A 72,089-nucleotide genomic window follows, 5' to 3' on the forward strand; every position below is an offset into this window, starting at 1 on the left:
AATAGTGGAGCTGTAATAATAAACCTATAAGTTGACACTGTGATATCCCAATAGTGGAGCTGTCATAATAAACCTTCAAGTAAAACTGGGATATCACAATAGTGGAGATATCATAATAAACCTTCAAGTAAAACTGGGATATCACAATAGTGGAGATATCATAATAAACCTTCAAGTAGACACTGGCATAGTAGTGAAGTCTGTGACAGTCCCTCAACAAGTGGAGGCTGTAATAACCCATAAGAGCGGGGCTGTAAGGGACATCTTACCAGAAGAGATGACCAGTAGAGATGTGTTGACCCAACAGTGGAAGCTCTGATACCCCAGTAGTCAGTAACAGTCTCCCTTTCCTGGAAGCTGCAATATCCCTAAAATAGAGGCCATAACAAGCTCTGTACTTGAAGAGGCTGCGACAGTCCATCTACAAGTACTGTAGTCACCCTGCAAGGAAAGGATCAGTGGAGACCGTGCTAAACACCATGTTAATAGAGGCTGTGGGGACACATTGAAAATAAAAGCGTTCATACCCCAATAGGAGGGGGGGGGGGTGAGTCATTATGCCGTAGTACCTCAAAAGTGGGGGCTTCTACTGTGGAAATATAATATCCTAATAGTAGATTTAGGACAGGTGATGAGATAGTAGATGCAGACATTCTTCTCACCTACAAGTGAAGGCTATAATAACACCATCTTATAGTCTTATAGTCAGAGAATGTGACATCTGAGCGCACATGGAGGCTGTGACCTCCCTGTGACAGTGGAGAGGAGGCACAGAGGTTACCCAGACCTGGACATATGAGTAGCCTGTCACATCACCAAAACACTGGGATCTATCTATCTATCTATCTATCTATCTATCTATCTATCTATCTATCTATCTATCTATCTATCTATCTATCTATCTATCTATCTATCTATCTATCATCTATCTATCTATCTATCTATCTATCTATCTATCTATCTATCTATCTATCTATCTATCTATCTATCTATCTATCTATCTATCTATCTATCTATCTATCTATCTCTACTAGAATTCTATATCATGTTTATAGTCAGTAAGGCGCCGATCTGCAATTATATTCAGCTTATTATACATGCGCCTGAGGCCTTCCACGGCCCATATTACCATTCACCAGGCAGACTCCTAATTTTTCCTTAAAAAAAAGAATATACAATAAAATTCTCCAATTCCAGATCCATGAACCTGTCCTGATATAATACTGACCAAGGTGCAGGAGACTTACCAGAAGCGGGAAGGTGACATAATATACGTATGATGCGGCCGCCTGGAGGATGCACAGACAGATGTAACCCACCGCCTATGCTGATTGTCAGCAACGCTATAGATTAGCATGGGGTCTGCACTGCACACATTCTGCTGCTGATCAATAGCTTCTACTCACAGGCCAGATGGTTTCGGGGGATACAGAAATAAAATAGTTTAATCCTAAAACTACTTTGTCTCCTGCTTTTCCTTCCAGTATAAACTTTATTGGGGTAAGAAAGACCCCGCAACCCTTTTCTATTTAACAAAAACAAAAAACAGACAAAAATACAAACAGCACAAGACAATCATCATAATAACTTTTGTTATTATTAATGCAAAAATAATATATATATATATATATATATATGTAAATGATTTTTAAATGTAAGTGTGTTTATTTATTTTTGTATATATTTAGAAATGTATTTACACATTAACTTATGTTTTATTTGATCTTTTAAATTTTGTTACATGTGCGAATTTTTATTTTGTCATCATTTTATTCTATTTTTTTCCAACTGCATTGTGTAAATCAGCAAAAACAACAATGTTGCAATTACGATTGTATTTATTCTGCAGCAAGAGAAGCTCATTGAATGGCCATTGGCTACATTTTAAGTAGATGAATCAATAATTGTTGGTGGTGCTAGGGACCTGGCTGCATAATTGTGCACTGTAAATGACAGGAATATAACTGAAGGTTACACACACACACTCACACACACACACACACACACACACACACACACACACACACACACACACACACACACACACTGAAATATATATATATATATATATATATATATATATATATATATATATATATGTATGTATATATATATATATATATATATATATATATATATATATATATATATATATATATATATATATATATATATAACATTTATTTCACACCATCAAATATTACAGGACCGTAAGGACTCCCTGGCTTTCTGCTGTATGGATTTACTATTGCATCTAACTGTGTATTCAATTATTTACAGCGATTCTAAGAGCACACAGCTTTTTAATTAGGCTCCTGTAATATGAAGTCGTGGAACAGGGATAGAGGAGCACAGGATATCTTGAAAATAATATGAATATATTAATATATATTACTATATAATACAATATATGGTATTATATCAAATATATTGTGGAAGACGATAATACTCTGTTTGTATATATATATATATATATATATATATACATATATATATATATATATATATATATATATATATATATATATATATATATATATATATATATTCATAGTATTGAAATATTGACTGGAATTGCCAATCACTTTTAAACTCCCTATCATGTGACCTTGGCCCATTCACTAGCAATTATGGTACAATTGGCTCCAGAAAGGCTAGTCTACTACTATCTGACCACTATATATTTGTAATAATAATTGTCCAAAACACTAGTTTTCATTGCTCAGTGTTTTTGTAGGTTACACAAAAGCATAACACCCGTTTATTTGATGGTAAGGGCTTGATTTATGGCTGTAGAATAAATAGTTGTAATACCTTTTGTTGCAGTTTTATGCTGTTTCATACAGTTTTATGCAATTTATAAGTACTATATCGTATATTGTATTTCTAAGTTGCAATCAACATCATATAACTCTGTCTTTATTTTTGTGTAAAGATTGACAGATATAGAGATGAAAACAAATGATAGACAGATAGATAGATAGATAGATAGATAGATAGATAGATAGATAGATAGATAGATAGATAGATAGATAGATAGATAGATAGATAGATAGATAGATAGATAGATGCATTCATGTGTCTATCATTTACACCTATTGACACACAGAAGTAGATACATAGTATTACCAGTGTATATGAAGCAGTGTGTGGTGCTTGGTTATACATACAGTACATAGAACGACATCTACACTACAGACATGTACACAACACGTCAGATGCTGGTATTGTAGTGGGTCAGGTTACTGGACCTCTTGTGATATTGTGATGGGACCGTTGATTTTTGGACACAATATACCAGTGCCCCCTCCACACATGCTCCCCCTGACAATGGATTACATGGGCTGACAGTGGTTTGGAGATTCTGAAGTTTCCTTATTTCCTTGCCCAAGTTTTCCCTAACAGCTGGAAGTGGTCGGAGGGGGCAGTCTTAAGGAGACCCCCTGCTCTTCCTTTGACAGCTGATCAAAAGAAAATAGGTCACGCTTTTCAAACTTCTGTCCACCCTTTGCTTAATTACTGTGCCTTTAAACAAAGGCAACATCTGCGCAACCTCAGCCAGCCCAAATCTCCAGAATGGGGGACACCAACCTTCTCGTGAAGCCTCTGTCACTTCCGAGCCTCAGCTCCAGAGCAAGTCCCATTGTCCCCTCATCCCAACTCGTGTGCCTTTCTTCTGCTCAATGCACCAAATTGCTCCTATGTTCTGCTCCATACTGAGACCCCTACCATGTCAATGAGGTTATTTTCTACCATATTCTGTATATATCCTCACTGGAATCTGTGGTACACAAGACAATGGATACAGGGCAGGTGGACACTATGGTCATTGTCATGGATGAGTCATTATAATAGACCTCATAATATAATATTATAGCACATAAGATATCTGGACTTGTCTTCATGGCATTACCATATATGACAATGACCCGTGAAGCATTGGATTTTCAGTATATCTGTGTGGCTGTGCCATATATACACATAGCTTACGCAGTACAACTTCCTTCCATGCACATTAAATATTCCCATTCAGGGATCTCACAATCAATACCATTTATCATACATTAAACCACCAGCCCCCAAATATCACTTGTGCAAATAAACGTGTGAATGCAATAAGAACAGCATGGCTTAGATGTGACCTGAGGATTGCAGATAAGTGCACTTTAAATCACTTGCCTCCATTAAAAAAAAAAAAAAAAAAAAAAAAAAAAAAGGGACACTGTATCTTTAACTAGTCCTGCCTGGCTTCTTCCCGTTGTATTAGACTAGAGCAATGTGATGAGACCTCTCAACCAGCCGTGAAACGGGAGGCCCCGCCCCTGTCTGCAATGATTGGCCGTGCGGACGTCTGTGTGGTCGCTGATTGTATGACAGACCTGTCAGTAAAGGTTCTGCAGGTCCTCCTCAGTTGTTGTAGGTTGCGCTTTCAGCAAACCCATTCTGGACAGCTCCGGCTGTCTAAACAGAAGACGTAAGAGGAGGAGAGGGCTAGGACATGGCCAGGAGCAGCACTGGCCCGTCTGATAGAGCTCACTGAGCAGCACACACACATTCACTCGTCCCCCTGCCCCCAACCTGCACTCAGCACTGCACTCTGACACCCACTCACCCTGACACCCACTCACCCTCTAAGAAACCCAGAGGCCTTAAAACTGACCCTCAGTCACCCACACCCACCCATGGACTGAATGAAGACCGCCTATAACGCCTTTAGATGCCTAACCAAAGATCTGGATGCTTGCACCATGAACCCAGAGATGACAATGGACAGTATTGGCAGTTTGCATGGTGGAAACAGCCATGAGCATGATCTGATGAGCAGCCACAGCCCTCACCATCACCACCACCACCACCACCGAAGGATTCACCAGGATCTCACTGTTCCTTCTTCCAGGTCAGCTATGGTCTCCAGTATGGCTTCCATCCTGGATGGGGCTGGGGACTACCGGCCGGAGCTGTCCATTCCTCTGCACCATGCCATGAGTATGCCCTGTGACTCTTCACCACCCGGGATGGGCATGAGCAGCACCTACACCACCTTAACTCCGCTCCAGCCTTTGCCCCCTATCTCTACAGTGTCTGACAAATTCCATCACCCTCATCATCATCCTCATCACCACCATCATCACCACCAAAGGCTGTCTGGTAATGTCAGTGGTAGCTTTACCCTCATGAGGGATGACAGAGGGATCCCAACCATGAACAACCTGTACAGCCCCTACAAGGACATGACTGGCATGGGGCAAAGCTTATCCCCCTTGACAGGCACCCCCTTGGGGAATGGTTTGGGTTCCATTCACAATACTCAACAGAGTCTCCACAGCTATGGACCACCTAGCCATGATAAAATGCTCAGTCCAAACTTTGATGCCCACACTGCCATGCTGGCAAGAGGGGAACAGCACCTCTCCCGGGGTCTTGGCACTCCACCTTCTGCCATGATGTCCCACATCAATGGGATGCATCACCCTGGCCATGCTCAATCTCACGGGCCCGTGTTGACTTCCAGCCGTGACAGGCCACCCTCCTCCTCTGGATCACAACTCAGTAACTCTGGACAATTAGAAGAAATTAATACCAAAGAAGTTGCCCAAAGAATCACTGCAGAGCTGAAAAGGTACAGCATCCCCCAGGCTATCTTTGCCCAGAGGGTTCTGTGTAGGTCACAGGGTACCCTATCAGACCTGCTAAGAAACCCCAAACCTTGGAGTAAACTGAAATCTGGGAGGGAGACTTTTAGAAGAATGTGGAAATGGCTGCAGGAACCTGAGTTTCAGAGGATGTCAGCTCTCAGGCTTGCAGGTGAGTTGCAAAGATGCAGTGCCCCTACCTTCACCACCACACACTGTGCCCTGTGCTTGCTCTGTGCCACTGCAGAGACCATGTTTGCATCTTGGTTTGTTGTGGCAATGATGACTTTCCATAACATGGAACTGGGACCCCAAAAATATAGATGTATGTCTGCAAAGTAGGTGAAGTGTTTTCTCCCATCAATTGAGGGTAAGGGATAAGTTCATGTTTGATCATTCATGCCATATAATGACCCTATAGATGATGCATAGTAGGCTCAGCATAGCCTGCAGGACATGCTGTAGTGTATTTGATGTAGAGAACAACAGGCTTCCTAAGCCACACAATGATAGAAGGCAAACAGCAAGTTTAGCACATTCTGCAGAGATACAAGCACAATGGCTCAAAATAGTATCTTTATTTTACATCATTGAGCCTAGCATTTGCCTGTTATTTTGTTGCTAGACAGTGTTGAAAACACCTGGAAAAAAAATAAATAATAATCTCAGGGATTTCAATTGATTTTAGACTCCCCCTAACATGGTTCATGTGAATTGTGTGTTTATCTGCGCCCTCTAGTGGTCAGTGGGTGAACTGCACCCATCTATTGTTCTAGGGGCTGCTTGTGGAGTGTTGTGGAAAAAAAAAAAATCCAAACCACATAAAGGTTATTTATTATGAATTGTTCTGTTGTAAGAAGTGATGTCTTACAAAGATTGTGCAGCAATAATAATATTTATGGCTTACTATAAACATGCATGGTTGTGGGCTGGCTGATCTGCATTAATAACCTTGGTATTGGTAGACTTTCTCAAGTATATATATATATCTGTAGGATATTTGACAATGTCAAAAGTGATTCTGCAGCTTTTATGGCTTCCACGCTGAACAAAAGAGCAGTATGGAACAATGCACTGTGACTACAGAACAATGCACTATGACTCCCATAGACAATGTCATAACCTTATAAATAAGATTGCAGCCTAGTAGTCATATAAATGAACTCCAGCATGCTATCATGCCTTCCTACAAGCCCTCAGTGCTGTCTGCCTCCTGTATAATGATAATCATTGGTTATTGATTAAATAAAAATACTCCGGATCAATGGGATATTTTTAGCTGCAGTTGGTTCCAGACACTACAAATACAGTAATTCCTAGGTGCAGCTTCTATGTCACAGTCCTGCATGTAATAATGACCTCTATACAAGGCTATAACATGCAAGGCTCGGTGTGCCCTCTTGTCTATAATATACTTGTGGCTGGCATTCTCTAGCTCTACACTTGACAATTAAACTCTCAGTGTTTGTCTGTTTCCACTTAATTACATGTCTGTAAAAAAAAAAGAAGAGGCCTCTGCCAGACAAGGAGAAGAGCCCCGGCTGCATGCAGGTCACGTATGGAGTCACCACAGTATAGGGGCTTGTTATCTGCTAGCGATATTAATCATTGGTTGCAAATCGCTGTTGATAATAAAATGGCTGCTAATAAATCCCCTGTTTATAGAAGTATCCCCAATATGCAGGTGCATCCCCAATTCATGGAAGGATCCCCAGTACATGGAGGTATTACTAGTAAAAAGAAGTATCTTAAGTACGTGGAGGTGTTACTAGTAAATGCAAGTATCCCCAACACATAGAGGGATTACTAATAAATAGACGTATCCCCAGTACATAGAGGTATTACTAGTTAACGCAAGTATCCCCCATACATAGAGGTATTACTAATAAATGGACGTATACCCAGTACATAGAGGTATTACTAGTTAAGGCAAGTATCCACAGTACATAGAGGTATTACTAATAAATGTACCTATCCCCAGTACATAGAGATATTACTACTAAATGGACATATCCCTAGTTTTTGGAAGTATTACTGGTACATGGGAGTAACCCCAGTACTTAGAGATATTACTAGTAAATAGTAGGACCCCAGGGACTTGGAGGTATTACAAGTAACGAAATATATTCCCAGTTCTTGGAAAGACTATTAGTAAATAAAAGGTTTCTCACTACTTGGAGGTATTACTAGTAAATAGACGTATCCTCAGTTCTTGAAAGTATTACTAATAAATAGATGTATTCGCATTACTTGGAGATATTACTAGTAAATTAAAGGATCCCCAGTACTTGGAGGCATTACTAGTAAATGGAAGGATCCAGAGTTCTTACAGGTTTTATTAGTAAATGGAAGTATCCCCAATACATGGAGGTATTACTAGTAAATAGACGTATCATTAGTACATAGAGGTATTACTAATAAATAAAAGAATTGCGGTACATTGCAGTTTTACTGGTGAATGCAAGTTTCCCCAGTACATAGAGGTATTACTAATATGTGGAAGTATCCCCAGTACATAGAGGTATTACTAGTATATGGTAGTATCCCAGTACATGGCGGTTTACCTTGTAAATGTAAGTTTTCCTAGTACATAGAGGTATTACTAGTAAATGGAAGTATCCCCAGTACATAGAGGTATTACTAGTAAAAAGAAGTATCGCAGTACTTGGAGATATTCCTAGTAAATGTATTGTATCCGTGCAAATGGATGTATACCCAGTACATGGGAATATCTCTAATGTTTAAAGTATTCCAACTGTATGACAATATTTCACATTTTTGGAAATATCCCCATTTCATGGACGTATTACTTGTAGATAGAATTATCACCAATGCATGGACCGATCCCCTGTACGTGGAAATATCTATTGTATACAGAAGTGGAGGTTTCCTTAGTACTGGGAGGGATCCTGAGGAAATGTGAGTGTCCCTTTACATGAAGGCTTCACAATATATGGCAGGTGTCCCTATTACAAGTGAGGTATCCCCATTATCCTCCAGTGCGTCTTACAGTCTTATAATATAGTATATGTGAGGTCATCATAAGACTCAAAACACCAGGTAACGGATGACATTTTCCTGTGCTTGCTGTCAGGCTATTGTACGGCTGTATCAATGGATTTAGGGTATAGTGCGAATGAAGAGCCAGAGGGAGAACACAAGCCATGTCCATGAATTATTGATAGAAATCTCAGCTCTGTAGAGGAAGAGCAGGGGTCATTTGCTTTGGGTTAAACAGGCAAAAATCTTGGAGTCAGGGGTCTTTTAGATCAGACGCTCTTGTCCTATAGCCCCCAAGCTGTGGCTTCTATTCAAGGTGAAGGAGCTGGCATTGTCCTTTGCATTGAGCAGTGGTGATAAATCTCCTTTGTTCTGCTCCTCTATCACCGGAAGGATCATTGCTGGAAATTTAAAGAATACGTGTAGAAATATCTACAGTAGGCGGCTTTTTCTTCTACTGCGTTGCTGCTAGGCCGCCATGGGCGCGCTATGATTGATTTTTCGTGGGTTGCGGAATGAGGTGTTGAATATTTATTTTGTATGGAGCGGGCTTGTTGCTATTATTATATAATGATGGGCCTTGTTTGTTTTCATGTTTCTTTCTCAATACATTCCCATGATTATCCCAATGCACTTAAGAAGATTCGATCCGACCCAACTTTACGCTTATTGATTTTGGATGAGTCTCCTCCTGGCAGACCCTCAAGACCACCCCTGAAATTTGGGCAATCCAAATTATAAGTTAGGGGAGTTGGGTTTCTAAGTGTTAATGGCTTCTATGAAGCATGTAAAAAAATAGATATATCATGCAAAAAGCAAGAATATAAATATATATATATATATATATATATATATATATATATTTATTTGTTTAATGTTTTGTTTTTTTTGCCTGAGTACCATTCATAATAATTTTGACTATAGGAGTAACACCTGTAATTAATTTAAATTTTTTTCAAACTTGAAGAAATCCAAATGTATTTATTTTTTTTCTAAATGTTAAGAATTTACCCAGATTTTTTAATTGGCGTTTTTTTTTAATTGAAATGATTTATTTATATTTTTTACATTTTTACCAAATTGTAACTAGTGATTTTTGTCTTCTTTACCCTACTTGACAATTCTCACATTTTAGATTACTGTAACTCAGATTATTGATTTTTTTTTTTTAATAAAGAAGCCTAATTTAAAGTTTGATCATTTTACCCATAAATAATAGTATGTTTGTAGTAGTGTTTATATTATTATTACAAATGTTGTTGTTGTTATAATAATAATAATAATAATAATAGTGATGTGTCATAATAATAATAATAAATATATATATTATTATTATTAATAATAATAATAATTATTATTATTATATAAATCCAATAATTGCAATAACAACAACAACAACATTACTACTAAAATAATAATAATAATATTATAAATGATGAAAAAAGTTATATATATATTTGGGATAATATAAAAATAAATCTCCAATTATTACAGTAACTCTAATACAAATACTACTACTACTACTACTACTACTACTACTACTACTACTACTACTACTACTACTATGAATAATATTTTTCTAATTATGAACTAGATTTTTCCCTCATTATTACTTTTCTACACATGCAGGAAGACAGCTATTCTGTGCATAAAACACTATCAACATCGGGTTACTGTTTGATTTAATGGTAAGGCCTGCCTAAAGCAGCACTAAAGGAGGCCTCTGCTGCTCCCACCCCTAGTCTTTTTTAATCGTCACAGTTTCACACCATCATGTCACAATATATTGTTGAACCATATGCAAAATAGCTGTATTACTACGCTTACACAGTACATAACCGGTATATAAACAGTACACAACCAGTATATAAACATTACACAACCGGTATATAAACAGTACACAACTAGCGCACCGACAAGTCATTGATCTGTAAATCATCTGTCTTATTTCCAGTAAAGAGACAAAATGGACTTCCCAGAACCCATCCCCCAGGATCTCATAAATACCCCTCCCCAATTCAAAGAAACCCCCTAAAAATATCTATAACTGATATCTAATGACTCGGGGACACCTCAATAATTTCACTGTATACCATGTTTACAGCCGTCATTTCTTATCATATCGTACTGTCTTTCTCATGTCTGTGTGTACATATTATTATATATCACATAGAGTGCATATGATATGGAGTGTATATATTCAATATATTGTAGATTATATAGAGTTCATATTATATACCATGTATACATTATTTAGTATATTATATTGCATACTATATCTGTTCTAGATTATATAGAGTGTATATATTAGATTTATATTAGATTATTTAGAGTGCATATTATATAGCATTATATGATATATTATTATGTATTATTTAATGTATATATGTAATGTAAAGTGTTTATATTATATCTATAGTACAGTATATAGAGTGCATATTATAGTGTATATATTATATCTATTGTAGATTATATAGGTTGCATATTATATAAAGCACATATTTGATATAGCATATTATATTGTATATGATACAGTGGATATATTATATTTATTATATTATATATAGTGTATATTATATATGTATATTTTATATATATATTGTAGATTATATAGAGTGAATATTATAAAGAGTGTATACAATATATGCAGTGTATAACTTATATAGTATTTTATATATTAGACTATATTATATATTATATAGTGTATATATTATATCTATTGTAGTTATATAGACTGTATATATTGTAGATTATATAGAATGCAAATATTGTATCGTCTATATAATGTATACATTATGTTGTATATTATATAGTGTATATATTTTATATCTATTTTATACGATACAGTGTATATATTACATCACTTGTACAATATATAGTGTGTGTGTGTGTGTGTGTGTGTGTGTGTATATATTTACACATACATATTGTAGATCATAAAGAGTATATATTATATATAGTGTATATTATTTAAAGTGTATAATGAATATTATATAGAGCAGGGTTTCTCAATGTTTCTAAGCCAAGTACCCCCCCACCCCAATAAATAGATACGGTACCAATTGTAGTTATATAGAATGTAAATATCTTTTATATAGTGTACATATTTAATATTTATTTATCTACTGTATATTATACGGAGTGTATATATTATATTTATTGTATAATATATAGAATGGATAGATAGATAGATAGATAGATAGATAGATAGATAGATAGATAGATAGATAGATAGATAGATAGATAGATATGAGATAGATAGATAGATAGATAGATAGATAGATAGATAGATAGATAGATAGATATGAGATAGATAGATAGATAGATAGATAGATAGATAGATAGATAGATAGATAGATAGATATGAGATAGATAGATATAAGATAGATAGATAGATAGATAGATAGATAGATAGATAGATAGATAGATAGATAGATAGATAGATAGATAGATAGATAGATGATAGATGATAGATAGATAGATAGATAGATAGATAGATAGATAGATAGATAGATAGATAGATGATAGATAGATAGATAGATAGATAGATAGATAGATAGATAGATAGATAGATAGATAGATAGATAGATAGATAGATAGATAGATAGATAGATATGAGATAGATAGATAGATAGATAGATAGATAGATAGATAGATAGATAGATAGATAGATTATGAGATAGATAGATATAAGATAGATAGATAGATTATGAGATAGATAGATAGATAGATAGATAGATAGATAGATAGATAGATAGATAGATAGATAGATAGATAGATAGATAGATAGATGATAGATAGATGATAGATGATAGATAGATAGATAGATAGATATGAGAGATAGATAGATATGAGATAGATAGATAGATAGATATGAGATAGATAGATAGATAGATAGATAGATAGATAGATAGATAGATAGATAGATAGATAGATAGATAGATATGCTGTATATTATACAGAACATATATAGTATTTTATATAGTGCAGGGTTTCTCAATGTTTCTAAGGCAAATAAATTACATCAAAGTATCCCCAATATTATATTGTATATATACTGTAAATTACATCGAGCATATATTTCATATCATACAGATTGTATATACTCTATGTACTGTAGTGTGTAATACTATCACACTGTCCTTATGCTTTACTTTTAATAGTTTGAACACAGTGTATGATCAAAGCTTTCGGGATACTTTGAAGTAATTTATTTGCCTTAGAAACATTGAGAAACCCTGCACTATATAAAATACTATATATATTCTGTATAATATACACACTGTAGATAGTTTGACATCAGTAGGCTATGTGTATATGTTATTGTATATTATGTAGACTATATATTATAAGTGTATATATATGTGTGTGTGTATATATATATATATTGTGCGTGGTGAGTACTGCTGTGCTGTGGATCGTGGGTCGGTAATTGGAGAATACAGACAAGTCTTCATGTGGGTCATAAAATACAAAGTCACCAGATAATGTCGTCAGGACATGGACTTCGTCTTTCCTAATCTTTCCTGGGGTTAAATAGGAGACTTCTAATGGCGCCCAGTAATTTATTGATCTAAAACATTGTGGCTATAATGAGAACAATTGTCATAAGTGCGGAGTGGATTGTCAGCTCTTGGGGTCACTTACACTAGCAGTTATAAGGAGGGTTTGGTGGTTGTGGTCAACATACAGTGATTCGTAATATCGAGTTGTAGGAATGTGTATAATGAGAGTGATTGTAATAAGCTCTTGGGTAGATTGTCTGCTCTTGGGGCAAGTCCCGATCCTGAGGGTTGAAGATGTGGAGATGACCTATGATGGTTGTGGTCAGGTCTTTTATTGATTTGCATTTGTTGACGATAGAGAGCAGCCGTCCTGCGTGATGTAGGTAGAGGGAAACCTTTCTTATTGATTATATTGATCTTATGCAAAACCACACAGTTACAGACCCCTGCGCTCTCTATAGAGGCCTCATGTGATGGATTACTTCTTCTTAAAGGGGAATTCCAGTTAAAGACCGCATGGCCAGATCAGTGATATCACTCACCCATGCTGAGAACTGCGGTATCCAGACCCTCATTCCCGTTATGTTAATGTCTATGGAAGACAGCAAAGTAATATACCATCATGGAGAGTAACCATGCACGTGGGACCACTTCTCTGCCAGTTGTGGGGGAGCGGGCACTGTCAGGATCAGTGGGGTCCCAGCGGTCGGCCAGCCATTGATCAGATATCTATGGCATGAATGTTTCTGACAGGAAAACTGTCCTTTCCTGTGCGTGTGGATGAAGAGTACGATGCACTACGCATGCTGAACCTGTGCTGCAAGGACGGACAATCCCCGCATGCCCGAAATCACAGGACAGTATATTAAACTGCGCATGATCGTCTGGGAGAAGAGAGGACTCCTGCAGGACGGCTCCAGTGGCAGCCAGTGGTAAACGTATGTTTTTTAGGGCGTACTTTGATGGGAGAATGCGCCAAAATGGTTTAGATTTAATGAATAAGTGTATTTCACAACATTATTGATTTAAGAATTGTAATTGAATGAGCATTACTTGGAATTCTGGGATTATCCCTTTAACTCTTCTGGCACCGCTTATCTCTGGTGGGTTTATTTAATGCGCTACGTTTCGGTTCCTAATCAGGAAAGGTTGAGAAAGGTTCCAGACTAGAATCTATCTATCTATCTATCTATCTATCTATCTATCTATCTATCTATCTATCTATCTATCTATCTATCTATCTATCTATCTATCTATCTATCGATCGATCGATCGATCGATCGATCTATCTATCTCATATCTATCTATCTATCTATCTATCTATCTATCTATCTATCTATCTATATCTATCTATCTATCTATCTATCTATCTATCTATCTATCTATCTATCTATCTATCTATCTATCTATCTATCTATCTATCTATCTATCTCATATCTATCTCATATCTATCTATCTATCTATCTATCTATCTATCTATCTATCTATCTATCTATCTATCTATCTATCTATCTATCTATCTACCTACCTACCTATCTATCTATCTATCTATCTATCTATCTATCTATCTATCTATCTATCTATCTATCTATCTATCTATCTATCTATCTATCTATCTATCTATCTAATCTATCTATCTAATCTATCTATCTAATCTATCTATCTAATCTATCTATCTATCTATCTATCTATCTATCTATCTATCTATCTATCTATCTATCTATCTATCTATCTATCTATCTATCTATCTATCTATCTATCTATCTAATCTCATATCTCATATCTCATATCTCATATCTATCTATCTATCTATCTATCTATCTATCTATCTATCTATCTATCTATCTATCTATCTATCTATCTATCTATCTATCTATCTATCTATCTATCTATCTATCTATCTATCTATCTATCTATCTATCTCATATCTATCTATCTCATATCTATCTATCTATCTATCTATCTATCTATCTATCTATCTATCTATCTATCTATCTATCTATCTATCTATCTATCTATCTATCTATCTATCTATCTATCTATCTATCTATCTATCTCATATCTATCTATCTATCTCATATCTATCTATCTATCTCATATCTATCTATCTATCTATCTATCTATCTATCTATCTATCTATCTATCTATCTATCTATCTATCTATCTATCTATCTATCTATCTATCTATCTATCTATCTATCTATCTATCTATCTATCTATCTATCTATCTATCTCATATCTATCTATCTAACTATCTATCTATGTTTACCTTTTTATGTGAAAATGGTTGTTTTAAAATCCGGTACCCTCCATATACATGTACATAGGTCAGGTAATAATTAGATACCCCGGTGTGTATATCAGCAGGCTGATGACAATGTCTGATGTGGTTTGGTCACTGACAGGTCATCATCAGCATTGTCTCCATTCTGTACAGGCCGTTCCTGCAGGGGATGACGCTACACCTAATCACACACTTTGTGCTGTGTCCACTGAAAACATTGCATCAATTATTTATATTTCCACATTGCTGAATCACAGGGGAGGAGGGGCAGGATTAAGATGCCTGTTAGCAAATCATTGCCATGCAAGTCAAATGAGTGAGCACACATACCATGTAGTATATAATATATGCATGAATCAGAATGGCTCACATCACACATTACTAAATGCAGACATGACTGGCACTTTGCTGGCACTAAAGCCTGGATGCATGTAAGGAAACAACAAGCTTTGCCTAGTATTGTATAAACATCTCATAAAGCACAGAGCCTCCAAATCCACTGCCTGTCACTTACTGCAGGCTGGTCAACAGCTCCACCTATGGGCAGCCTGTGGCATTACAGCTATTTCTTTTGTGGCCTTTGAAGGAGTATTATTATATTGTATCTAATACATAGCCTTTACTAATGTATCTAATACACAATATATCTATAGTAATGCATATGTTTAACCAAGTAACCTAGAAATATAAAAAGCTGCCAGAATTTACCATTTATTACTAAAAGAATAGATGTAGCAGAGCTAAATTTGTCATTTGGCGCACTCTATGAATATATCGCAATGTGTTATCTGTGGTTTGGGTGCAGGTAGACCTTCTATATTATCTTATCGGAGTATAATAATTCAGAAGTAGAAGAGCTGATATTGGCCATTAACCCTTTTGAACTGCATTGTCTGGACATCTTGACAATTTGAGTTAAAGGGGTATTCTGGGACCGAAATATAGCAAGTGGGAGGGAATAGAAAAATAAAGTGACGTACTCATATAGTACAGAACTGCAGCACAATTTTTGGATGGCTGCAGAATTTTTGATAAACGTAATATTTTTTTTATTTTCTATTTACTCCCGGTTACTATTCTTGCTACATTTTTAATGGGTTTCCGGAATACCCCTTTAATTCATAGAGTTGTCATGATGCAGAAATGCTAAAGTCCAAATCGGCTCAATCACAAAATCAGCTCTGCTACATCTGAATCTGATATTAGTTCCCTATATGTAACAGTCTGCTGAAGATGATCTCCAGTATCAGAGGAGTCCGGTAGTTCTATGTGTTTCAGGACCATGGACAGCCCCTGTATAGTCTGTATATTAGATCCTCAGATTTTACTACAAGTGTCATTTCATCGTTTATATTCAATAATTACATCTATTTTATATGGACGAGCTGATCATTTGCCTGATACGACCGGCCTGGGTCGAGAAAATGTAGCTTCGGCCCAGAATTTACCACATGGTGTAATGTGAACTGTAATCTTAGTGATTTGTAACATGATTAGAAGAATTACTAATCATTCTGATTGTAGCACTTTATCTAAAATAAATTCTAAAAATTCTGACCAAACTATTATGTCTGTGATTTTCCACCGAAAAATCTGATTAATTAGGCAGAATGAGATTGAATATATGTGACGGCATGCCAAGCTGCTGCCCTTTTCCCAGCACAGTGCCCACTAAGCTGAACAATGGATTTATTTGAGGTCAGGTCCAAATTAAAGGGTTGTCTCATTACAGACCACCCCTTTAATATGAGAGCCACTATAGCCATGGACACGGTCCCGGCTCCCAAGACCCAAGGAAGTTGTATTTGGCTTCTCATTACACGAGACCTATTAAATGTATAGTCGTCAAGCAATACATGGACGGACTGGGAACGCCAGAGCTGGTTCTTGTTAGTGACTCTGGCCCATAGAGGGGGTCCCAAACTAGGGAGACTCCTCTGTGATGTCAGTGTGCCCTAATAGGGCATATGGAAAGGGGTTATCAATATGGGACTACACTGTTCGGAGGGAAAATATTACACTTCTAAACAGGCTGAGTGACAGGCAGTATGGTGACTACTGTAACCCTCAAAGGGGTTGTCACCAAACTTTTTCAAGCTACTGAATGGCAAAAATAAATCCAGAATGTATCACCGCATATCTAGGCAGGTTTGCTGGTTGAGAACCTTCGTCAACTGAGTTCTGTAATGGCGGACATAATTATTCTCACCCAGAAACATATAAAACAAAGAATATATTTCTTTAGATTTTCTCATTTTGAATGTTTTTGTTTTTTCAAAGCAAGATCCAGATATGATGGAAGTTGGTTACAATTCAAGGCCAGGCCTCATAGTCCAATACATCATTAATAATTCAGGGGAAGTACGAAGCTTTCTGCTTCTGCCAGTCCGTAATACAATATGTTATAAATGTTGGCATGATGACCGATTGGAAATAAATTATTCAAAATACCAAAGTCCCGGCCCCTCTCAGCAGATGTAGATTTGTCATTCACTTTATCACATCATTAATTTAGTTTAGAGGGAACCGGCTGAGGAGAAGTAATGAGTGACATAGTCGGCTTCATTCCGTCTCAGCTCAGCGCTGAAGCTCATTTATGCAGCAAATGAAAGGCGATGAAGTCATTAACGGAACTGGCTCGCTGGAACATTATCGAGCTCCTGAAGGATTTTCTTTTTTTGCCGGTACTATTCGTTCACAAATTTATTGATTGGGATAGAAGTCTGTTTGATGAACTGGTTTGAATCTCCAGCAAATTTAGGGAGTTTATGGGTAATTCTGCTAATAATGGAACACAGGCAACATTTATGAAACCAGGGCTGAGAAAATAAATGGGCAAAGCTTATGCAGAGTGAAGCACAACATAGGCACTATATTTGTTAAAGCATTCCACTATTTTTTACCATCAAGTACCAACAACTCTAACAGCTTTTATTTATAGAGGTCCTCCTCTTTGGACAATCCTTTTTTTTTGGAAGGATCCATTGGCAATGAGTTGTTCACAGGCGATCCTGTTGCTGGGATGCTAATCGATCAGCTTTAATCTGTGGAAGAATCTGTTCAGTTCCGCCACAGCGCCACCACAGGGAAAATTAAGCATTACACAGAGCCCATTAAAATCAATGGACTGCCTGAGTAATGCACAGACTGGACTGCTCCTACTTAGTGAGATACACTCTTGAAGGGGTTACCCCCTGCGTTAACTCAGAATGCCCTAATGGGTTATGTAAAAATGACACCCCATTAATGAAAGTAAAGGAACTATAAAAGTTGTACTGTGTTTTGTAAGATTTTTTTTCATTATATAACATATAGCATGTACACGTTTATATTAGAACACAATCACACAAGATATGCAATGTGTGTATATATATATATATATATATATATATATATATATATATATATATATATATATATATATATATAGAGAAAGATATAGAGCGCAGTAACGGCACCAGGACTTCAAGATAGATGAAAGCAAAAGTGGATTTATTTCACCTCAACACAGCAACGTTTCGGTTCAACAGGAACCTTTCTCAAGCCTTGAGAAAGGTTCCTGTTGAACCGAAACGTTGCTGTGTTGAGGTGAAATAAATCCACTTTTGCTTTCATCTATCTTGAAGTCCTGGTGCCGTTACTGCGCTCTATATCTTTCTCTATTGGATTTTGGGGAATTGATTCACCCCCAGGTAACGTGCACATGGCCTGATTTGTTATAGCATTGGAGTGCTGTGTTCATCTACTCTGGACTGTATATATATATATATATATATATATATATATATATATTATATCATAGAAATATAATTTCATCAGTCATATTGGTTGTATGTACATAGCACAACAGAGTAGATTAGAATTGGGAAGGGGTCATAAGAGGGACTAAAGCAATATTTGGATCATTGACTATTTACTGAAGCATTTTAGTTTAATGATCAATTATGGGGGAGGTGGAAGTGGGTCACTATGACAAAACAATAGTATTCATTCATCATATCAGGTTCACTGCTGTGGGATCAGATAGTGCTTATAGAATAAATATGTTTCCCTATTATTAGATAAAAGATATATTTTTTTAAAAACGCAGGATTTTTATAAATCTCTCCTTATACCTTGGTCATTTTTTATTTGCCTTGCTTTTCTGTTCTACTATTTGCTTAATTGGGTTTTAAACAGCAACTTAGTATTGGTATATAGTGAATGTAGGGATTCTAAGATGAAAACCTACTGGCTCATTATTGGGATCAGTGAGGGTCCGACAGACAAAATCTGCCATCTGACTCTGATTAGTCTGTCATAGATCGTTGATTATGATAGTTCCCGCCTAATGTAGATGTAGCTGATTGGTTCAGTAGAATTCAACTGGTTATTGGTACTTGACATGGTGCTGGGACTTCCGCTGTTAGAGGGGGAGAAAGAACTGCTTCATTCACAGTGTCGAGCTGCTGTAGTGATCATACACTATGAAATCCTAGGCAGTTAGCAAGAAAAAATAAACTAATTTGCATAGGACTGTATGTAGCAAATATCACAGACAGTATGTCATTGCTGTGAAAGCTGTAAGACTATAGAACTCTCTCTGGATGTGGTCAGGTTTCTGTAAAACCTAAATTTAGGAGCTATCTATATTACATTACATTCTTAGATATATGTAATTGATCTAGAAATTTTAGGAAGGATTATTTTTCTTTTGACATGAGGACAAATTGGCATCTTTTGCCAATTTGATTTTCAGTAACTGTGAAGTTTCTCACCAGAGAAGTGAATTCTTTGAGTCGCAGTTGGTTTTGTGCTGGCAAGACTGGGGTGCGGAGTCTAAGGAAACTTGCCATTCTTCACTCTTAACCTACACAAGGAGATACTGTATGGACTTTCCCACTTAAATTCCCAGGTCTCGGTCTCCAGAATACTCACCAATTGGTAGAAGTTGCGCTGTAGCGAAGAACTTGTAGGGATATCAGGAAAGTGGCCGGGGGTTGTCAACGGATTAGCAGACAGGATGAAACAAGCCGGAGGATGTGACAGAAGTGTAGTCAGGAGTCAGACTAGGAGTTGATATCAGGAGTAGAACCACAGGAACCAAGCGCCAAATCCAAAGGTTGAGACAAAGGCACAATCTAGGAACAAGGCGGAGGTCAGAATCAGGGTCAGAATCAGAGTCAAATAGCAATTGAAACAAATAGCCAGGCAAGGAGCAATGAAATCCTAGGATGAAACCTGTTCTTCCCATGTTTGCATAGGCTTCCTTTAGAAGAATACTATATGCGCAACTGCTATTAAAGGGGGGGGGGTTCACTAGATTAGGTTGGCTTTCTACCCCATTAGACCTGCACAGAACTCCTGCTTTCCAAAGACCCTATAATGTTCGTCACAATAGAGGGAACCACCAGTCTATGGTCATTCCACTCTCCCCTCCTCCGAAGGAAAGGAAAATGGAAATGAACACGCTCTGCCTCTAGATGTAGGGGTGTTTAGGTGTAAACATACACTACAAGAGAGAGACCATTATGATTGTTGCTATGGGCCCCCTCCCCCCTCAAGTCTATGTACGACCGCTGCCTCCCGTACTACATAAATATATTCAGGGCAATTGGCTTCCTGTAGAGAGCGTGCATGAGCGTGCTCAAGATGGGAATTTGTTGGTGAACCCAATTAGGCTAGACTAAGGATGGACAAAATTTTGTAGACTTTAGTGACTTCGGTCAAAGAGTTAGGCACGTTAAGCAAATATCTAGCTGCACGATCCAACCCTGTCCTATAGAAATTCGTATAAGAAGAGATTTTTATTGCTATATCAGATTCTACTGGTTGCGCTGGTTTTGCTAGAAATGTGACAGATACTGTATATATAGTCACATGCTCTTTTCGACCATGTAATAGTCCCCCCCCCATGTGTGGCAGTTGTTCAATATTGTAAACGTTTGCATGTTTTATTTTACCCCACAAGAATAGTTCGGCTCAATAACCTGATGGCCCCCACATCACGTCTTCTGCAACCGGCTAAATATTGCTCTAATTGAGCGATCAGATTAGCTTAATTACTCCTCACTTTTACACAATGGCGGTGATCTAATTGTAATTCCTGCGCTGGAATCAATTCAATTAAAGCAAATTTTTTGTGTTTGAGGCAGATCTGTTTGTAGATATTGCAGTCCTATTCCTGTCTTGGTCTGGTGAACTGTTTATGTCTGAAAAAGAGAAGATTATTCCTGCAGATATAAAGCTCATGCAGCATCTCTAATTTAAAGGTGTATTTACCCACACCACTCTTGGGGCATCTTTCTGTCACGGTTTCGGGCAAATTGTGCAAAAAAAAAACAAAAAACCCCACCAAACTGGCACATGACATTTTAAAAAAAAATTCTATTCAGCCACTACTTAGTTATATCTGTTTCTGGGAAAGCTGGCCGGGTATTACAGTGATCACCTAGTTTGCTGAAGCACTGCAGATTTGCTATTATGAACACTATGAAAGCTGTGTGAGTGTCTGCATGTACTCATAGACATTACATTGTGAATGAATTCTGCACAATTTTTTGGGATCTGCACATGGATATCTAATGTCTATGGCCACTCATAAAAAGAAAAACACAATCTTGATAGTTCACTTTTTATAGTGATGGTTTCAAATAATCTTGGTTCAGATTTTGTACTGATTATGTACCTTTAAAGCAGGGGTGGGGAACGTCCAGCCTGCGGGATAATTTGGTCCGGCCCGCCATCATTCTGACTTCTGCGAGTCCGCCCTACTTACTCACATTTAGGAGCAGGAGAAGGGCAGATAGAGCCAAATATGGCGGCGGCAGCGCAGTCTGAGTGAGATCGTGTATGCCGGCCCAATAGTGGATCAGTTCGGTCACCTGACCTGAGCCAGTGACGTGAGGACAGGTGACTGGACTGTGCCGGCTCAAGAGTGGACCATTCCGGTCACCTGACCTGAGTCAGTGACATGAGGTCAGGTGACCGGACTTCTCCACTCCCGTGCAGTCACAGTCCAGTCACCTGACATCACGTCAGTGACGTGAGGTCAGGTGACCGGACTGGTCCACTCCTGTCACAGCACCTCCCGACCTCACTCTGACCTCCGCTGCCACCGTGTCATTCCCTCCTTGGCTCTGTCCGCCCACCCTACTTACTTGAAGTGAGGTCCAGATGACTTAAAGGGGCTTTTTCCATCAAGGACATTTATGATATATCCACAGGATATGTCATAAATGTCCGATAGATGCGGTCCCACCTCTGGGTCCCAGATCTATCTCTAGAACGGGGCCTCCTAAACGTCGTCCTACCTCTTTGTGTTGTGGCTGAAGCTTGTGATTTCCGACCATGAAGAAAAAAACAGCGTAGCTTGCTGAGCTACGCTGTTTCCGTAGGTCCCATAGAACTGAATAGTAGTTACGGAAACAGCGTAACTCGCGTGCTACGCTGCTTCCGTAACTGCCATTCACTTATATGAGAGTTATGGAAACAGCGCAGCTCAGCGAGCTTCGCTGTTTTCTTCTCCATGGTGGGAAATCAGCCGGAACACGGAGAGGTAGAACGGGGTTTAGGGGACCCGGTCTAGAGATAGGTGTGGGTCCCAGAGGTGCGACCTGCATCTATCTGACATTTATGACATATCCTGGGGATATGTCATAAATGTCCCTGATGGGAAAACCCCTTTTTGTAAGTCGGAACAACTTACTGCTGTGAGTACTTTTCAAAACGTACCATTGCAAACAGTCCACTGCGCTCCAGACTGACGACGCAGTAACAACATCATCAATACCGGCTCACATCACACGCCTCACCAAAGAGAAGCAGTTCCAGCCATCACATTAGGGGTGAGTTAATTAAATGTTTCACTAAATATAGCAGGCTAATTTTTAAGTTGATAATTTTGTATGGCCCGCGAATGACGTTATAAATATCCAAATGGCCCTTGGCAGAAAAAAGGTGCCCCACTACTGCTTTAAAGGAGTAACTGCTCTCTGCATTAGAGGAGCACAGCTGTTCTGGGTGGTGTCTGACAACAATCTTGTTGACTGTTTCCAAAAAGGAAACAGAAAAATTGTGAATGCAGCTCTGTAGTATATGAAACTTATTATCAGTACAGGATAAGTAATATAATGTATGTACAGTGACTCCACCAGCAGAATAGAGTGCAGCTCTGGAGTAAAATACAGGATGTAACTCAGGATCAGTACAGGATAAGTAATGTAATGTAAGTACAGTCACTACACCAGCAGAAAACTGAGTGCAGCTCTGGAGTATAATACAGGATATAACTAAGGATCAGTACAGGATAAGTAATGTAATGTATGTACACAGCGACTCCACCAGCAGAATAGTAAGTGCAGCTCTAGAGTATAATATAGGCTATAACTGTGGATCAGTACAGGATAAGTAATGTAATGTATGTACAGTGACTCCATCAGCAGAATAGTGAGTGCAGCTCTGGAGTATAATATAGGATGTTACTCAATATCAGTACAAGATATGTAATGTAATGTATGTACACAGTGACTCTGTTCGGGTACTAATCAGTCTCAACCGGCAGGGATAATACGCTGAGTTCGTACGAAAGGAATCACACCACACAAAGTCTGGTACAAAGCTCCTCACTCAGCATCAGGAGAGGCGTCACTGCTTTATTACACACATTTGTTCTATATCTCCTTTCTCCTGGGGGTGGGTACATGTTATCACACTTTTATAAAAGCACGTATCACTGTAAGCCTCTTGTTACTTGTGTCATCCTTGGATAGGTTCACCCTTATCTGGTCCTTTAGATATGTCTTCATAGTTCGTTCATACCAGGAAGTGACTTGTTATTTTATTAGTGCGTAGTCCCTGTTCAGGGGCCATCTTGCCACGTATACTTATCTAATCCGACTATTGCTTCATCACAATTATGTACACAACTCTATAGTCTATATTTTATTAAAGAAAGAAAATTATTATAAACATTAACTTCTGTCCACTCCATCCTTCACAACTCCACCAGCAGAATAGCGAGTGCAGCTCTGGAGTATAATACAGGACGTAACTCAGGATCAGTATAAGATAAGTAATATAATATATGTACACAGTGACTTTTTATGTAAAACATATGTATAAATATATAACTGTATAACGGTGTTCAAAGGTGGACATAGACTTTAAGGTCAGAGTTTTTTGGATATAGCATTGATTCACAATTCCACAATATGTATCTATTATATATTAGTTCCCTAGGTTGCCCATTGAACTGTCAGCAGAAGATTGTCCTTCAGTTACAGAGCTGCATTACAGGAATTGTTGTATATGTAGGAGTAGTTGAGCCTATGCTTTATCTGAAAGTCTAGAATGTATCATATATCGCATTTCTTATTCCGATTTTAGCAAATATGAGACAAGGCCAGGGGCGTAACTAGGAAAGACTGGGCCCCATAGCAAACTTTTGACTGGGGCCCCCCCTCCCCTGGGTGTCACACAACCCCCCCTTGTAGATAGTGCATTTTTTACAGCCCCCCCTGTAGATAACGCCATACAGCCCCCCTGTAGATAACGCCATACAGCCCCCCTGTAGATAACGCCATACAGACCCCACTGTAGATAACGCCATACAGACCCCCCTTTAGAGAACGCCATACAGCCCCCCTTTAGAGAACGCCATACAGCCCCCCTGTAGATAACGCCATACAGCCCCACTGTAGATAACGCCATACAGCCCCCCTGTAGATAACGCCATACAGCCCCCCTGTAGATAACGCCATACAGCCCCCCTGTAGATAACGTCCCCCAAGTTCTCCATGACTAACCTCTGACTTCCGGCGTCTGCGCAGCTCAATAAAAATGAAAGGAGCGTTGGTCACGCATGCGCACAAGCACGACCGGCGCTCCATTCATTTCTACGGAGCTGCCGACACAGACCCCGGAAGTCCGAGGTTTGTGATGGAGAACATTGGGGGGGGGGACTTTCAGTCCTCTGTTCTCCCTATCAATGCCAGCGATCACACATGTATCCCCTATCCTGGGGAGAACTTTTTTATTTGTTGGGCTAGCGACGTGATTTTTGCGACGTTTTTTCCGTAGACAATGCAGGTTTCATTTTTTATCGTTTTTATACACACCTTTTTTGCTATTTTAGAATTTTTATTCATAAAGTTTGAAAATAACAGTAAAAAAATAAGCTTTTTTACATTTCAGCTATTTTTTTTTTGGTAATAACATAGTTTTACCCTAAAATAGACCTTTTATTTGTGATCGTCATTGTCTACCGTACATTTTTATATATTACATGTCTATATTAGGGTAATTGGGTCAGCACTAGCATTACAACAATGATTGGCGGGGGGAACGTTTTTTTTTCGGGTGGGTATTTTATGTGTATTTATTATTTTTTTTGCACTTTACTTTATTATTTTTTTATTACTATGGTCTGTTCCTCAAAGGTCAAAGAAGACCTTTGGGGAACTTTATATATATTTTTTCTTTCTTTTACACCATGTTTTTCCACTGTAACTGGAGCTGCACAGCAGCCCCAGTTACAGGGGAAATCAGCCCTCTCATAGTGACGATTGTCACTAATAGGGCTGTGCTGGGTCTAGTAAGACCCAGCAGCAGTCTGTCACTAACGGCACCCGGCGATCATGTGACCAGTCACATGCTCACCGGGAGGAATAGAGACAGCGCCGCTGCTGTCTCTATTCCTGTACACAGCGCGCATTCAGCGCTGTGTACAAGTGATCAGAGAAGACAGAAGAAGCGAAAGCTGCTTCTATCCTCTCCTCAGGGTCCCTGGCAGTCACTGACAGCCGGAGACCCGACATTCAGCTGCCCGATCGCGCGGGCAGCAAGTTAAAACCCGAGCCGTAAAAAGTCTATGGCTCGGGTTTTAAGGACCCTGACCGCTGGCCGTAAAAATACAGCCAGCGGTCAGGAACCAGTTAATGGCAGAGCGGGGAGATACCTCCCTGCTCTGCCGTACTGTTCAGTGGCATCCCGCTGTAGCAGCCATAGCGGCTGCTAGCGGAGCCTCCGGCCATGGTGGGGGCCCGTGCCGGCGGGCGACACGGGCCCCCTCATGCCGCGGGCCCCGTAGCAGCCGCTACTGCTGCTACGGCGGTAGTTACGCCACTGGACAAGGCTTGATTGAGGTTTGAGGCATGAATGACTCACCATGCCAATTTTAACCTGAAGTTATATGGGGACATATATCAGAGTGTGCAGGGCCCTGTATTAATACATGTGCCATAGCCATCCATGACAATGTGTTTATTTGCATCCTCAGTCAAATAGCTCCTCGTTACATAATGGTTTTGTACACAGTGGACTACTTAACCTGATTTATATTGATCTCAATTGCTCTTGGTTATGCATACTTAATTCAGAGAGGTAATCAAATTGATTTTAAGGCCCAGTTTTACAGATCATACCAACATACAAATCCACATGGCTTCCCTAATGAAATGATATCACAAATGCAGAACACCATCTTTCCTTCGCTCACGGTATCTATTACAGGGCTCTGTACTGCGGACCTTCCTCTATTGTGTAAAATCCTGCTGACCCAACACTTTCCTTGTGGGGGGTGGGGGAGGGTTATCACGTGTTTTCTTGTACACACGCTAAGCACATTGCTATGTTATCACTCACATGAAAACCAAAGAAGCCTCTCTCTTCCAGTCTATAAAGACTCAAGATGCTTTGATTAATTACCCATTACGGTAACCAAGCTAAATGCTTTACTGGCGATTGTTCCAGAATTCAGGCATTTACTGATCCAGCCTCCCCCCCACTAGATTAGACGCAAGTAGTCCTTAGAAAATATTTTTTCTGCGTATAACTGATATAAGTGATATTCTTTGGATACATGTGTCTATATATCTAAAGGTGTAAAACATAACCTTTGTGTTTGTTTTTTACTGTATCCTCCACTTAGTATAGAATAACATAATGTAATATAATATAGTATAACAAAATATAATATAGTATAGAATAACATAATGTAATATAATATAGTATAACAAAATATAATATAGTATAGAATAACATAATGTAATATAATATAGTATAACAAAATATAATATAGTATAGAATAACATAATGTAATATAATATAATAAAAATTCAGTATAGAATAACATAACATAATGTAATATAGTATAGCAAAATATAATATAGTATAAAATAGCATAATGTAATGTAGTATAGTATAGCAAAATATAATGTAGTATAGAACATCATAATGTAATATATTATTGTATAGTATAGCAAAATATATTATAGTATAAAATAGCATAACATAATGTAGTAGAGCATGGAAAAATAAAATATAGTATAGAATAGCATAATATAATATAACAAAATATAATATAGTATAGAATAGCATAATGTAATATAGTACAGAATAGCATAATGTAACATAGTATAGTGTAGCAAACTGTAATATAATATAGCATAGATTAGAATATCATTCTGCAATATATAACAGTATAGAATAGCATAATGTAATTTATAGTAAAGTATAGAATAATGACATAAAATATAATATGGTATAGTATGGTATAACATAATAAAGTGTAGTATAGTATAGCATATTGTAATATAATTTTATATAGTATAACATAACATATTGAAAAATGTTTAGCTATTATTGCACTAGTATTATGAAGGACCATCCTTTTTAGCTTGAAAGCCATATTCAAACACACCCAGTTGCATTGGTTCACATTGAACATTAAAATATTTTAAGAAATATATATATCTGTAAATAAATATTCAGTTTTGCTCTTAGTAGTGGTGCTCCCCGACACTGCTTTCCATACCGGCCCTTACAGACCCATTTTTAAGGTAAAATGAGGCTCTCTTCTGCTTACGGCTTGCTTTTGTTCCTCGGGGGAGGGCTCAGGGTGATTATGCCCCTCCCCACTTTGCTTTGCATTACACTGAACACAGAAAAGGAGCAAGGCGACTCAATACGATTACCTTATGCCTGCCCCGGATGCTGTGAAAATAGACTCTAGGGCAGGCCATAAAGAAGAGGATCTTATATATGGTTCATAACCTAGAGTGATCTGTCAGTGAGTGATACAGTGTTGATCTAATGCCACGTTAGGATATCTCTCGTCCCATTGGGGCACAATGGTATCTGCAAATGACAGATGTTAGGGAGCCACAAGCAAGGGGGGCCCATGGCCAATAGTTGCAGAATTCTGATATACAGTATAGTAATATGGGTATTGCTGGTATAATAATAGCGTTTTGTGATTGTTTTAATATTGCATAAATCATTACACAGATAACCTAGCAGGTCTTTGAGTCATCCTCTTTTGTCAAGATGTTTTTGGGTGACAACTGCCATAGATCTTGTCACAAATATTTTTTTGGACTGTTGAATACAGGAACCCAAATGTATGCCTGCGTATACATTTGTATTTCAGGGGTCTAGAAAACCAGGCTGACTGTAGGAGCTGGAATAGTGGCCATATTGGTTGTTTCCCAGCTTTCTTAGAAGCAGATATCATTGAGTAATAGTTAGGCCCCATGCACACGACCGCATTTTCATCTATCCGTAAATACTGTCCGTAAATACAGATCCGTAGTCATCCGTAACATATCCATATATATGAAACGGTATCCGCAAATACGATCCTTAGTGCATCTGTATTTGATCCGTATATTTAAAAAAAGAGGGAGGCTATAAACAATGTCACCAACATGTTGCATAGCAAAGCTTCTGTAAATACGGACGTTTTATGGATGCACATCCGTAGCCATCTGTAATTACGGAAGCGCCCATAGGCTTCAATGGGAGAGTCCATGCCGTAATTACGGACAAGAATAGGACAGGTCCTATAATTTTTTCAGCACGGACACTCATCCGTAAAAATACGGAAAGGTATCTGTGGCAAATAGAAATTAATGGGTTCGTAATTACGGTTGAAATATGCGGTCGTGTGCATGGGGCCTTAAACAGGATTTGGATCTACTGGAAATTTGGGGATTTTAGGACATGGGTCGATGGGTGCGTTTCTTTAGGTTTTTGGTGTATGAACAGAGAACTTGTGTAGTATTATTTATTATTATTATTATTAGTATTTTATTATGTATGTTATTATTTATTATTATTATTAATATTATTATTGTTTTAATATGTATTATTATTATTGTTATGTATTATATTTATTATTATTATGTATTATTATTATTATTATTATTTGGTGTGTCCATTTTTTATTATGAGACATCAGCTTTATTTACATTCTGACTTTGATGGATAATTTATGACACAAATACGGAAAGGGTGACAAACTCAATGATGCAAAATCCTTTTACTGAAGGGATCGGTGACCTACAAGGCACTAACAGGATGCATCATGTACACGTCCCATGTGTTAGAATGCTGATGCGGTCACTTTGCACTGAAAGGATTAAGCTTTCACAAGGTTTTAAAGAGATATAATAAAGAGACCCCTGCAGCCTTGAGAGCATTTGCACCACAATGTAGAATATAGTGATTTATTAATAGTAATGGCCATCCACAGGTGGGTTCTTCCTGGAAGCTGCGTGCAATTATTAACGACTTTCCATATATACGTCTTTTAGCAAACACGATGCAACATTCCCAAGTCCTTTAACCGTTCTCTTTCAGCCATATATCAATTTGGTGAAATAATGACTGAGCTCCTTCCTTCAGACAAATGAAGTGAAATATTACCATCATTTATCGCTGTGTTTACCTAAAATATAATCTCCGAATTCTTTTTTTTCCCCTTTATATAGTAGAATTTTCAAACCTAAACCATTTGCTATAAAGCTGAGAAAACTATTTTTTCCTGTTATCAGCCATTTCAGGCTGTGATGTTGACTGTAGGGTTCTTCAAGAGGAAGTTTGCCCCCATGGTCACTATTTTATCTCTAGTTTTTAGAACATCCAGGAAACTTTACAACACCAAAGTTCAAAGTGGCGCTAATACTTTTCCTATCCTTATTGTCCAGCCTACAATACTGTTCATATCCTGAACAATTCTACTTTTATTAAAAAACAACTACATTGGAACATCAATCTAAGGTCTTCCATTCTTGCTCTAGCGAGTATTAGTTTTCTTGACTTTGTTTTTCAGTTTAGAAGATTACTACATACAGTTTATACATTGAACTTAAAGGGGCTGTCCAGTTTCGAAAACCCATTTTCACATACTCTATTAGGGAATTCTGAGCTAATAAAGGGTGGTCCTCTGTTCAGGATCCTCATCTCTTAGCCAGGGGGGAGAACGGCTACAAAGAGCATCTCTCTCTCACTGGAGGACCTGTCCTGTTCTGCATTATAGAGACAACCCATTGATATGAATGGACACTGTGTAATGCTCACTTTTCCCTGTGGTGGTGCTGCAGGGAGATTGAACACACTGCAATTTCAATAAATTAAGCCACTGAATGGGACCATTTTTATTCCTGGAGATTTATATCTGGGAAACGTGCATGGTCCCCGCGACTGTTTGCTTCTATGGGCTTCCAGGAGTTGCATGGCTAAAGCATATAGTACAGGCTGAAATTTACATTAAATAAACATACAATGTCGGAGAGAATAATAAAATCCCTTGGTAGAACCATAAAGTAACAAATTATTGTGAAACCCAAAATACATCAATGAGACTAAGGCCTCATGCACACAAACGTATTTTTTCCTTCCCGTAAATACTGGCGTAAATACGGGTCCTTGGTCACACGTATTCGACCCGTATTTATGGGGACGTTTTCGCTGCAAAATTGCACTGCACTAATTGGCAGCCCCTTCTCTCTATCAGTGCAGGATAAAGAGAAGGGGCAGCCCTTTCCGTAGTAAAAGTAAAAGAAATTCATACTTACCGGCCGTTGTCTTGGTGACACGTCCCTCTTTCGACATCCAGCCCGACCTCCCTGGATGACGCGTCAGTCCATGTGACTGCTGCAGCCTGTGATTGGCTGCAGCCGTCACTTGGACTGAAACGTCATCCCAGGAAGCCGGACTGGAGGAAGAAGCAGGGAGTTCTGGGTAAGTATGAACTTATATTTTTTTTACACGTTGATCTATATTGTGATCGGAAGTCACTGTCCAGGGTGCTGAAAGAGTTACTGCCGATCGTTTAACTCTTTCAGCACCCTGGACAGTGACTATCCCCTGACGTCACCTAGCAACGCTCCCGTAATTACAGGTGCACACACGTAGCCACCCGTAATTACAAGAGCCCCATAGACTTCTATGGGCCTGCCCGTGCCGTAATTACAGCCTGAAATAGGACATGTTCTATATTTTTCAACGGCACGGGCACCTTCCCGTAAGAATACGGGGAGGTACCCGTGGCCAATAGAAGTCCATGGGCTCGTAAAAACGTGCCGTAATTACAGGCGTTTTTACGTTCGTGTGCATGGGGCCTAATGGGAAGATATCAACAAAAAAGGCATGAGGCATATATATTTAAAAATGCAAAAATTATTTCTTACAAAATTCAGGCTGGAAAAAACACCCACAATATAAAAGACACACATACACAAGACACAGGTAAAAATTGTAACCCAAAGAGGTAGATTTCGATATCACACACACATCAGTGTATACATATGGAGGAAAATACTATGTAAAGTACCTGGCACAAATAAGGGGAAACGGATATGTCAAATGTGGAAGTATAGAAAATATCTTGCACACTCTACATAGGACCCATATTGCATGAATAGCTAGCCACAAATGAAAAAAGGTCAAACTCCGGGACCAGCTAATGCGAAACGTGCGTTGGAGGGTGAGGTGGTATTGACACCACACACACATACTTATGGGTCAGTATCCTGGTTTTTTGGTATTTCTTTTATGCCTCCTTTTTTCATTTGTTACTAGCTATTCATGGGTCCTATGTAGATTGTTCAGGATATTTTCTATATTTCCTAATTTGACATATACGTTTCCCCTTATTTGTGCCAGGTACTTTACCTCCATATGTATACACTGATGTGTGTGTGTGATATCTAAATCTACCTCTTTGGGTTACCATTTTTACCTGTGTCTTGTGTATGTGTGTCTATTATATTGTGGGCATTTTCCAGCCTTTTTTTAGTAATAAAGCATTTTTGAAGTATATATACCTCATGGCTTTTTTTGTTGATACCTTCCCATTAGTCTCATTGAAATTGACATTACCTGGTGCCTTTTATACTAAAATACAATGGTTATCGCAGTTAAATATTCCACTTTAACTATTATATTAGGGAACGACATTGTGAGCAGAATACACACGTGTAAAATCCGCAATTCCAGTAATATTTTAAAAAGGACCCGTCCCTTCTCCTGACATGTCTGTTATAGTAAATACTTGTATTCCCATGATATGACATTTTTTCTTAGAACTCTATGTTGTGCCATTCCTCTGTTACTCCTCCTAGAAATGTAAAAATAAATTGACAACTGGTTGTTACCATACCCCTTCATAATCTCACTCTGTCAGCATTGATTGGACAGTGTCCGACTGTGTAGGGCCACACCCCCAACTTGTAACTCATATTTGTGAATTTATTCATAAAATTCCAGGAGGAATAACAGAGGAACGGCACTACTCAGAGTTCTAAGAAAATATGTCATATCATGGGGAATACAAGTTTTTACTAAAACAGACATGTCGCGGTAGCTGACAGGTCCTCTTAAAAGGGGTTTCCCACCAAAGACTGTTATGGCGTATGGACTATGTATTCTGCCATAATAACCTGATTAGTGAGGATCCGGCTGCTGGGCTGAGCACACTATCCATATAGTGAATGGGATATACAGAAACAGCTAAGCCTACTCAGTAACGGCTCATGCACATAGCAAAAGACTTGCATAGATCCTGAACGATTCACGTAGAGTCCTTACAGCATGTCTATATTACAAACTTTCAGAATGTTGCGTGCTACTATATAGTCCCTCTGTTGAGGCGCCATATTCTCCGTAGGGGAGGATACCTATGTAGTATGGCATGCATTGCAGTATCAGACGCATAAAATTGGAGGCACGTGGAGGTATACTATGGGCCTATGGCAAGGTATGGGTGCCGTATTACAGGTTAATACAACACAGATCCGAAATACAGAAGTGTTCATGAGGCCTAAAGTCTATTGTGGGAAACTACTTGGCTATACAATACCATACCTGCCAATAGTCCTATTTTTGGTGGGACTGTCTGAAGAGCCAGGACTCAAAAGGGGTGTGGCTATGTTGGGGTGGGACTTAAAATGTCCCACAATTTGTGATTCAAATGTTGCACTATATAGTAATAAACAATATAGTGATCTCGATATTATTATATTATTTACACTTATCTATTGCCACCTTCAGAGCATCTGTACAAGTTTTTTGCTGTGTAGATGGGCACAAGATTGAACCAATCGACCATTTTTCATTGACTTTTATTTATAGCGCAGCACCCACATTTTACAGATTTCTACGAGCCTTGATTCACAATGTAAATTAATATGTCATATATTCACAGTACTACAACTTTTAATGCTATTTCTTTTCTTTCCATATTTATACTTGATGTTACTACGCAGCTCCAGAATTCTCCAGTTTCATGAAATCCTGTAAGTGCTTGTTCTTCTACTACCAGGCTTTTGTATTTGGTGTTTATGTTTTGGATGGGACATGACTTCGTTGTTGCAGCATTATTGTGCTGTGGACTCACAGGCCTTTCCAAATCTTATTTGGTTTGTCAATGGCTGGATATGCAATGATAATTTACCTGTGATGTATCCAGTCTCCTATGAGCTGTTAGGCCCGGTCTAGATGGCGATGTATCCCCCATGTCGGTGCCTGGCAGGAGCTGTTGTGCCAAAGACTGGCATTGAGTACACAATGGGAGGGATTTATCCAAACTGGAGCACTTGCCACCAACGTAATATAATCAATATGCCATATAACCATATAATATTATTGCGATGGGTAACCGCTCCACTTTTTTTTTTGCATTAGTCTTGATAAATCTCCCCCAATGTATGCAATCTATACGGTTTCTTCACGTCATTGCTCACTATTGATGATCATGTGGTTATTTTAAAAAATATATTTTTTGCCTCTCATACATTGCAGCACGCTTTCCTTTTTAAGTGGAACCTACCCACCTCTTCTTCTTGTATATGCCATTTATATTCTATGGAAAGTTCTGGATATATTCACAGGGAGTGGCAGTGAACAGTACCATTACCGCAAAAATAAGCCCCTGTAACCAGAATTGTGGTAAAATCACGGCAAAACCACATATATTTGCTGTGATGGCGTGGTTCTATGCCCAACGTACCTATCTATGTCCCTATGTTGGATGTGGTTAGCGGTTGTCACCCAGCACCTGTTGCCAATGTATAAGACCAGAATAACTCAGAAAGGGTTAAATAGAATATTTAAAGAGGACCTGTCATGGTTTTTTAAATCACTTTTTCCCGATTCCAGGGCTGTAACCCCCCCCCCCCCTTTTGTCCTGCTACAGCCCTTACTCCTTCAGGTGCCTAATATGCTAACTGTAAGTAAAGGTACAGAGAGGAGGAGACCTCATCGCTCCTCAGTAGGCGTTGCCTCATGCATTGCTCCCCCCTTGTCCCACTACGGAACTCGCTCTGTTTGGCACCTAATATGCTAATTTTGAGTAAAGGTACAGAGAAGAGGGGACCTCATCTCTCCTACTTAGGTCCCCTCTTCTCTGTACCTTTACTCAAAATTAGCATATTAGGTGCCAAACAGCGAGTTCCGTAGTGGGACAAGGGGGGGAGCAATGCATGAGGCAACGGCTCATGCATCATGTCTCATGCATCGCTGTGACACTGTGCGAACAGTCTCAAAGCGATGCAGAAAATCTACAGTAAATCTCGCGAGATCAGCAGGTCTTCTGCATCGCCGTGAGGCTAACCGTTCTGATTGGACACCGTCACAGGGATGCATGAGGCAACACCTAGTGAGGAGAGATGAGGTCTCCCCTTCTCTGTACCTTTACTCAATATGAGTATATTAGGCATCAAACGGATCAGAGGCCATAGCAGGACACAGGGTTCAATAAAAAAAATTATACAGCTGGAATCGGGCGGAGGCGGGGAATAAGAGGAAAAATGTGGTTAAAAAAAACACAAAAAAACATAACAAGTCCTTTTTTAAAGACCTTACAAACAGGAGCACTTAAGGGCGTACATATTTCTTTGTAGTTTTTTGTTGTTTTTTTTTTGTTTTTTTGGGGGGCTGGGGGTCCTTTAATATGCTGCAGTTACTGCCCTTTATCACAGATTGTTGCTATGTTGTTGTCCTTGGTTAAGTGTTGGCAGCTAGAGATTCTCATTTTACTACAAAGTTTAGCTTTTAAGGACATAAAAGAGTCCATTAGTCATTGGATCTCTTTGGTCTATATATATGCCTGCTTTATATAACATATACTTCTAGCACAAGAGATCCACTAACAGCCATAAAGAGCATTTTTAAGAGGCTGAAAGCTCTGCCTTCCCCATATTCCAGCTGAATTACTGAAATGCCTGATAAAAATAAAGTGGTGTAGTTCAGCAAAGCACTAAAAGCTGGATTCCATATCACTATGCTTAGTTCAATGTGTGTTGTATTTAAAATATGTAAATCTTGACACACGGCTACGTCCACTTTTCCAGTCATTTTTTTATTGCTCCAAACCATCTAAAATAATTTTTTTTTAAAACTAACGTTGCAAGTAGGCTTGATTAAAAAAATCTACTGTTTTTCGTATACATCTCCTAATTAGGCATATGTGTCTCCATGGTTACAGACTACAAACACTGTGTAGTCTGATTCTGCAGTCAGGTGCAGCTCTACTCTCTCTGCCCCCTCTTCTAACTAACCTACAGATAGAGAGCAGATGCCAACACATTTGTTTGTAGTCTGGTAGTCTGTAACCTTGAAGACACATAGGTCAATATAGAAGCTGTATACACAAAACAGAAGATTTTAATCAGGACTATCAAGGCTTCATATCAGATACATAAAAGGATCTTATACTAAAAAATTCAACTCTGTGTCCCACAAATAATATATTTAACTCACCAGTCAAGCCTGTTCACATCATGTATTGGCCTATGTTTGGCATATGCCCTGGCAAAACTCCTGGCGTATACTTTGTACCTGTCCTTGGGCCCCCATTTAAAGAGTGTTCTTTTGGCATAAGCTGGGCTGTTATGTGTTGGCATACCTTTTTCGGTGGTGTAGAATATCATGGTAGAATAAACTATTCCAGACAAAGATATACATTTAAAAAACATATACCACAATGTATACCTTTTTTTTTCTTCTTACTATTCTAGCCTATTAGCGAAGTATCCCACTGTATGCCTATACAGTGGCATAAGTTGCAGCCCTACTTCGGGAGGAAATCCCAATGTACACGTCGAACTTTAACCAAAAACTTGATGTGAGCATATCCTTAGGTGTAATTGTATACTGGGATGCCCAAGATTGAAAATAGAGTTACATCGAGAGAGACAATTTCCATAGCTAGACCTCTAAAATGCCCTAAACATGTGTAACCAAACCCTCTTTGATTATTTCATTACTAGTAATCACTCTTGTTACCTATTGTTGGCCAGTATTCAGTCCCTGGTGAGCCAAAAGGATTAAACCAGTGAGCAAGCGTCCTCTCCACCTGATGGTGTATTGTCAAAAATAATTTTCCCTAGTGGTATAGTGTTTTGCTCCTGGTGTATTAGTGGTTTTGTCCCTAGTGGTTACCATATACTGTATGAGTGAGCAATTATCAGCTGTTTACCGCCACAACTGACTGGAACTCACAGAGATCATCTTTGGCGAAAAACCTGCCCTATTGGGTACTAGAAATAGAAATATTTTTGTAATGGAATAGCAGTTGATATGGTTTGTGTGATTTGTGGTCTTTTGATATACTTTATATGGTCTATGAGTGTGTGTATACTATACAATGAATATACATTTAGCAAAAACATTTGTATTTTTTTAATTAAAAGGGAGGACAACATCCAAATGCAACAAAGTTTGAGTTAGATGAGAGTTATCCAAGAAAAATATATGTAGACTACTGACGCCTTGACATCACTGATGTTTGTTGGCTCCATTACTTATCTGGTGTAGGGAACATTGATTTAAGATCATAGCAGCCCGATCTGGGAAGGGGTGGGGGTGTGACCAAAAATAAACATTTGAAACACAAATAATCCCCAAAAACCCACTTTGCTGATTTGATGGTAAATTTGTATTATTACATGCATTATCTTGTAGCCAAAAAATGGTGTTTTGTGTGGAAGGATGGAAACTTTTGGCCCAGGGAAGAAGTAAAAGTCGGTGGTATGGAGGCACCAACACATTTCTATATTATTTTTTATTTATTTAATACTACTCATTCAACTAACTAGTCTCAAAACAGTTCTGTATTGTTTGTAACATGTGCTTCTATAACTCAAGATGTTAGGTATTTTTGTAATTTACTTAATATTTCAATATGGTCTCCGAGAACGCTGGGATCAGGGCTGTAACACACACATCCATACATCACAACAGTCTATGGAAGTGCTAGATACATTGAAGTCTATGTACACAGCACCTCCATACTTTTTTATTCTCAGTGACCTCAGCTCCATATTTGGTCCTGCAGTATATGCAAAGTGCCCTACAATTTTGTGCTCATCTATATGAGCCAAAGTTAAAAATAGTCCAAAATCCTTCTAGTTCTTAAAGAGGCTCTGTCACCAGATTATAAGTGCCCTGTCTCCTACATAATCTGATCGGCGCTGTAATGTAGATAACAGCAGTGGTTTTTATTTTGAAAAACGATAATTTTTTAGCAAGTTATGAGCAATTTTAGATTTATGCTAATGAGTTTCTTAATGACCAACTGGGCGTGTTGTTCCTTTTTACCAACTGGGCGTTGTACAGAGGAGTGTATGACGCTGACCAATCAGTGACCAATCAGCGTCATACACTTCTCATTGTTCCAGCCCATTGTTACATTGTGATTGTGCAGTGAAGGAAGCTGGGCTGAAACAATGAGAAGTGTATGACGCTGATTGGTCACTGATTGGTCAGCGTCATATACTCCTCTGTACAACGCCCAGTTGGCAAAAAGGAAAAACACGCCCAGTTGGGCATTAAGAAACTAGTTAGCATAAATCTAAAATTGCTCATAACTTGCTCAAAAATGGTTACAGTGCCGATCACATTATGTAGGAGACAGGGCACTTATAATCTGGTGACAGAGCCCCTTAAGGAATTAAAAGTTAACCTGGATCTCTGACCTTTAAAAAACATTATCCAGACTGTTTTTGTAAGTCTTCAAGGGAATGAGAATTTGCCCAAAAATTCTTATTACTTCAGGTTCTTATTATTCTGTATCTGTGTTTTTACAATGCAGTTTTAGTTATTACTCAGTCCAGTAATTACTGTAATATTAATACTACATTTTTGTTTCTCATTCTCATAGCATGTAAACGCAAAGAGCAAGAACCGAACAAAGACAGAAACAGCTCCCAGAAGAAATCTCGCCTAGTCTTTACAGATCTCCAACGTAGAACACTTTTTGCAATTTTTAAAGAAAACAAGCGTCCGTCCAAAGAAATGCAAATCACTATTTCCCAGCAGTTGGGTCTGGAACTCACTACAGTCAGTAACTTCTTCATGAACGCCAGGAGGCGGAGTCTGGAAAAATGGCAGGACGATTTAAGTACAGGGGGAAGTTCATCAAACTCCAGCACTTGTACCAAAGCATGAAGGGGATAATGGCTTCTTAGTGGGCACAACTCAACTCAAACCAAAAAAAAAAGAGAGAAGAAAGGATATATATAATATATTTTTGTTGTTATTGATGGGGCCATTCACTGGTGACAATCTGTGTATTTGTGAAATAAAGTTCTACTGGGCTCAAGTGGAAAACAAAAAGTTCACATGGGATCCCAGTGTTGTGATTAGCAACCCTCATCTGCCATTGGGAACCATGGAGGTGGTGAGGACAGTTCATTGGGTCAGCAAACTAATTCTCCACATCTTCCAAGCAGTCAACATCTTGACATATATTGGAAACCCCAAGTAACACGGAAGTCATTGCAACAGGTCACATGCTCGTCAGATCATGGCATCGGGTTTAACATGTAAACCAGCAAAACACGATATTGTGTTCCATCCAACTCTATCCATAGCACAAGGGTTTTACAAAAACAACTCTTCTATTCATCATACACAAAGGCCATAATTGAGCACAATGTCAAAAACTCCAAAAACTTTTTGTTTTTTTCTTGTTTTTGTTTTAATGTTTCTTTAACAAGGTCTATTCTACATCCGTATTACTTTCAGCCTTTCTCAAACTACACAAGTACAATTGTAAAAGTACAGTGTTAAGCACAAAAGGACTTTCATTTATAGAGATCCAAAATATAAACGCCGGCTATAGTTTCATTTCCTTACTCCATAATCTTAAATATTCCTGTACATGATTCAGGTATTTTTTTTTTTTTCAGCATAGAATAGTTACTCAGGAGACACCTTAACTGCACAGTAGATAGCCAGTCATAGTTTTAATTTATTTTTAATTTTTTAATTTTATTTTTTTACTTATGCCATTTCCAACATTGTATCTAGTTATTTGTATGTCTATCTAGTTAATGGAGATGGATAGATATATGGGAAAAATATCTACATCTACTTTTTTAATTTTTTTCATAATTAGAGTACTCGACTCATTGCCATAAAAACCGTCTTGCATGTATTTGTATTTTTTTTTTTTTACCCTATCTGGAGAAGAAGGTACCGCACACACCAAAGAACGTAAAACACAACTAACCAAAGAAAAAGTAAAACAAAAAGTTTTACAGCCTAAACATACTGTGATTACTTCAGAAAACCAGATAGCTTACAACCCTACTTTATGTTGTTGGTTTTTTTTTTGTGGAAGTTCACTCAACAGAAAACCAAAAATATTCGTTGTTGTCTCTGTGGACACCCAGCCCTTCCCGTTTGATAAACGTTCTTCAAAACAAAATCCAATGTCAATGTCTTGTGTTGACATTTTACCAGTGGATGGCCCTCTCCTTGAAAACTCGAGTCTGTGTTCCAAAGCAAAAGCCAAAGGCTATAATATTCCTTTAAAGACACTTGAGACTGTTTTTTATGTACTACTTAATCGAAACCAAAGAAACTTTTTTTCTGCACCTAATTCTTCTGAAACAAAACTGTTCCATCGAAAGAAAGGAAGCACGTCAGGAAAAGTATCAACACACTGTGTTTGGATGGACATCTTACACACCTTAGGAAGCAGATCTTTGAAATAGGGTTTTACAAGGGTTGGAAGGAAAAATGCGACCGGAAAAAAAAATAATCTACAGTATGTGCTCGCTGCTTCATCTAACACTTAGTCCTCTTAAAGTTGAAGATTGTCTTTATTTTGTGCCTATGCAGTTTTTTCAAAGAACAAGGAATTGACCGACATGAACCTCAACAGCTGCAATACCAAAGATGAGTTCTCACAACTTTTTGTTTTCAGTTCATATTTGTCTTCTTGCATGGCTAAATGGCTTCAAGTGCCACCAGTAAGCTTTGTTAGCGGTACTTTTATCTTCTTGAACAAAGAAAAGAACATAGTTTGTTTCACAGTATACAATGTATATTTCCACTTGGAATAACTCATGACCACAGATTTGTGGCCTAAGATGTTGGGATAGTTAATAAAGAGGATGGCATTGAAAAAAACACCACGGCTCTGTAGACACATTGGTGGCAGCTATTTTGTGGCTAGGCTAATATTACATTCACTAATTTCGGGGGTAACGTCCATATAACGTCACCATATTCTAGCCTTTTTATAGGCTGAAAAAGTTTAGTTCACACAATTGCTGACCTAGTGGTTTAAGGCCATGGTTTACCCCCAAAAAAAATTTCCACTAATGGTTGACATCAGCTCAGAAAATAACATCTGCAAGGTGTGTTTGTGACATTTAAAGCAATTCAAGGATGCAAAACTTGTTGCTTTCATTATTCATGGTATAAATGTATTACACCAGGTATATTTCATGACCAAAATTCAAAAACATCTACTTGCTGATGAACATTTGAAAAAAATATTGGTGTTTTTGTTTAAATAGAGAAAAATTAATTGATTGAATTGAATTTATTCCTGCACTTAACAAATGCAAGAAATAAATTCAGCCATTTTTTGCCTATTAATCAAACAACCTTGATTATTTACAAAAAGCAAGCAATTTATATTTTGCTTCCAGAATTTACAAAATGGTATATCTCTGGGGCAGAGTATGAGACGTTCAAATGTAAATCTGAATAGATCATACTTTTATCCAGGAAAATATCTGTGTCAGATGAAATTTCTGCCATAATATTGATATAATAGATTTATTTTTGGTGTGTTTTTTAATTTCCCATACCTTACAGAGTGATATTAGAAAACGCAAGATATCACAGTAAAACAGAGTTTGTGAGTGTGGCCAACATTTAAGTGGCCACTACTTAAAGGAACACTTCAGGAAAAAAATACAATATGTTATGCCTAGTGCAGCGCCGGCAAGGTGGAGCGCTACTCAGACCTTCGAAGAGCACCAAAGATAGAAGACATGCACCGCCCCTTCCGGGCCTTCACTAGGTATAACACAGTGCTTAGGTTTTACCTGGAGTGTTCCTTTAATCATTAGCTGAGGATCTTCAAGAGATGGTGTCAACTTGGATATGATGTCTAGTATCCCAACATCTTATGCAAAGCCTGGCAACTAATATCATGGGCACAGCCAAGATGAGTTCAACTTTCAAGAAATCTTGGGTATTGTTTAATTATCCATGAAAGAACAAAGAAATGTGTTTATTAAATATGGTTGAATAGCTTTATTTAAATCTCTTTTAACAAAAGCTAAATCCAAAGACCTGACAATAACTAAACCAGTGAGAAAAATAATTACTCAAATCCGCTTGTGTTATAGCTGCAGTTCTTCCTGCATTATAGACAAGGCATTTGGGATTCAGAAAGGCCCTATGGCATGTAAAAATAATAATGTTAATTGCTTGTCACAAAAAAAAATATTTTTTAGGTTGTGGAAATAATTGAATGGTTACCTTGGCTTGTGTTTATTTATTATAATTGATATACTATTTAATTATTTATAATTTAACATAAATTACCCAATTTGTTGAATCTAATTTTACCCATTCTACAAAATATTTTTTTTGTAAAATGTATTTTCCTGTAATAATTTAATTTTCATCTTAAATTAAGGGTAAAGGGCATAAAGCAGCAGATATGCTTTGCTAGCCCTATTTTATTGGGGTTTATAAAGTAGTCAAATTCTGTTACACACTGGGATAATGCAGGTTACAAAAAGAAACAAAAAAAAAAAGAATTGTTTTTCCAAAAATTTTATTTAATTTTACACTGTCTTTTTATGATCTGTAATTAAATTATTTAAGTTATTCTACTATTTTGTTAGAAAATGGGGAGAAAAATATTTTTTGGGCATTTTATGTCATGGGGCAACTTATTTATTTAATTTATTATTCAGCTTCCTCAGAGAAGGTGCACTTGTATAGTTTATATTTTTTATTTAAAACAACTTAAGCACTAAATTATTTTGACCAGAACAACAGTGAAGATCGTAGACAAGCATGGATCATGGCTTGAAAATTGTACATTTGGAATACAATACAACACTACTCTTTTTCTTTACCGAAAATTTTGTTTTAAGAAACTCTATTTTTCCAGCTTCTTCTATAAGCTCGAGGGAAACAAAAATACAAAAAACATTCCAAACCAAAAAAAGAGAGAGAACCCTTAAACTAGCTGCTTCCAAGAATGAACTATGTGTGTTATAAGAAAAAAAATCTATTCCTAGTGAGAACCAAAAATAGGCTACCTCACTGACTTTTTCCTTTTGTAATTTAAATCGTGTTGATGATACCAAAGATACCAAAGATTTGTTTCACTTGTGCGGTCTACTGCTAGCATCTGCTCCGTTTTCAATATTCTAATCTCCTTTGGTGTAAAACAAGATTGTAAGACATGGCGCAATACTGTCGGCCATTCTTCCACCAAATGAGCTCCACTTTTTTACATATATACAGCTGTAGCTTGGATACCCCAAAGAAAACATAAATGAATACATTCATACAGAAGAAGCTAAAAAGATTAATATTTTCTGTATCAAGCAAAGTTGTTGTACATGCATAATGCAGGACGAGATCTATTAGATACATTTTTGCAACATGCACATTTTTTTATAAACCAAAATGTAAAAATAACCAAATGTAAAAAACACCAACAAAGCAAATATTTCTTCCAATAAGATTGTATTTCATAGTGGACTCAGTTACATGATTATAGCGAATCTCCTGCGTTGTTGATTAAATTATTTATAATAATAAAAATAATAATAATCATTTTATTATATAATATTATTCATCATTTTATTATTATTATACCTATTTTTCATATTATAATTACTACTATATTCCACACTACCCATATCAGTTGCATACAATGCTGTAAAAAAACTTTTCTAAAATAAATAAACCAAATGTTAAAAACACCATTTAAGCCAATATTTCTTATAAGACCCAATGCATTCTCAATACAACCGAATATAAGTTTTTATTTTGTACTCAATTACTAAACTGCTTGAGAGTAAATCTCCTGCATTTTTTTGTTTAAATTATTTATAATAATAACCAATAGAATAACAACAATAATAATAATAAAATATTTTATTTTAGAATAGTTTAATAATTTATTATTATTTTCATTATTATTATTATTATTTTTATTAATATTTTACTTTTATTTAATATTATATTACAATTACTTATATATTACATATATTAATTGCATAAAATGCCATAAAATTATCATTCTAAAAAATATATTTCGTTTTTTACCAGTACATACATCGGATTATTGCTAGTGAATGAACAATTTTACAATTTGATTTAGGAACTAAAATGACAAATATTAAAAATAATATTTAATATCTTATTAAAAATGAAATAGACATAATTCTGCATAACCATTAAAAAAATTCTGCGGGTCATGTACGGGCTTTGTCTTTTGCCCGATTACCAAAAACATTCCCATCCTATAACATTTTGATATTTATGTATAAAATTTTTTTGCAAATGAAACATGTCATTGTCTACTGCAGCCTCCTAATTTAATTTTTTCTTTCCCTGTAAAAGTTGTATATTATACACACACACACACACACACACACACACACACACACACACACACACACACACACACACACACACACACACACACACACACACACACACACAAACACACACACACACACACTATGGTATGAGTGCCTTGCTTGAACCAAATAAATAACGTCTTCAGCCCTAGATCATGATTCTGCGTACTTCAACAGATTATTTTACATGAAATAAATTAACTTTTCTGCAAAAAACCCCCACCAAAAATACAAAAATAGAAGCAAAAAGAAACACAAACAAACCAAAACCAAATGTAATAATACCAAAGTTCCTCTTACCCCAGAAGACCCTAGTCTCGTCAATGTCTACTACTGTGTATAGATTATTTTACTTGATCTTTCTACGGTTTCAAAGCTTTAAAATGAAAATAGGCAGCAATGTAATGCAGGTAGGCCGCACAAATTCCTTACCGAATTTTCTCAGATATACCTCATAGATAATAGTGTTTAGAGTAATGTTATTATAGCGTATGTAATAAATGGTTCGCTGTTTCTTTTAGTAAATGTGATTTCAAGAAAAAAAAGCTTTATACGTTCTAGGTTGTGCTTTTGTAATAGTCAAGAAGGTGCGCTTAATAATGAAATAATGTATGTTGTTTTTTTTACATAATTTATTTATTTGAAAATGGGAAGAGTTGCAGAAATAGAGCCCAAACGTTTACAGTTTTTCATATTTTGCTGAAGAAACAATCTGTATTTACCCCTTTACGGCTATTCATATGAGCTTGTATTGCTGAGCAATGCGCTCCAGGCTGCAAAGGGTTAATTTTAATTTTTTTTTATTTTTTTTTTACTGATAAAAAATACAAATATTTTCAACATTTGTGCTTCTTCCTTTTAAGCTTGTTCTGTATTGCTGTGTTGTATAAATATTTCTAGCAGAAAGCTACTGATTTAACATGTACTTGTCTCTTTAAAGGCTACCATTTCTTTAGGCAAATACAGTATTTATAACAATGCAGTTAAGAAATCATCTGTTGGACATATACACGTTAAAAGATAATTTTTGACACTTATTGTGACCTCAAATTCAATCATTTCCATCGCACACGCACACACACACACAGACACACACACACACACACACACATATATATAGATATAATATTTACCACCAATTGGCGGTTCATTGCTCACACCCATTATGCATTAGATATTATTGTGCAAATAGCAGTTCCCTTTATCCTGGACCCTAAAGCCTCTTTGTTCGCTACAGTTCATTCCTGTAATCCAAATCCATCACTTGTAACTGTTACAATGCTCATTAAAGTAAAAGTCCACCTGTGATCACCATTTTAGCTTTCTTTATCTACATGGGTCCAATATTCTATTCTGATTAATTTTTGAATCTATCTTCATGGGGGTAAGAGATCCATTTTTCTGTTATAGTGCTCCAAATCCCCTGATTTCCTTCAGACATGGATTTAATTTATAAAATTCTGGCTGCCTGCAGCCACCACTAGAGGGAGCTGAGGAACTTACTGCATACATCTTTGATTTCAATGTCTTGTTTGTATGCAGTAAGCTCCTAGTTTTGGCTGCAGGCAGTCAGAATCTTATCCTTTTATAACTATTCATGAGATTTGGAGCTCTGTATCAGAGAAACAGAGCTCCGACCATTATAAAGATATAATAATAAATGAATCAGCAAAATTTTGGACCTAAAAATGAAATGATGTTAAAAGGTGAAAGTTTATTTTATGTGGAAGCATATTTAATATATTTTATAATGCCAAGTAATTAAACTGTATCCATTTTTTTAATAAAAATTCCAAGATTTTGCTGTATTTAAGTCACATGACCACAATAAGTATCACCAAACGTTCATATATAAAACAACTGCACACACTATATCTACCTTTCCTTTATGTAGCAGCAGTTTATTAATGTCTACCATGCTTTGATATTTGCCACAGAATACTCCATATTTCTTTTGCACTGTATAATATTTTTATAAGTCTTAATATTTCATTCTGTTACAGTCAATGTTTCAGCCCCTTAGCAACTCATGATGTCTATCATTAAGATGTTTAATACCAAAGACTATCTCATAGATTTCATTGTGCTATTTGTAATTTACACGAGAGGTCCATCACTGTTACGACTTCTGGGAATTTTAGCAGCTTTCCTGAAATTAAGTTATTCAACTTGCTTTTGCACCTCTCTACCTACAAGAGTTTGGTCATAAGGCCCCATAGTGTAAAAAAAAAATATTGATATTGACAGACATTAAGACATCTTCCCATTCTCAGATACATAGGTGCCATTTACCCTGCAAGGGTGCAAGTCTCCCCTTTCTTATGAGAAGTGCTATATATGTCTTTATACATGGCATGATTTTCAGCCAAACATCACACCACTTATGGCCACCCTAACAAAAAGAGAGCCCAAGAGGTTAGAGATGGAACACCAAAATCCATAGTTACATAGTACAGTTAAACAAAGGCATATATTAAGTTCAACCAAGGGACAGGAGAAATGGAAAGGATATGGGTGAACTTTAGAACTTTGTTTTACCCATAATACTTTAATGGGATTTCATCTCCTTGAAGTTGGTCATATACCAATGTTTAAAGGACAATTATTTGAGGTGCCACTGTGTGGGGAAAGGCCGTTCATATTCTATGAAAAATACCCAATATCTCAACATACATCGTTTAATACTTTTCCATTTGTAGTATCAGGCTAAAAAATCAGATCAGGTATGACCATCTTAAAAGGAATGTGTCGTCAAAAAAATGACCTTTTGTCTAGATCAAGTTTTTATCTTAAATATATTATTTAAGAATTTCTGGTGATTTTTTTTTTACATTTTCTGTGTCATTATCTATATTAAAAAACAAGATCCTAAAATGTTGCAGTTTTTACACTGGCCACTAAGCCTCACAATACACTAACACTTTCTGTTCTGTATAGATCACTTCTCAGCAGACATCTCATTATCATCACAGACAGGATTACACAGACAGGTAACACCTATATGTAGATAACATAGGATCCTCCATGAATAACAGACTGACGCTTCCTGTTCTGTAGAGATCACTTCTCAGCAGTCATCTCATTATCATCTCAGGCAGGATTACACTGACAGGTAACACCTATATATAGAGAACACAGGATCCACAATTCATATTAGACGGACCCATCCCGTTCTGTGGAGATCACTTCTCAACAGTCATCTAATTATCAACACAGGCCGGATTACACTGACAGGTAATACCTAGATATAGATAACACAGGATCCACCATTGACAATATGTGATGTACACAGCTTCCCTCCTCTTGCTCCCTGCACATCGACCTCTGCACAGGTCACAGAGCATGCCTAAATAGAAGTCAATAGGTCAGCTTCAGACTATTGTTATCCATGGTCCATGTGGCTGCTGTAAAGCATATCTCTAAATGCTTTTAACAGCAGCTCAGGCAAGATACCTGCCCCATAATCATGTACAGAAAATAGAATAAAATATCAACAATTGAAAAATAAAAACATCAGAAATAAAGTATATGTTTCACTATCTGGTTTTAATTAGGAAATAAAATATAGGTGATACATTCCCTTTAATACCTGAGAACTAAACAGGTTAGGCTAAAGTCTTACCCTAGGAATTCTGTGTAGAGATTTGCAAATTGCTCAGTATATCTATAACACAGTAATCCATAATAATAATATATATATATATATATATATATATACATACATATATATATATATATATATATGGATTAGGCCTACATATTGCATGCCAGCATCTCTCTGCACGACTACACTATTTTGTTGCTAATAACCTTTATTTCTGTACAGAATATTTTTTTTTCACTAATTGTATAATATGTCTGGGGCAGTCAAATCAACAGCTAAAAATACCAAAGGTTCATGTGCTTTTCTGTCTGATGATGAACGTTCCTATTTAGTGTCATGTTAATATTTGTATATGTGTGTGTTAATATAAATGTCACTTTTGCCAAAGAAATAGACTTAATCATGGATGCACACATTAACATTTCCAGTATTCCGAAACCTTCCATAACAACTGGTTGACTTGTAGCCAGCCACCTTTATGTACAATGTATACAGGTACGGTCCAGAAAAATGCGCCTAAGTTTTGCCAAAGAATATTGTTACTTTTGACACCTAAGTTAATGTTTGTGAGTGTTAAACAAGTAAAACTGTATTGATTTATACTTTTGTATAATAAAAAATATGAGTTCAATTGTTTTCAGTTTTCCAAATGTTAACATTAATGCAAAATGGCTGTTTTCCGGATATTTTCTTCACTGTTTTGCCAAAGAAACCATTATTTATTTATTATTTTTGCCCAAAAATTTGCTTGACCAACAGAAAACTGGGCAAATTGTATAAAATGTACAAATGAAATTTTCCTTAAATTTTTTTTAGAACTGCAATGCTTTACCCAAAATGTCCATTATTTTTCATTTGATGCAACTTTTGTAATTTTTCTTTCTGTGATTAGATTTTTATGACTTGTACCGAAATGTGAAATTGAATTGTTTACGTAAATATATACATTTATATGTGTCAAATCTGAGTTATTTTTTATTTGCCAAATCTGGGATGTATCAATTTGCATGTAATTTTAATGTTTTGATTCATTCTGTTAAAGAATGCCTTTATAATTATTGGAAGGTAACAGTATTTTTAATGCTCAATCCCAATACAGTCAAATTGACCCAATTTCCAACAGTGGAATTCATTAAAAGTATAAAAATTATGCAAACTCCAGGCAAAACATTGTGCTTTTGGCCAGGCCCATGGAGCTCAACATCTTTACAAACATATACTTACCTAAATGCCACCATTTCAGGGATTACAAAATTGACCTCTACTAGGTTGCAGTTGAAGTCTGGGCTGGCCATGACAACCGAGCAGCTCTAGTATGGGCCCCCTGGCAGGCAACACTACAAAAGCACTGCCTGCCAGGTGCCTCATGCCAGTTCTGCTCGGTTGTCATGGCCAGCCCAGGCTTCAGCTGCCGTCTAGTAGAGAAAAGCTGATTTTTCAGTTTTCGGATATATATTGCTGCCAAGTCATCAAACTTTATAATAGAAATGCAGTCAACATTTTATTTTAAGGTCCACAGCTCGGAAACGGGGGATTAGTTACATTGCTGGGGTTATTTCAACACAATGCTGTTTATTGAGCATTGGTCCCTGCGAGTAGCACCACAGTGTCCATCCCTATGACCAAATTTGAATGTGTTCACATTATATAGTTTGTGCAATTTAGATGTTCATCTTAATAACTGAAAATCATAAATATTGCTACAAGCTAGAGTTATATTATCAACCATAAAGTATTGTCATAGTAGCAATCCAACCTAATGGGGAACTTAACAACTGATATCATCGGTTTTGACAATGATCAATTCAAACCATGTTAGAAAACAATTTATACAATCATTAAAATTCTGATTGTTCTATCTAAGAGAGAATATTTTTGGCTTTCGCAAATATTCCCATGCATTTTTTATAGTACTTGTTTAAATATTATACTTCCATCTTGTTGACTACACTATCTCATGTGTACCTCCATGTTTAACAACACTTAGATTCACAGTTAAAGTGGGTTCTCCGACCATACAGTTTTATGGCATATAAACTACGTATGTCATAAAGTTCATTTGGTTTGGTTTCCCATTACTGGGACTGCAAATAATACTGAAAATGGGATTCCCTAGTCCACTGCGAGGTGGCTGCATATTAAAGTAAATTAGACATATAGAAACAAGCAAATGCGCTCACTGGGCTGTTTACGGATCTATCTTCCACTTGCATTGCAGATTGAAATTCACTGAGAAAATACATGACTTTTCCGCACAAGAATGAGCAGGCTGTGGATTTGAAGATCTGCAGTATGCTGATTTATGTGCAGATTTTTTCGACACATGTGGCTGGGGTTTTCGAAAACACCATCTACTGGCATTGTACTGTACAATGGTGCAGATTTTCGCACTGCAAATTCATAGCAAATCCACAATTCCTGTTCTTGAACTTTTTTTTTGAGTTTCAACAATGCATTGCAATGTGGTCACATGAAATCAGAAGATCTCTGAATTTAGCCTTGTGTGCGAATAGAGAATAAATAATGTTAGTCAAACCAGTAAACAACAAGGAAAGTTTTTATAAAATATACACACTTTAGGTGTGGAATGTTCAACTTCAGCAAAACTTGGTTTAAGACATACTGTTACATAAAACCAACAATCCTAGTTTTTCCTAAATGCTCTTGAACAGACCACTGATATTTTGTCAATTTACCAGTAATAGTTGTACTTTGCAATCTCAAATGAGAGAGTTTTTATTGCTGATTCCTTCTGTGTCTCAATAGTCTTCCAAAAAGGACACAACAGTACACAAGAAAAATTTTAAATATAGAAATAAAGAAAATAATTTCCCTAAACGGAAAGATAGGCAAAACAAAAGAATATACCTTAGACATAACAATTAGTTGTGGGTTGAGGTCTTAAATGTATCTCTATTGCGGTTATTCCAACGAGATGGCTTCCTCAAAGACTTCAAGGATTGGTGCTACATTTTTTAAGTTTTTATAGTTGAGAAACCATAAATACCCACTATTAATTTCTAATTTTTACCCGCTAGAGATAAAAAAAAAAAAAAGCACAGGGGACAGCAGCGGTAGAAACTTGGGGGTTTGTCCGGGATAAATCTCTAGACTTATATTGTGATTATTAAAAAGTTCTCTCTTATGTGGAACAAATGTGCATTTTAACTGCAATTATGTCATGACTAGTAGCGAAACATTAAATAAAATATTTTATTTTGTTTATTATATTTTGCCAAAGTGTGTCTCATTGTCATAGTTTATAATTGGACATTGCTATTTATATGTATGGAATCATATTTACATTACACATCATGTGTAAGTTTCCTTTTGTTTGTGTCTTTATGTTTTATTTTGATTTAATGGGCCTTTTTATTTTATTTTGCTACTGCACTGATTGAAGATGGATAATTGGGTAGCCAACGACACATTGGGGCACTTTAATTCTTAGATAAACCCCAGAATTCTAGCAATTCAGAAAAGTGTTGAAAAAATATTTTGTATTTTGCTCTTTTTTATTTATTTTATTGTATGATGTCACCATTCTTATACATGAATGTTTTGTCTGCAATGTTGCTTAAATTGGTTTCTTTGATTATTTAATTACTATCATTAAATGGTAGTGCTGTAAATTCTGCAATTAATGTCAAATAAACAGCTTTAATTCACTTGTATTGAATGATTGGTTTTCTCTAAATATCTTTATGAAGGCATTGATTACATAGACTTTACCAATATTAGAAGGGCATCTCCATCAACAATGCATATATGCCACATTAATTTGTTATACCAGCTTTACCTAGATATTTTGAGATTCACACCTTGGACTACAGTGACAGGTATCATAAGACCCCTTTAATGGGACTTGATAGGTGCTTAAATTATTAGATATTCTGAATTATCGGACAGCAATGAAAGCGTTTTTTTCAAATGTATATTTACTGGTAGAGAACCTTCAAGAAGAAATAGCCCAAAACCTGCTGCTACAACTTTGTTTTTAACCTGAGTAATTTTCTAATTGTGTCTCCTTACTCTTTAGTCTTTTGCTACTGTTTAAAAACCTGCATGATGACAAGACATTCATAAAGACGTCACCACAGTGGGCTGTGATTGGCTGTACAACTCACATGACGTGTCATCCCGCAGGCATGTAAACAAAGATGCGGCTAGAGACCCAAACAGTAGCAAGGTCAAAAGTAGTGCATTTCGGCCGCAGTAATAGTTTTACTGCATATACATTAAATGGAATAAGACTGTGGATAAGAGAACGATTCAGGTGTTGTGATTACACGTAAGCTAAGCAGGAGTACTCAATGTCAAGCAGCAGCTCCAAAAGCAAATAATATTTTAGGGTGTACAAAATATGAGATAAAAACCTGAGATCCAAATATAATATTACTATTATACATTGTAAAAAGGATGTATGAGAGCTGACGAGGGTTCAGAGGTGGGCGACTAGATTATTAAAAGGAATGGAAGGTCTTTTTTTATAATGAGAGGCTAGAAAAATCGGGTTTGTTCAACTTGGAAAAAGATGGCTTAAAAGTGATCTCATCTACATGTATAATCAACACGAAATGTGTGATCAACACAAAAAGCTGGCAGAGGATTTCTTTATTCCAAGGACCTTACAAAGAACCATGGGACATTCATTGTGTGTGAAGGAAACGCAACTAAGACATCAATATAGGATATAGGTTATATAATAGGTTCTTTACAGTTAGGCCTTATTCACACAAACGTGTCCGTTTTGCGTGCGCAAAAAACGCTGCGTTTTGCGCAAGCAAAAGTTCAGTGTGACATGTGTATATGGTGCATGGCTGCGTGATTTTCGCGCAGCCGGCATCATTATGACACTCCCTTTTTATGTGACGACACAGTAAAGAAGGAGGGGATTTTATGTTTCCCTTCTCTTCTTTACCAGCTGTAGCGCGAACCACGAGCGTCACCCGGAAGTGCTTCCGTGTGCATTGCGCGATTTGCACGCACCCATTGTCTTTAATGGGTGCGTGCTGCGCGAAACACGGGCAAGTATAGGACAGTTCGTGAGTTAAACGCAGCGCACATACGCTGCGTGAAAATCACGGACAGTCTGAACGGCCCCATTCACTAACATAGGTCCGTGCGACGCGCGTGAAAATCAATCGTGTGAATAAGGCCTTAGAGTAGTAAAACTATGGAATGCCCTATCCCAAGAGGTAGTAATGGCAGATACTATGTCAGCATTCAAAAAAGGCGAGGTGTTTATCTAATGAAAATGGCATTGAGGGTTATAATTAATCTAGCAATGAATGACATATAATTGATCTGAGGATGGTTGAACTCGATGGACTTGTGTGTTTTTTCAACTTATGTAACTATATAATAGCGAGGGACCCTAAAGTTGTGTCTGAGAAACCGTGGCACTGCAGCTCTGTCCCTCTCTGGTCTTACACTTTATCAAGAAATGTTATCAAGTTTAAATTGAAAACAGTGGTCATTGTTTTGTTTTCAAACCGGGACAAAGCAATGACCCGACCTGGTCCTCTTGTACGTGCGGTGCGTCGCCTACTTAGGGTGTTTGAGCACGGTATCAAGATGTCATAACGTGCTTTATAGTCTGTTGTTCCACTGAACTGACGCTAGTCGCCATCCCGCACATTCAGTGAGGAGAGAGGATACAGTGTACAGGATGTAACTATGATGTTTCCTCCCATCTCCTTCTGTGGCTGCCTGACGTAATGCTCCTCAGTACTGGCACAGCATTCTATTACTGTATCTTTTAATCTTCTATTGACTAGCATGCTTATGATGTCTTAGGCTGCCAGACAATGGCAGGATGGCACTCATTGAAGTGATAGGAGGAAAATATAAACTGGGAATGTTGAGCAGGATTGGAGAAGGCACGCTGGCTATTTGTATATACAGGGATGGGAGGCAGGGCTAATTCCTTCTGTCTTTTTACAGGCTGAGTGGCTATATAAGCTGTACGTCAAAACCCGAGGTAAGCTAAAATGGCGGCCTTTTAGGCATTTGTTTGTGACCCCAACACACACATAAACTAGTACCCGCACTGACACGATTCCTGCTGTACCTCACCACCTAATATTTTGCTGTTCCTGCTGCCAGCATAGGCTAGCCCCAGGTTAGCTTAAATAGCAGCCTTGCTCTATTTCCTTTTCATGGGCACAGGGCATGACTCTATTATTTTCAGTGGGCACAGTGTATGATACTGTTATATTGTGGGGGCTCAGTGTGGGGCACTATCAGAAGTTTGTTTTAGAATAGAGTGTAAAAATGACTGAAAAGTGAGGAGCTTTATATGTATGTGTGGTAAACCCTGCGTCATCAAGTTCAGAGTTCTGGGCCGGACGGAAAAGAAAAGGAAAGAGAACGACTTCAAGATGTCACCTGTGAGTCAGTGAATATCATTATTTATTCTCTCAGTTTATCTCTGTATTGAGCTTGGTTCTGGCACTTATGTACTGTACTCTATTATTAATGACATTACATTGATATATAATATATTTGGAATATTGTAATAGTGCTTTTTTTACTACCTGTATATGGGCTGCATCAAATATCAGATAAAGTACACATATTTGTTGTCCTTGTTATTGGTCATACCAACTACATTAGTGTACAAAGGGAAAAAACTTCTATTAATTCTTTTCCTTGTGTAATGCAAACAAAATGAGCAGGTAGTGGTTCAGCTTTGCTGCCATAAGAGACACCAACACATTCCTAAAAAGAATACAAAAAATTTAAGGGGACAACAACAACAACAACAACAACAACAAAAATGTCTTCATTACAATGTATTATTCCAAAACATATCAATGACCATTAGTAAAGTGTAGGTTACACTATCTTGCCCCTGTAACATAGAAATGAGTGAATATGATCACTATACATAGCTATATAGGTAGCAAGGTCGAAAGAAGATACAAGCCCACCCTTTAGTGCTGATCCGGGGGAAGGCAAAAAAACCCTATGAAGTGCAGTAATTGCCAATTGCCTCATTAGGTTCATTAATCCCATACACTGTATAGTTATTTTTATGCTCCTGCCTGAGGCCACTATTAAGAACCAGACACTCTTTAATAGAAAACATGATTTTACATATTAACTGTTTAAGCCGTAATAAATCTAACATCAGAATAAAATGCTTACAAAAAATCAATAAAAACTATATTCCAAGGGAACGGTAGAGTTTCTGTCTGGTGTCATGATTCTGATTGTGCCGTCAGCTGGTGAAATCCACGTTAATACTTGTAAATGAACCAGCAATTAAAAATCAACGTTGCAAAAACATCAAAAACTCTGAGACGAGTATTGACCAATTCATTTCTACTGTGAAATTCCCTTGAAAAGAATCAATATCTTTTGATTCATACTTCAAAGTTTCCACATTGGGTTACGTGTTTGGACGACAGAGGTAGTTTCTGATACAGAAATCCATGTCGAATTTTCATACTATTTTGAGCAACAGAAATAGTGCACAAAATTAGATGGCCATTCAAAGAGAATAACTGTCATCCGAACCTGCTGTTTTTTGTGGAGTCCAGAGTACTCACTATTGGCTAAAGCGTTCATCCGTCAACTATCCAAAGTGAGTGGCTAGCTTTAAAGAGAACCTTTCTAGTTTTATTTTTATTGTGTAGAGTGAGCAACTGTAAAATCTCGCAGCTTTGTAATGTATCTTCATTACCTTTTTTTTAGCCTTTTTCACTTTTTACTCTTGGCAATTGTTGCTGATGAGCGATGTTATTAAGGATTTACCTTTAGGCCTCATGCAGGCGACCCTATTATAAATCTGTGTTAAAAAGATCCGTAATTTAATACCTATATCCTTCTATAAGCCGTACTGTGGCATACTCCATTGTGGTTTATGCCATATTATAGAGGCATTCTCGCCTTGAAGCATTGATTCTAGTGGAGAATATGGCGGCACACTGAGAGATAAAAAGATCACACTATGGACACATTGAAAGTTAAATAAGTTAAGAGCTTAAATAACACTCCCAGTGGACAGATCGGGTGATGTTTTTTGAAAAAAAAAAGCAGCCATGTTTTTTTTAAAATCCTAGACAACCCCTTAATGACCACCGATACGCCTTTTCATGGCAGCCTAATCTAAGTCCTCCACGGGTGTCCCGTGCAGGCTGGAGCGGGTGCTCAGTTTTCTCATTACAGCCTGGCTCCTGCTCAAGCCGTAGTGATCGAAGTTTCCTTTGATTGCGACTGTTTTTCCACTCAGATGTCGCTGTCATTAGCGACCGCTGCATCTGAGTAATTTACAGAGGGAGGGGGCTTCCTTTGTCACCCATCGGCGGACCGCAAATGCGATTGCGGGCTGCCGATGTGCTGCTATGGCATCCAGGGGCCTAACAAAGGCCCCCAGGTCTGCCCTGACTATATGCCTATTAGGCCGTGCCAGAGGCATGGCCTGATAGATGCTTGTCAGATTTATAGTGACAGGCAGGTATACCAAAGCATTATATAAGCGATTAAAAGATCCCACAGTGAAGTCCCTAGTGGGACTGAAAAAAAAATTAATGTGAAATAAAAATTATTAATAAAGGTACATAGAAAAATATATTATTTATATTTAATAAAAAGTGGTTTTATTTAGTAAAAGTGAAAAAATAAATAAAAACGACACATATATGATATTGGCGCAATCGTAATGACCCAAAAAGTTAGCATATTTTTTAAACCTCCAGATGAATGCCGTAAAAAAAAACCTGCAAAAAATGACGGCAAAATTGCTATTTTTTCCATTCCCCCCCAAAAAATAATATTACAGGTTAATCAATAAGTCCCATGTACCCGAAAATGGTAGCAATGAAGTCCCGCAAAAAACAAGCCCTCATATCGACGGAAAAATAAAAAAGTTATGGCGCTTGGAGAGCAGCGATGCAAAATAAAATTATTTTAGTTCAAAAGTGTTTTTATTCTGCAAAAGTAGTAAAACATAAAAAACTATACATATTTGGTATCGTCATAATCGTACCGTCCCATAGAATAAAGGTAGCATGATCTTTACGCTGCATGGCTAACTGCGTAAGTTTTTAATGCATAGAACTATGGCTAGATTGCTGTTTATTCATATTCCCCCCACAAAAAAGTTAATAAAAGTTAATCAAAAAATGTTATATACTCCAAAATGCTGCCATTTAAAAATAGAACTCAGCCTGCAAAAAATTAGTCCTCATGCAGCTATGTCGATGGGAAAATAAAAAACTTATAGCACTTTGAGTGTGACGATGAAAAAACAAAAAAAATTGCTTGGTCATTAAGGCCAGAATGCGTGCGGGGAAGGGGTTAAAGCTGTTATTGCTACAAAAGGGAGATCTACTTGTCTAAAGGGGTTTAATACTTATGCATTCAGCATTTATCAGTTATTTATTTTATTTAAAAAAATAAATCTACTGAATGGTTGTTCTCTCTGCAGTCCCTGGGGAATTTGCATGGGCTAAGACTGCATTCAAGTCCCTAAGTACTGCGTCCTGGGTCACACAACATGCTTTGTCACGCATCTACGGAATCCTCATTTCTCCATCTAATGCCTCTGTCCCCCACCTGTATCCTGAACTGGGAGAGAGACCTGGAGATAACCCTGAGCAATGCGATAATTTGTATTAACTCGCCTATGGGTCGTATATTATGACTAGTAGAGGGTTCCCTCCAAACTGCATGCCTTAGAGCCTACAGTCTGATCTCCCGGCTGGAGATGTGGCTATGAAGTGGGTTTAATACTACATATTGTCATGGCTGTGGTGAATGTGGTGAATGTGGACCCACTGGGCCACTCCACCGTAACAGCTGGTCAAGCAAAATGTCAATGACAGTCACTAGGGTGAGAGTACCTGCATAGCTGGCTTGTGCTGGGTAATCATAAGCTGACTTGTGCCGGAGAATCGGAGGCTGGTTTGTGCTGGACTATCAGAAGCTGGCTTGTACAGGATAATGCTAGTGATCCTTTGCAGACTAAAACAGGGTTAGACACAACATTGATCAGGCAATGAGGAAGTGGGCAGAGTTCTTTTTAAAGTTTTAGGTGCGCTGGGATTGGATAGGTGTGAAGTTCCTCGTACGGGCATTGGCCGGCGCCGGCGCCGGCGTCTCGAGAAGGAGAAGCCGACAGGGTTTGAGAGTCCTGCGGTCACGTCTGCCGGTAAGTGGGGAATGACGGTGATCAGCAACCACAGGCATCACACATATCTTTTGGGATGGTGCAATGGTGCAATGTTGACTATCTTCTTGGCTGCCCTGTGGAGAATTCAAGGATTATGCCATTCCTCGTTCTCCTACCCTGCTCATGCTCAACCTGTGATGTCCCCATTTCCACTAATAAAAGAATTGGTGATTCGGCATCTACTTAATGCAGCCTGTGCCTGTATTCCAGCATTGTGGTGTCATACGACTGTGCCTACATTGGGCAATGGTTTGCCAGGAGGTGATGTGAATGGCAGTCCTTAGAGCTATGATCTAGAAGTTTTAGGACAATGTCATAAAGCTTGGTATCAATGGGTATGCTTTCATAACTCAGTAGAATACTGTTACCTAGGGTCCTACCAATACCTTCATCCCTTCTTTTTCTTCTCTCCCCTTTCTCATCACTTGGGGCTTGTTCCCATCTGCATTCTGGTTTTCTGTTATTCTGCTCCATCATAGTAGCAGAACAATGAAAAAACAAGTGCCGAATTCGTCACCAATGGTGCCCATTGGAAATTATTAACATTAATGACTTCATCGGGTTTCCGTCATGGTGTCAGTCATTTTACCCCAAAAAATAGTGCATGCTATGCTACTGTTTTCCAGTATTTTGGACCAGTTCACAGATGTGCAGACTTAGGTCATGTTCACACAGAGATTTTTGCAGGCAGGCAGATTTTGACCTGTCTGCACATTCTTTGTGGTGTTTTTTGCGGCATTATTTGGCCGCAGCCATTGAGCGCTGTAGAAAAAAAAACCGCCTCCTATTGATTTCAATGGGAGGTCAGAGATGGAACCGCAGGAAAAAAAAGCCTCCGCCTCCCATTAAAAGCAATGGGAGGTGATTTTGGCGCGGTTTCCGACGTTACTTTGTCTTTGTTGTGTACGTTTATTTGTTTATCCGGAAGTTGTTTCCACAATTTTGTATCGACTTTCTCCAAATGGACTATATAACTTAAATTGTACTAATTTTCGGCTAGTTGGCTAGATTGCGCTGACATGTTTTTGTCTGTCTTTCCTCCTTGAAAAAAGTTTGAAAAATAAATAAATGTATATATATACTGACTAGAACAAATCGATGTAAAGCCGGTTTCCTATAATACAGGCACATTTTTGGGCCCTTATTAGGACTACAAGTCCCGGGCCTGACTTCAGGTCTAATCAGTCAATCTTACGGCATCATAGACCTTATACGGGCAGAACAATGTGCTTATGTTGCATTTGATTGAAACCATCTTTAGTGTCACTTGTAATACAGATAAATTTGTTGACTTTTTAGGGGGGTGAATACTTTTGCAATGCGCTGTATCGATAGAAAGAAAATGGCAGCTGCTTACTTCCGGTTGTATGGTACCAAATTGTAACATATTGATTAGCCTGAGTAAGACCTTATCTAAAGTATTCCAATTATATACTCTCTTGGTAAAGCAATAATAAGAGCAATATAAATTAATACAGTAGATTGAAACAAACAAGAGCATCTAAGCTGATCGAATTACATAACACTTTCTCCTGAGCTAGAAAACAAAAGGCACGTAAGGAAGTAAAAGACGTTCGTAAACCCTAATGGTCTAATCAGCTTGCAGTAAAAGTGCTTAGGGGAAAGTGGTGAAACCAGCTCAGCAGTGCTCAGGATACTGAGCTCTCCGCAGGGCATTCCTCCAGAGTATTACAGCTTAAGTGCTCGATTAAGACTTCCTCCAGAAATGCACCATGCTCACCAGAGGAACATAATATAGCTTCTGCAGTGGGTGATATTCACACATTGTGCATCATACTTAAAATGACAGGAGGGGGGGAGGGGAGCAGAGAGGAGTTTAATGTGTAGTGTAGCAGAGTGCACTTCCAAATATGTCAGAGAAAGAAAGAAAATTCATTAGTGATGAGAAGGAAAAAAAAGCAACGCTTAAGGATGAAAGCGGCGGATCATCGAGATGCAGCCATTGGCATCTTTTTCTGATATCGTGCCACAGGATGACGAGATGGAATGTGATAGAAGACACTTCTTGTGTCATAATCTCCTAAGGACATATTATAGAAAAGTCACAGACCTTATTAGGTCCCATGCACTCAGCAGAGACCCTTACATGACACAGAATCCCAATGGGTTTGTGTTATGGACCGCGAGGCATTCCAGTAGTGCAAGCCAGCCATATTCTAGTGAAGCCACCTGTGACAATACATGACGGCTATTTTGTGTCATTGAATGCTCACAACAAATCAATGACAATGTAATGCTGTATCTAAAATCTTTTTAGTGATCAACACCACGAAAATATAAAATTACATAATGTTTCTGCAACCTGATGTTCTTGGTGGACAAGCATACTCTATCTTCTACCTTGAACTTACGTGGCTTGCGGTGGAGATCATACTTGTGTTTGGCATGAAGGGCAACTGTTGCAAAATTATTCCAAATTGACTTCAGCATTCTGATCCTCTGGCCAACAAAACTTCAGAGCCCAAGCCATTTTCATGAATCTGTCCACTACTACACACATAGTGTCCAACCCCCTGAGATGGGCAACTCAACAATGAAGTCGATGAATACAGATGTCTCCTTCCTTACCTTGCCTCATTCTTCAATCTATACTGAAATGTGGGGTGTGAGATGACCAGCTTTGAAAATGAACAGGATTTCGCGACATTCTGTCACGAGATGTCTTTGCTATATCTGTCTATGGGTGGCTACCCAGTGGTTGTGATGTGAATTGCAGACTGTCAAGGGTTTTTCTAGCATGTAACAATATTGTATTGAATTGGTTTCATGAGAAATTGGAGTTCCGAACCAAAGTCAAGCAAATTTAAGGGTTAATACATCTGTATGTGAGTAAATAGTCTCCTGGGGGGGGGGTTAATGCTCTTAAAAGGGTAGAGTTCTGGGTATTTTATTGCGGGCATAAACATTACATTCCTCAAGAAATCTCTTACCATCTTTTCTCATAGCCACCAGACAGATCAGGACAAAGCCTTAAACATCTGTGTGATAACCGGATGGCCAGATATCTTGCTGCCATTACATTTCGTGAGCACAGCGTACCTAAGGTCCCTAGGAACAAATAGCTGTGCCGGTTTTACTGGGTGAACATTGACTCAAGCCTGTGAGCAGTTTGGATTTATCCTGCCTCTACCCTGCCGTCATCTGAACAGGGGGCTGATGGGAGAGGTGCAGGGGTCTACACGTACTGCTACAATAAACTGTCAGAAAGAGAATCGACTTTAAGGTTTTGCATCCTGGGCGGAAAGAGTGCCAAAATCGAATACCTCCTACTGACAGCTTAAGACCCAGGGGTGCATAAGCTTACAGATCCCCAGATAAAGGGGTGCTATCTAAGGCACAAATGCCAATGGGTTCTCCAAAGGCACAGAGTGATAATCAAACTTTGGGCCAAATCAAAATCTAGAAAATCGGCTGCAGCGCTACAATCTATAAAGGCTTGTAAAGGTAAGGAAACACTTTCCCACTCAACCATAATGGGTAGCAACAGTATATTTTTGGGAGAGAAATCAAATGCACCAAATGAACCTCCATTTTACCTTCTAGGCTATGAAGTTTTCCATTTTTAGGGTATACTTCTGGGCAAAATGCCCCTTATTGCCACAAAATATACAAAGATCTAGGAGTCTTTCCACCTTTGAGAGCCTCAGCGGACTAATTTGCATTGGTTCATTTTCCACCTCATCAGGACAGGTGAAGACAGCAGGACGACAAGTGGTAGCCTCCCTCTCTGACTTTCTCTCTTTGATGTGCCTGTTAACTAAATTAAGCTTTAAAAAGTCACATTGAGAAAACGGGCTACGGTGGGAAGAATCATTTTAATCACTATCAGGAACCCTCCGTCTAAACTCTGCGGAGTATTTCTTGTTTTAAAGAGAATAAATGGGCAGTATCAGAAGACCTTGAAGCAGAGAGGAAGAAAACCACACTTACTAAGATGGGATCCCCGGATTTGAGACTAAATGCCCAAGACTGGAAGTCTTCTTGCAGGAGAGTCTTAATAATCTATGAGAGTCTATGAACCCGATTACCTGTGTCATAAAGAAAAATAGATCTTACACAGAAATTCTTAAACTGGGTAAGATCACCAGAAAAACAGGTTTGTAAATCTGGGGCTTCTGTAGTGATACCGACAGTGTTATTCCATATGTTCTGCGTGAGTTGTTATATATATAGATATCAGATATAGAACCCATGCATCAGGTTACTTAGTTACTGGATCTGGGCGGGCCAAAACCTGCAGGGGATTATTGACCGTCATGATATGGCTGACCAAGAAAAAATGATTGTGCGCGCTGATAGTGCCGCTTTTAGTGCCCCCACATAGTAATAGTGCCCCTTTAATGGCCAACTAATTAATAATGCCCCTGTTTATGCCCCGCTCAGTAATAATGCCCTCTTTTATGCCCACACAGTAATAATAAGCTATTTTGTGAGCCCACTCAGTAACAATGCCCCTTTTATAACCCCACTCAGTCCAGTTATGTCTCCCTACAGTAGTGTCCCTCTTTTAATAGTGCCCCTTTGCGCCCCATAAAAGAAAAAACAACTTAAACTCACCTTAATATCTTTTAGCTGTTCCCCTCGACAAGTTGGGACTTCTTCATCTATGTGCATTCAGTAGCTCGGCGCAGGCAGCAGGATCCAGTGACGTTGTGGCGCCGCCTGAACTGGGCCTCTGACGCCATTAGCGCGCTCCCGGTATCTAGTAGGCCACAGGCCTAAACCCACCTGTGGCCTATGAAAGAAAATGGCAGGGCAGGGAGCCAATGGCTCTCTGATCAATAATTTTTTTAAATTTAAAGGAGATAAACGCGGTCACACAGCAGCCAAATTACACCCCGCCGCATTGCCAAGTAAAAAAAAAATTGGAATCTGGTGTAGTGGAATGGGCCCCTTCAGGCACAGTCGGCCCTGGTACCTGCCCAGGTTTAACAATTAAGTGTATAGTAACTATGAACTTACCCTTTTCAGGACCGAGCTTCTTTTGGTCTTCATGACTTGAGAATTTTTTTGTTTTTGCATTGCCGCATTTTGAGAGTCAGAAATTTTTATTTATCTGTTGATGTAGCTTTATGAAGGCTATTTTTTGTGATATCAGTTGTATTTTTCATTGGCACCATTTTGGGGTACATATAACTTATTTATTAACTTTCATTAACTCTTTCTGGGGGGGTATGGAAAAAAAAAACAGCTATTCCGTCATTGACATGTTACCTTTACTCTATGGGTTGGTATGATTCTATATGTATGAGTCAATATCAAATATGTATAGTTTTTAAAAGCACATTTCATAAAAAATCATAGCTTTTATGTCCCACATTCTAAGACCCAAAACGTTTTTATTTTTCCATCTATGTAGCCGTATGTTGGCTTGTTTTGGGGGATTGAATTTTTTTTTAATAGAACCATTTTTGGGTACACATAAATTATTGGCTAACTTTTATAAAAAGAATTTCGGGTGAGGGCGGAAAAAAAGCAATTGGCTGTTGCTTTTTTGTTACATTGTTCACCATGCGGTTTAAATAACACGTTACCTTTATTAGGGTCTATTCTGACTCCATGACCAGGCTGTAAGTTGTAGGGCCCTTGAGACAATCTCACTGTATATGTCTGTATTGAACCGGTACTCACACCAAGACACTGTCAGATAGCGTCAACTCAGCTGAAGAGGCACGTGGGAAGTTTCCAGAGAAGTTTATTTTCAGGCTGAAATACTTGTAATGTACACAAACCAGCAGGTGAAAAGATGATATTTTGCCAGAGTTGAGCAGGAGATGACTACACAGTATGGGAACCATGAGGAAAGACAACTAGGCACAGAAAGAAGGGAGGAGCTATTACCTCAGAGCCTAGCTACAGGGAGATAGCAGGGACAAACTAAATAAAGCAAAGCAACTGCAATAGGAGCATATAACATAACATGACAGTGAATAGAAACCTAAGTCGAGGGACATGACACTCCCCGTCTGAAATCTTTAGATTTCACAATAAAATCAAACTTGAAAGAATGTCCTTGAATAATGTCCAGTAGTGGATCCTGGAACCTGAAAGACAAAAGGAACATGCAAACAATGACAATAGTTATAGTCCAAGTCTGTTGCCGATAGTCCACAACAGTAGGTATCCGCTTGTACAAGTTCCAAGTAAGAAACCCATCTTCGGATTGGGGAAGCCGCAACTTGCCAACACTTCCACCAACCCACTGTATATTCCAAATGGTAAGGTGTTCCAAATATAACACAGCTAGCAGCCAGCTGGGGGCTGTGTCCTTTATGTGCCTTCTTTCTTTGGAAGAAGAAGCACTAGTTCAGTGATTGGGCGGAAGAAAACTCGCACTGAGCCTCCTTTGGTCACCTTGACCTCTACCTTTCGAGTCTTTCCATCATCACTAGGCATAACCTTGGTAACAAGACCCATTGGCCATTCATTGCGATGGGCTTCCTTATCCTTTAGAAGAACAAGGTCACCTTCCTGGAGGTTAGGTCTCGACGTCTGCCATTTGTGACGGCTTTGAAGTATGTGCAAATACTCTGTCTTCCAGCGGTGCCAGAACACGTTGGACAGGTATTGTACCTGTTTCCATTGGCGTCGGTAAATGTCGCTGTGGTCAAAGATTCCCGGAGGGATTGCAGCAGTCCCGATCTTCTGGGTAAGAAGCGTAGCTGGGGTAAGAATAACTGGGGAATCAGGGTCCGAGGATACTGGGACTAGTGGCCTTGCATTGATTATGGCGGACACCTCTGCAAGAAAGGTGACCAAGATCTCATGAGTAAGCAAAGACTTGTGATCCAGCAACATGGAGTCAAGGATTTTGCGTGCAATTCCAATCATGCGTTCCCATGATCCTCCCATGTGAGACGAATGTGGAGGGTTAAACACCCATGTGCACCCATTGTTAGACAAGAAATTGTCTAACTGCAGTTCTTTGCTGGCTCCCACGAAGTTAGTGCCGCAGTCAGACCTCAGTTGCTTGACGGGTCCTCGGATAGAGAAGAATCTTCGGAGGGCATTGATGAAGCAAGAAGAATCCATAGACTCAATCACTTCAATGTGTACTGCTCGGATGCTGAGACATGTAAACAGCACAGCCCACCGTTTGCTGTTTGCGACTCCACCACGGGTCCTTCGTGTAACAACTGACCATGGGCCAAAGACATCCACCCCAACATAAGTAAAGGGCGGTTCCGTACTTAGTCGGTCTGCTGGGAGATTTGCCATTTGTTGTTGATGGTGTCTTCCTCTTAACTTATGACACTTGACACATTTATGGAGCACGGAAGAGATGCATCTCTTCATCCCTACGATCCACAAGCCGGCTGACCTGATGGCACCTTCCGTAAACTGTCTGCCTTGGTGCTGCACTCTTTCATGATGGTGTCGGACCAATAGTGTAGCAATATGATGCCGACCTGGTATAATGACAGGATTTTGTTCCTTGCTACTTAGATCAGATCTCACTATACGGCCGCCCACTCTCAGCAATTTGTGATGATCAAGCACTGGATTCAGTTCAAAGAGTGCACTGCTCTTGGAAAGATTGATACCCTTTGTAATATTGTCAATCTCCTGACTGTATACTTCTTGTTGCACACAACGGGTAATGACTTCTTCAGCATGTTCGATGTCTGCGACAGTAGGGTGTTCTTTACAGATATGCCAGCCATGACACTCTGATGTGTCCTTAGCAAAGCAGTGAGCGATATGAATTAGGTGAGCAACAGCTCGCACAATAGATGACCAATTTGAGAAGCGCTCAAAGCGATGTGACTTCAGCTTCAATTTTGGAATTACAGAAGTGAAGAGCGTGGTATTTGTAGGCCTGATTTCCTTGTCAGACTCGGGATCCACCATCTCATAGGTGGTGTTGGTAGGAATTAAACAGGGATCCTCATACAAGAATCTTGGAGGTGACAACCACATGTCACATAGGCCTGCTGCCGGTTCAGGTCTTGTTCCACGATCAGCTGGGTTAAGGTCAGTGGAGATGTACTGCCACTGCCCAGGAGTAGAAAAACTTCTAATGCGTTCTACTCTGTTGCTGACATATACATAGAATTGTTTTGTTTGGTTGTATATATAACCAAGCACAACTTTACTATCTGTGTAGAAAGAAAATGAATCAATTGCAATGTCCATTTCGTTTTTAATAACTTCAGCAATCTCTACTGCTAGCACAGCTGCACAAAGCTCAAGTCTTGGCACAGAGTGTGCGGGTTTTGGGGTTAGTTTGGCCTTACCCAGGACAAATCCACAGTGAGGCTTGTTGGTTCCTGGGATTCTCAAATAGGCTACTGCAGCTATGGCTTCGATAGACGCATCAGAGAAAATGTGTATTTCTCTTCTGCTGGCAGCTGAAAGAGAGCTGGGAACATAACAACGTGAGACTTGGAGTTGTTCTAATATTTTCAGAGACTCCTTCCATATCTTCCACCTTTGTTGTTTCTCAATAGGCAGAGAAGTATCCCAGCCTATGTTCTCAGTGGTAAACTGTCTCAGCAATTTCTTGCCTTGAATGGTGACGGGGGCTATGAAGCCAAGAGGATCATAGATGCTGTTCACAACAGATAAAACTCCTCGCTTGGTAAAAGGCTTGTCACTGGCTGACACTTGGAAGGTGAATGTGTCTTGCTTAATGTCCCACAGCAAACCTAGGCTTCGTTGTATAGGAGGAACATCAGAACCAAGATCGAGGTCTTTCAAGTTGGTTGCATGATCTTCAGAGGGGAACGCTTTCATTACCTTCTGGCTGTTAGAGATAATCTTGTGAAGTCTGAGATTTGCTACAGACAGCATTGCCTGCGTTCTGGTGAGGAGATCGATTGCCTCTTCACTTGTGGGTAAGGATTTAAGTCCATCATCTACATAGAAGTTCTTCTCAACAAATTGACGAGCATCAGATCCATACCCCTTCTCACCTTCCTGTGCTGTCCTTCTCAATCCATAGATTGCTACAGCAGGAGAGGGGCTGTTGCCGAAGACATGTACCTTCATCCGGTAATCTGTGACCTTGTTGTTGACATCATTGTCTTTGTGCCATAGAAACCTGAGGTAGTTCCTGTTGTCTTCCTTGACAATGAAGCAGTGGAACATTTGCTGGATGTCAGCCATTACTGCAACAGGTTCTTGTCTGAAGCGGATGAGTACTCCTATGAGGTTGTTGTTTAGGTTAGGCCCAGTGAGGAGCAGGTTGTTTAGAGAAACGCCTTCATGCTGAGCGCTGGAATCAAACACCACTCTGATTTGATTAGGCTTGCGAGGGTGATACACGCCAAAGGATGGAAGGTACCAGCATTCTTCTCCTTCCTTTAGTGGTGGTGCAGGTTCTGCATGATCTCTATCAAATATATTTTGCATGAAGTCTACAAAATGTTTTTCCATCTCTGGTTTCCTCTTTAGGGTGCGTTTTAAAGAGGAAAATCTCGAAACTGCTTGCTGTAGATTGTTTGGTAATTTCGGTCTTGGGGAACGGAAAGGCAAAGGTGCTACCCAGCTGTTAGACTCATCCTGAGCAAATTCTTTGTCCATAACCTTGAGAAATTCTTTATCCTCCCTTGCAAGTGCCAACTTATTGTCTTCACTTGTAGAATTGAACACTGTTGATGCAAGACTGTCATCCCAGGACAGGAATGTGTTCATATTATCTTGGTGGTCAAGCTGCCACTTACTGTTGCTCAGCTTCTCTTTCACCCAGTAATGGTGTGGGCATGGCTGAAAATAAGTGTTGCGACCATTTGGCAAAATGTGAGTTTTAAATGAGGAAATCTTGGTAGGCTTCTTCATCTTGTCTATACAGACGTTGCCTATGATAACCCAACCTAAATCAAGGCGTTGGGCAAACGGAGCATCATGTGGTCCGTTGATTTGCTGGCGTACCTTATGTACCCTGAGAATGTCTCTATCGAGCAGAAGTAGGATCTCTGCACTCTTGTCAAGGGCTGGTATTTCTTTCGCTATAGCCCTTAGATGAGTGTGATGAAGAGCAGCCTCTGACGTAGGAATCTCATCTTTGTTGGATGGTATCTGGTTGCACTCAACAAGTGTGGGTAAGTGTATCTCCTGATTGTTGAGAGAAGCCACTATAAGTCCACAGGCTCTTCTTACGGAGACCTCTGTAATGCCACTACAAGTACCCAAGGTGTAAGGGTAAGCATCTCCTTTTAAGTTGAACAGGTCAAAGAGTTCTGATCTTGCGAGTGAACGGTTGCTCTGATCGTCCAGGATGGTATACACCTTTACGGCCCTTTCCGGTTGACCCTTGGGGTATACGTTGACTAGACATATCTTTGCGCAGGACTTGTCGCAAAGGTCGTCTCCGCAGACTTCTGTGCATGAAGAAGATACAGTAGTAAGATTTGCTGCTTGCTCTGCATTCTCCCTGCCATGATTTATCGCAAGAGTGGAATGTGCAGGTGGAGCAGGACTGAATTGAGATGGATGGAGCGCTTGCACATGGTCCTCACAGCCGCACTCTATGCATTTAATAGTAGTTTTACAGTCTTTAGCGAAATGTTCAGTAGACGCATAACATCTGTAACATACCCTAAATTTCTTTAGAAGCTCTTTGCGTTCCTGGAGCGGTTTCTTTCTGAAGCCAATGCATTTCTTGAGAGGATGTGGCTTCTTATGAATAGGACATAGGCGATTAGGATTTTCAATCTTTTCACCTTGGTTGTACTTGTCTGGAGCTGATGAGGGTGTGGGAAGGACATCAGTCTTTTTCACTGACACTGGACCTCTGTGGTTTCTATAGTTAGAACGTGGGCTGTCGTACTTAGGATGGGGTGAACCAGGACCACTGGACTCACTGGAGGTAAAGCTTGGGTCATTCTTGGATTCTGCAATGTTCCTGATAAATTCACAGAAGTAAGAAAATGGAGGAAAGGAGACTTGCTTTTCTTTTTTGTATCTTGACCCAAGTGTAGTCCACCTTTCTTGAATATTGTACGGCAGCTTGGAAACTATTGGGTTTACCCCACGAGCTGTGTCAAGGTAACTGAGGCCAGGTAGGTGTGGGTCTGCCTTGGCCAGCTGGAGCTCTAAGAGTAGGTCGCTGAGCTCTTGGAATTTTTCATTGTCTTTGCCAGATATTTTTGGAAATCCTTGCAGCCGTTTAAACAGAGCATTCTCTATGGCTTCAGGACTGCCAAAGCTTTGTTCCAGTCTCTCCCAAGCAGCGATGAGGCCTGCAGTTGGATTCTCGATGTGAACAGATCTCAATCTCTTGACACGTTCTGTAGACTGTGGACCGAGCCACCTGATCAGCAGATCTAGTTCTTCAGCAGCAGTAATGCCAATGTCACTAATAACGGTTCTGAAGGCACATTTCCAGCCCCTGTAGTTCTCAGGCTGGTCGTCAAACCCTGTGAGGCCGGTTTTAGTAAGTTCGCGGCGAACCATGTATCTTGCAAACTCTGTCATGTCAGTTCTCTCTGACTTTGGGCAGAGTATTGCTGGCTGAGTAGTGCTGATCATATTATTTGCGGTGTTCTGGCTAAGAGACATAGGGAAATACGGGTCTGCACGGGCGTTCAATCCAGGAGATAGTTTAAAGTCCATAGGTTTAGCTACACATGGAACTGGAACTATGTGGTTGCCAGGAGTCTGGTGACTTGCTAGCATATTGGATTGCACCTGGGCGTCTGTGTAATGAGCTTGCTGAGATGCAGGGTTCTGGTGCAATGTGGTATGTGGAGAAAGGTAAGGATGACAAATTGGTAATGCCTTGTACTGACCTTGGATGCAGAATGCTGCAGAAGAATCTGTGCCCCGTTGCTCTGGAGAAATATTTGCGCTGTCAGGATCATTCGCAGCAATCACAGGTTCACTGTTTTGGCTTAGTACATAGTCTCTTGTGCGCTTAAGAGGATCTTCTACCTCCACTTCACATACACTGATGCTGTCTCTTTCACTTCCCCTGGCAGCTTCTTCTAAAACCTTTAACCTTGCCATAGCTGTGGCATGCTCGCATTGTTTGTTTAAAGTTTCTATTTCCGCCTTTTGGCGCGCTGCATCGGCTTCCATATCTGCCTTTTGGCGCGCTGCATCGGCTTCCATATCTGCCTTTTGGCGCGCTGCATCGGCTTCCATATCTGCCTTTTGGCGCGCTGCATCGGCTTCCATATCTGCCTTTTGGCGCACTGCATCGGCTTCCTTATCTGCCTTCTTTTGCGCAAAGACGGCCTGTATTTTAGTAGCCTCTGCTTCAGCCCGCGCTCTTATGAGCTGTTCGCTGAGCGTGGAATATTTTGAAGATCTTGACTTAGAAGATAGTTTTGAACGACTGGTAGACTTAGAAATGCGAGACTACGTTTCCTGTAATTGCGCGATTCTTGCCTCTGTGTTAGACTTAATTTTGCATACTAGGCTGTCTCGTTCCAAATTAAGTTTTTGGAAGCTTTCAAATTCTTCTAAAGAATCCTTTGTATTAAGTTTCTTCAAAATGCCAACATATTCCTGGCTTTTCAGTGAATAATGTTCATACGCTGTACAAAGCTGTTCTAGAGCTCCCTCTAGTGGTGAAACATTGTGAGCAGGCTGTGAGATGGTGGAGATGTGACTCAGCAATCTTTGCCATAAGTTTGAGACAGCAGAAGAAAGTTCATGTTTTGCACCTTCTAGATTCTCTGTAACCTTCCATGTAGGCTTAGCAGAGCGTTTAGCTCTCTCACTGTACTGCAGACTAGGATCCATACTTTCTTCTGACTGTAGGTACTGTTCACCTTGAGAAGACTGTGCAATGTTCTCTTCAGACATGACACCTCACAGACAGGATGTGGATAATACAGAGGTGGGGGTGCTAGCTTGCTAGAAGGGTCTATGCTGTGGGGTCACACACACTGATGATTTCTTCTGCAGGCAGTTGCTTGTCTGTGACTATCTCTGCAGGAGCTGCACACTGACTATACAGCTGGATCTGGCAGATATATAATCATCTTTTCACTATTCTGACTCCATGACCAGGCTGTAAGTTGTAGGGCCCTTGAGACAATCTCACTGTATATGTCTGTATTGAACCGGTACTCACACCAAGACACTGTCAGATAGCGTCAACTCAGCTGAAGAGGCACGTGGGAAGTTTCCAGAGAAGTTTATTTTCAGGCTGAAATACTTGTAATGTACACAAACCAGCAGGTGAAAAGATGATATTTTGCCAGAGTTGAGCAGGAGATGACTACACAGTATGGGAACCATGAGGAAAGACAACTAGGCACAGAAAGAAGGGAGGAGCTATTACCTCAGAGCCTAGCTACAGGGAGATAGCAGGGACAAACTAAATAAAGCAAAGCAACTGCAATAGGAGCATATAACATAACATGACAGTGAATAGAAACCTAAGTCGAGGGACATGACAGGGTCAGTTCACATAGAGTTTATTGGCACTTATTGTCACGCAAAAAACGCGTTTGAATCAATGACAAAGAACGGACTAAATTGTCCCCCATTGATTTCAATGGGAGGCAGAGGCATTTTTTTTCCTGGGTGGCTTTTGGCCGCTCACGAGATAAAAAAGTGGCATGTCCTTTCTTGCCACGAATTCTGCCTTTGACCTCTCATTGAAATTGGAGGCAGGAAAAACCTGCGACACTTGAGAGTTTTTTTGCCCACAGTCCTGCGAAATACGCAGCGGAAAAAAAAGTACAGACTTTTTCTGAAGGAATTCTGAGGCAGATTTTTTTCTGTCTGCA

At 38.6% G+C, this 72,089-nt stretch overlaps 1 protein-coding gene across 1 annotated transcript; it reads left to right on the forward strand.

Moving 5' to 3' along the window:
- The first annotated feature begins 4,439 nt into the window (after positions 1-4,439).
- On the forward strand, positions 4,440-39,688 carry ONECUT2 (one cut homeobox 2). The gene is made up of 2 exons (XM_075841266.1): positions 4,440-5,805; positions 38,845-39,688. Exons 1-2 carry the CDS (start codon positions 4,692-4,694, stop codon positions 39,129-39,131), a joined length of 1,401 nt encoding a protein of 466 aa, XP_075697381.1. The 5' UTR covers positions 4,440-4,691; the 3' UTR covers positions 39,132-39,688.
- The last annotated feature ends 32,401 nt before the right edge of the window (positions 39,689-72,089 follow it).

This window comes from Rhinoderma darwinii, chromosome 1 (assembly GCF_050947455.1).
Source record: "Rhinoderma darwinii isolate aRhiDar2 chromosome 1, aRhiDar2.hap1, whole genome shotgun sequence".
In the NCBI taxonomy this organism is placed as follows: Eukaryota; Metazoa; Chordata; class Amphibia; order Anura; family Rhinodermatidae; genus Rhinoderma; species Rhinoderma darwinii.

Bases quoted from the DNA above. Each gene is read 5' to 3' on its own strand.
- ONECUT2 (XM_075841266.1), top strand. From the start codon at position 4,692: ATGAAGACCGCCTATAACGCCTTTAGATGCCTAACCAAAGATCTGGAT. The intron at 5,806-38,844 runs GTGAGTTGCAAA...TCATTCTCATAG, and splicing joins GTCAGCTCTCAGGCTTGCAG to CATGTAAACGCAAAGAGCAA.